This window comes from Sinohyriopsis cumingii, chromosome 3, assembly GCF_028554795.1.
Source record: "Sinohyriopsis cumingii isolate HCF-2022 chromosome 3, ASM2855479v2, whole genome shotgun sequence".
Taxonomy (NCBI): Eukaryota; Metazoa; Mollusca; class Bivalvia; order Unionida; family Unionidae; genus Sinohyriopsis; species Sinohyriopsis cumingii.
Genome location: NC_142963.1, coordinates 146,776,164 through 146,837,111, shown reverse-complemented (window position 1 = coordinate 146,837,111; position 60,948 = coordinate 146,776,164). Strand labels below are relative to the sequence as shown.

The window sequence follows — 60,948 nt, the reverse complement described above, 5'->3', positions numbered from 1 at the left end:
TTTAGATAATGAGCACTTTGTATTTTCTGTGAATAAATAATTCGAATAAATAAATTCCAGCAAAAATGAAATACTGAACACAACACTAATACAACTGATCTTGCAACACAAATAATTAGTTTTTTCCAATAACAATCTACTGTACTCCTCTGCCTGACCTAGATCACAATTAGGTTTTTCTAAAATCAACTATTACCTAATGCAGAGGCGGGCAAACTTTCCAGTGCAAGTGCCGCATACACAAATTTACACCTTGTAGCGGGCCGCATAGTTCATTAAGTAAAATAATTAATATTTGAAATAGCAAAAACAGAAGTTTTTTTTAAATAACATCTAATTAATTTTCAGTTGTTAATATGTTGTTAATATTTGAAAACTTAAACTTCAAAAGAAGCACATTTATTTGATAAACAGTGTAACATAAACAGAGTCAGTGCGAATGATGACTTGTTCCTAGGCCGCATGAAAACCCTTGGCGGGCCGCATGCGGGCCGTTGTTTGCCCACCCCTGGACCTAATGGAAAGTTTCATTCCACAAGATTCCAAATGTTTACAAGATAAAATCTTAGTTATAATTAGAAGGTATATTACTAAATTATAATAAAGAACATAATAAATACAACGATATTGACTCAGACCATGTTAAATATGCTTACTTCCATTAATAATGATCATAATATTAAAACCATATTCATCGAGAAAATATTAGCTATGCATTAGTTGTTTACGGAATTAAAAAAATTAATTTGGTCAAGTACACAATAAACTTGATTTTGGACAAGGTCAGTTACAATTTTACATAACTCACATCATATCATGAAGATATAAAAACTTACAAATAAGAAATGCAAATTGAATCTACATAACACTACCCAGTTGCAATCTAAGCAGGATGAGGTTAATGCACTTGGACATGTTACATTTCTTGATTTGTGTAAAGATTAATGCAGACTGAAGCTTCACTTAATTTATATTTCACTGATTTAGTGTTAGTGTTTACAGGGTTTTTATTATGCTGGGGGTGGGATCGGCCTAAAATACTAAATACACGTGCTGCATGGCATTATTGCAGGAAAAGTAGATATGAAATGTAAAATAAAAAATAAAAGATTTTTAATGGCGTTCAACGGTGTTTCATTTTCACATATTTACATGTCTGATAGGAACTTTTTATTTACACTTTCATACATACCATTGTGCACATTATCCGTATATAATATGTATATTATATTTGAAACCTGAGTAAATTTTGCGTTTAGTTGCCTCATATGACAAAGTGGCCCCTCCACACGGGTTGCTCTATTGTACGTACAAAAAACATTCTAAAGAGACTTAATGTACAGTAAGAAAGTAATTTTATTGGATGTCATTGTAAGATTGTTACTCAGCTTGCTAGTGTATTCACACTTCATGACAATGCAAAATAGCATCAGGCGAAAAAATACAGATTTGTCGCCCCCGGATTTTACATCTAAACATGTTTTGGCCTACATCCATAAAACTTAATGGCTGACTACTTTATGTTTGCCCCACCACCACCACCCACCGCACCCCACCCCAAAAACTTTCTGCGAGCGCCCTTGACATTTGTCATTCAATCTTCAAATTAAGTGTTTATAATGACCAGGCAGATTAGGATCGCGATACTCAAGTACTCACGGGTCAGATTGCTGACTACGCAATTCCTAATCTCGTTGCTAATTGGTCACCTGATGAGACAGATATATGCACTATTAATATTTAAGACCGTTGATAAGAAATATCGCGCATAAGCTGCGATCGTCTGAGACCGGCAAAATGAAACTGTCTTATATTCTTCTGTTTGTCACCGTAGTCTGCGTTGCTTTGGCCAGAAAACCCAAGAAACCGGGCAAACCATCGTCAAAAGATGATTTACGTAAGTAATATTTATTTTAATTATCCTTTGATCTGCGTATTGTCTTATGTTATATGTGTCTCTTCTTTCAATCCCGTCAGCGTATTCCTTCTTTTTATTTATTTATTTATATGTTTATTTACCTTTTTATTTATTTATTTACATCCCACAATCACAGTTAACGCACTAGAGCATTATGGAAATCTTGTATAGTATACAGTCTTGGATTAAAAATAGCTACTATATCATCACACTGTATTTTCCCCAATATGTTCAATTCTGTGATCCGCCTCGGATGAGAGGCCGCGGGTTCGAACCCCGGCCGAATCATACCAAAGACTTATAAAAATGGTTCTTGCAGCCATCTGGCGAGGCGATCAGCATTAATAGGTTATTGTCGGGCTGGTCGGCATGACGCTAGGATAATGTGACTAGGTTGGGCATGATGCTACATGTCTGCGGCATGATGCCCCCTCCCCAGTGCTATACATCACTATAAACTACCACACTGCAGACATCATTAACAACATAAAGATGGCAATCATTGGCCTCCAAGAAATGTGTGTGTGTGTGTGTGTGTGTGTGTGTTTCATGATTATTTTAGAGAGATAAGGTTGATTACTATGTGTTTCCCGACTTTAGTTAGGAACAATCTGCATTGGGACCTATTTTTAGTATTGAGATACATCGCGGTATGCAGGCGCGTACCATGAAAATAATATAGCCGACCCGAATCTCCATAGTGGCCGTACCCTGATCACTCCAAGAAACAACTATATCTTTCTTTATCTTGTATTGCTCTTTTGTTACCCCCTCCCCCCAACAAATCCAAAGTAATTTATATGCTCTCTATGTGCATATGCTCAGACATGTATAAGTATTGCATCCATGCACAAATACATGCACACACATACTTCAATATGAACACATGCACATCCATGCACAAATACGAACACACATGCACACAGATACTTCAATATGAACACATGCACATACATACATACATACATACATACGTTCATACATACATACATACATACATACATACATACATACATACATACATGTATGTACACACATGCCTTCATATAAGTACAGATACACATGCATAAATATGTACAGATGAACACACGTGCATAAATATGTACACATGCATATAATGATAGCTGCGAATGTACATGGACGATTAATACAATGATTTCTTATATTCCTAAAAGGCGTTGGAATCTGATGGGAATTTATTTTCATCCATCTCCAAGCTGAAATGATGATATGTCATTAAAAAATTATATTGCCCGTTTGGTGACGCATCCCAAATATGCTTTATTTATAGTGTTACCATGATAACCCGTACCGTATGCATTCGCTTAAAGACGAGTCCAACTGCAAACTGTCCAGACCAAGATCTACCGTCTCATAATGATCGGGATCTCTGGGCTGTTTGTAAAGTGTAATCGGTAGAACGAACAACATAGACCCTGATCTGCAGGAGCATTATGCTACGGCAGATCAGGATCTTTGCATTTTATAGTTTGTGCTGACTTATAAGGGAGCACATACGGTATGTAACTCTTATTACTGTGTTTATTCAAGTACATATTTGTTTCTCGAGTCCACGATTTCGAGAATATACACAGATCATTTAATGTATATACCTTTTGTCTCGCATATGCATGAAGTATTTATTAATGTTTTGGGTTTTTTATGAAGTTGCACATTTCTTATTTCCTTTTTCGTGTGCAATCATTCTATGTGTTTTCGTGTCTTGATATTTATTAAATAATGGGATTTGGGTATACTTTTACCTACTTTCTTGAATTTGCTATATAAAAAAATTGTATTATCCCTAACTCTTGTGGGTGCATCAGTAATTGTAGTTACATTTCGCAAGAATAATTTCCGATTGTCAAATGGGATGTTTGGTCTGCTAGGCCTGCTTTAATGTTTTTGCCTAAAAGACCGAGTACAGCAATTTCATTCACAAAATCGCAAATGGAAAGATTTCCTGGTGTACATCTGAGACATTACTGATAGCAATAACTAGAGTTTCAAGAGAAAGTTTTTAGGTGCTAAGGCTTAAAAATGTACGAGTATTTTCAAACTGATATGCAATATACCCAATCCGTGATATTATAACTATCATAATTAATCAAAGAACGGGGAAAACTAATTTAGGCCGAAAACCTTAATTTTGTGTCATGCGGCATAACCATTGTTCCAAAGTCTGTGACGTCATCACAGGTCATAACAGACCCAAGATGTATTAGAGAAAAGAACACAACTATAGCTCTGATGCGGCGTGATGTAGTGAAGACATGAAAAGCACATTAAATTCATACATTAGACCAAAATTTGCCGGATCCAGAATAAGAGAGTTTGCCCAGTTTTAGACTTTCTTTCGTAATAACTAAAGCAGACCTGACCAAACCTCGCACGGACAGTCGAGTTTTCTCTATACCTAGGGATAGTGATGGTTTTGGGGAAAAGGGGACCTGTAAGTGAAATCATGGTTCCAAAAAGGTGAAATATGTGCCCGATTGCTCATGCGCGATTCAAAAAGCCAATCCAAAACAAGATCTTCTACATATCTAAGCAACTGTCTGAATCAACCGTACATGGGTCCCATTGATAGTAACAATAAAGCTTTGTCTTCTGCCCTCATCGTAATTAAAAAATTAGCTCCCCGGAATGATGAGTGAATAGCTTGCTATTTATTTATTTATTTTACAAAGAGGATGAAATTGATGAACTCCGACATGATTTTCAAGAACTTCAAGCCCAACTTACATCCGCCGCCGCAAAGCCATCTGGTGCTCAAGATGACAACAACCTGCAAGTAGGCAACGTGCACATTCATCTGCATGGTAAAGATGACACTGTGATGTCAAGCAGAGATGATCCGAATGATAGTCATATCCATCTGCACATGCACGTAGACGGTTGCGCAGGCCATGATCACGATGACGACCATCACCAGCATCGTCACCAACATTGGCCGAGACGTTATAATAAAACCGGAGGTGTAAATACCTCCACTAATGGATCCCTGGATAAGTATGTCTTCGAGAATGACCCTGGTAAGTTTGTTCTTGATAGAAAAATTACAGGTTTCTTCAAAAATCATAATTCTCTAAATGAAATATTTTACGTAGTATGTACAGTTTCATATTTTTTATATTACCACACGTTAACATATCACTATGTGATTCTGATTGGTCCAAATACGACCATGAAATTATTGTGCAGTATCCTCTTTACTGATTTGCTGCGATTGTGGAAAACCTTTTTTAAACCCCGCTTTTTGGAATTTTGTTTTCAATGAACATCGTTTGCCCCGAAAGGGAATTGGGGGAAAATGGTCTCGTCTGTTTCAATCTGGCCAATTTCCCCCTATAGAGGTTTGTTATGTCATGTATGATATATCGTAACATATTTTTTTTTAAATGGCTAAAACCCCCAAAACAAGAACAATAACAAGAATTAAACCTACGGGTATTGCTCAGTTGATAGTGGGGTGGGGTGAAGGGGCGGTATATCTGTAGCATGGAATCCACTCTATATATAAGCGTAGTTAAAATGTGAACTTACTTAAGTAAATAAACTCACCTTCGTTCACATAAGAATGCAGACATAAACCGCTCTCCCCAACTGAAAGAACTTTATCCAACCACAGCATATATAAGCGGTAAATATGCGATGCAAGTCAGGACTCAAAAAGAGGTTTTGTTTACGTCTTCTTTACAGTCTAATGTTCCAAATCAAATACGCACTGCAAATATCCGGTCACAAATACATTACAGTAAATATGTGTATTTCTGCATCCAGTAATCTTCTTTTCACAAAAATACCGCAACAATGTAATGTTTAGTTGCGATGTAGAATTTCAAGGTAAACACAGGCAACTGTGTCGTGTATGCCCACTCAAAACGGTGGTGTGGTTAGAATCAAACAATGTGACATCACACGCATTGGACATATAGTGGTAAACAATGATTCTGTCTTTCCTAAAATGTTCTGTTTATTTGCGTGGACGCTTATTCTTTGATTTATATCTATAAATTTCATGAAGCCGGACCCTTTTCCTTTCGTCCACATAAACTGAATAAATTCTATTTCCACATACATTTGCTGTTCATTTCCATACACTGGCTCATGAAATAATGTCAAGGTCATCTCATGCTTTCTTACAAGTGGGTCTTTATTAAAGAGATGGATAAAACATGTCCGGGGATTTTGCTCCGTAAGTAAGGTAACCAAGACAAATCCAAATACTCATTGTGTACCGGTGCATAACTTATACATGACAAATCTTTAGTGGACTTTGTGGTCTTATCAGAGGTTAATGTTGTGCCTAGTTCCTTAAAATACATAAATCTTCTCATTTAAACTATATCACGGCCACGATCACCACCACGATCACGTCAGCATCGTCATCAACATTGGCCAAAACGTAACAATCAAACAGTGGTTACCAGAAGTGCAGATCATCCTAATATTGAATCATTAGACAAGTGTCTTCGAGAATGACCCTTGTAGGTGTTTTTGACGGAATAATAACACGTTTGCTCATCAAGTCCTTAATCTCATGCATGTATGTATGTATGTATGTATGTATGCATCACACACACACACACACACACAAATAAATAATATATATATATATATATATATATATATATATATATATATATATATATATATATATATATATATATATATATATATATATATGTGTGTGTGTGTGTGTGTGTGTGTGTGTGTGTGTGTGTGTGTCTGTGTGTGTGTGTGACAAAGTAAGCACCGATCTGGAGTGAGAGAGAAAAACATTGCGCTGGATGAAAACATTAAAAGTGAACTTGTACCAAATAACCTACAGTAATCTGATTCGTCGTAACGGTTACGCTTGTTTACGCTTTCCTTGGGTTATATCTACAGTGTTCATAATTACAATGATACATAGTTGCAATCGCCAGTTGACACACACTGGGCCTACATGTTAAATTTGTCGGTTACGAGATGCGCATACTGTATTGTGTTTTAATCCTTTGTTTTTAAACTTATTATAATGACTAATGTTCTAAATAACGATTATTAATTATCAAATATAAAAATGTCGAAATGGTCTCTCTCTCTCTCTCTCTCTGGATTATCGTATCTAGATATGGGCGAAAATCCACGAAAATACGAGCGTTGGGGATTTTCGCTTGTGTCATAGGACGGTGTCTCTGGACCTATGAATGTTGGTAATGTTAGTCAAGTCGTCCGGAGGAGGAGAGAGATAGAGAGAATTACATAGTTAGTTAAAGCAGAATAATAACTTAGATGAACTGTAAATATATTAAAATATTTTAATTACCTCTTGTTGGTTCGTAATTTCACTTCGTTTTTATTCCACGCTAATTTCCGTACGCCAGTACGTGAATGCCTGACAGTACAGGTATAGTGTATAAGACGTTAATAGTGTTTGCAGTGCACTACTTTCTTCATAAAAAAAAAAAAACTATATTTCATTTTTAATTCATGACTGTGTCTTATACTGATTTAATAAATGTGAATAAAAATAGAAACTAAAAAAGAAAACAATCAATTATCAATTTGCATATGTGACTGTGAATAACAAGAAAAATCGTAGAACTACATTTTGTAGCGGACAGACTCGAAGGGTTGTGATGAGTTCATTCACTCGGTCAATACACAGTTGCCAGCAGCACATTGTAACTCCATTCAAAGTGCAAATATGTGTATTTGTATGTGATATAAATAAAATATATGTATAGTATGTACGCTGCATCAATGATATACTACTCGTTTTATACATTTTTCATTAAAAGGAAACTCGGGCAAGCCTCGTTTCCTTTCAATGAAAGATGTATACATCTCGTGGTATGTCATTGAGACAGCGTACATACTATATACATTCCACGCCTGTATGAATGTAATCTGGAACTGAAGTGATTGTATATGTTATACTGGAGAGTATATTTTTGAGGAATTAAATTATGTTTTGGTCCAAACCTTAGTAAAGTCTGAATTTAAATGATTTAAATATAGGTATAAGATCTCGATATAATAATGTAGCATGTAATACGTCTTTTAAATACATTCAAATGTTAGTTCACAGTCTTTCAGAATTCAATTTAAAATTATTTTCAAAGCTCCGTTATTTACTTTGTTTGAGAACACTTTATACATTTTCATGTTACACGGTACACGAAATTGTCGTAATCAATTATCTCTAACCATCATTGGTGATATTCTTTCGCTATTATAACGTCAATTGAATTAGAGATATTAAAGTTGTATGTTTAATCTTTTGGAGATAGGTTACATTATTATGTTTCTTGCTGTTATACACTGGGCACTACTTTAATAACAAAAGGGCCAAACGGATCATTCATTCTGCTGCCACCTTCCCGATAACCAAACGCAAGAGCAGTTGGCCATGAAATCTCGATCAGTTGCCTGCTTTCTATAAATAACACTGATTCAAATTATGTTGATTAGATATGCTCAGGCAAGAATTATTTCAAAGTTTCTCTCTTCAGTTTCTTAACTAAATCCATATCGAATGACACACCAACATCATTGGGCCATACTGAAGGATCACTATAGGTCTCGATGCTTGCTATCAATGCTGGTCGTTTTCGTTTGAAATTTAAATTTGGCCCAATTCTGTTCACTTTTGGTTTAAGAAAATTAACGGTAGAAAGTTTTTTATCTTTAAGTAGCGGCTGTTGTATTTGATAGTTGATCGGCATCATTTGTACAGATTTCGAAACCTTTTAGTCCTGATGCTTTCTATCAAATTTGATTGAGTTTTATTGTTGGGTTTTGAAAAGGTGTCGTTTAAAGTTTGTTCTATCTTTAGTAATGGTGGCCATATTTGGTAGAGAATCCACGTTGTTAAACAAATCTTAATTCTCTTAATTCAAAAATGATTTCGTTTAAATTTAGTCAAATTCTGCTGAGAGATTTGGTAAAAGAAATCGCAAACATGTTTAATACTGTATTAAGGACAACCGTTTCTGACGTTGGAGAGGCACCGTTTGCACAAGATTGAAAGGATTTTGCGCTGGAATAGTTTTATTTCAAATTTGATACATTCTCTTCAGAGTTTTTCGAGAAGCAATTGTTTATGGTTTTTTCTAATTTCTTTTAAGAAATGTTTTAAAGATCATCCTGCCAGCACGTCTTATGCAACATTACAAAAAATCATGCTAAACGGATTTTTTGAGAAGTTCATTTAAATTTGTTTTTCTCTCGGAGGAATGACGATGATATTGGATGAAAGATCGGTATCAAATTTAACCCATTTGAATCGTTTTGATGCTCGAACGGTCTCTGTAAAATCACTGAATGGCATAAACAGAAAATTAAAGTTGTTAACGTTCTAAAACTGAAAAAAGCCAAGAATGTACTAACACAAGTTCACACATCACATGCTAGTTGCAAGAAGTGGTGAATTCTTAAGCGAAATTCATTTTTTTATTAAAAAAATCTTTTTATTCTTTGTCGTTTCTTTACTTAGAGAATTTGATTGTTAAGGGGAATTCTCGATTGTTGAAAAACGTAACATTTTATTGCATGTACTCAATTCCTCATGGGAAATAAAGAATACTACTTTGTTTTAATTGTTATGTCCAACACCTATATGTAATTTCTATTCAGACTTAATAATCTTTTCCAAATTAAAGGACACCATGAAAAAGGGGAGACCTGTTAATAATGAACGTTTGGTTCTGATTCCTAGTTTCAGCCATTTTTGCAGAATTCTTATTGTAAACGTCACTGCCGGGACCGTCGAATAAGAATGAACGAGATCTGAACTAATTCCTTGCGAGGCTATTGGGCCCATGAACTTTTTGTGTCCCATAATAGACCCGTTAGAAAGCGAGGCGATTGGCGGCCATATTTAATTACCATATATTGATTTTACTATTGAATTTATTGGGTGTATGCCAGTTAAGATCATTTCTTTGAATCACATCAAATGCCATAAAACATCAATAATAAGCACAGCAACAGTCATATTGCCAGGCTATGTATTAGTAACGTGTATTCCATGAGAACGTCAATAACAAGCACAGCAACAGGCCATGTATTAGTAACGTGTATTCCACGAGAACATCAGTAATAAGCAAAGCAACAGTCATATTGCCAGGCTATGTATTAGTAACGTGTATTCCACGAGAACATCAGTAATCAGCACAGCAACAGGCTATGTATTAGTAACGTGTATTCCACGAGAACATCAATAATAAGCACAGCAACAGGCCATGTATTAGTAACGTGTATTCCACGAGAACATCAGTAATAAGCAAAGCAACAGTCATATTGCCAGGCCATGTATTAGTAACGTGTATTCCATGAGAACATCAATAATAAGCACAGCAAGAGTCATATTGCCAGGCCATGTATTAGCAACGTGTATTCCATGAGAACATCAATAATAAGCACAGCAACAGTCATATTGCCAGGCCATGTATTAGTAACGTGTATTCCATGAGAACATCAATAATAAGCACAGCAACAGTCATATTGCCAGGCCATGTATTAGTAACGTGTATTCCATTAAAACATCAATAATAAGCACAGCAACAGTCATATTGCCAGGCCATGTATTAGTAACGTGTATTCCATGAGAACATCAATAATAAGCACAGCAACAGTCATATTGCCAGGCTATGTATTAGTAACGTGTATTCCATTAGAACATCAATAATAAGCACAGCAACAGTCATATTGCCAGGCTATGTATTAGTAACGTGTATTCCATGAGAACATCAATAAAAGCACAGCAAGAGTCATATTGCCAGGCTATGTATTAGTAACGTGTATTCCATGAGAACATCAATAATAAGCACAGCAAAAGTCATATTGCCAGGCTATGTATTAGTAACGTGTATTCCATGAGAACATCAATAATAAGCACAGCAAGAATCATATTGCCAGGCTATGTATTAGTAACGTGTATTCCATTAGAACATCAATAATAAGCACAGCAACAGTCATATTGCCAGGCCATGTATTAGTAACGTGTATTCCATTAGAACATCAATAATAAGCACAGCAACAGTCATATTGACAGGCTATGTATTAGTAACGTGTATTCCACGAGAACACCAACAAAAAGAGCAGCAAACAATCAAATAGTCAGTCTATAGAGGAGGATTACCGACATAACTCTATGCGTGTATTTTCTAATCTTCCTTGATGCATTATTGTCAATGGCTGCTTGAAAGTGCTACTTGCATAATTCTATCAATGTATATTGTATTATCATTGATGCAAATTGGACGTGGCAGTTTGCAAGTGCTACTTTCCTTCTGCATTATTGTAAATGACTGCTTGCAAGTGCTACATTAATAATTCTAGTCATGAATTTTCTATTTCTCATTGATGCAAGCTGTAAAAGGCTGCTTAGATCTACTTTCCTATGGGTCATTCTATCTTGCAACAACATATTTTGTGGATTTTATAAAATCTGTTTCTGTAGATGAGATCCATGCGCACTGTGACTTCATCCCCAATATAGATCTCCCTGAGGCAGAGCGGGAAAACCCCAGAGGATATGTCCATTTCTCACAAAAGGTAAGTACCTTACCATCATTGTGTGTGTGTGTGTGTGTGTGTGTGTGTGTGTGATTTGGATTTTTAACTTAGCTTTAACAATTTGTCAGTCATATCGCTATGATGTCTGCAGTGTGGCAGTTTATAGTGATGTCAAGTACTGGGGCATCATGCCGCAGACATGTATCACGATGTCCCACCCAATCACATTATCCCGACACCAGACCGACCAGTCCTAATACTAACCTCTTAATTCTGAGCCCCTTTCGAGGCAGCTTTTAGTACCATTTTTATAAGTCGTTGGTATGACTCGGCCGGGGTTCGAATCCACTAACACCCGCATTCGAGGCGGACGCTCTAACCACTAGGCCACCAGAGCGGTCCCTTGCCATCATTGAAAGGTTGTACATGTCACATGAAAGTCTTGTTAGAATAGTGGTAAGAATAATGTGACTTGAGTGATGTCAAATGACTAATGTTGTCAAATGACTAATGATGTCATATGACTAATGATGTAAAATGACTAGCTATGTTCATACTTGACCAGAAAATGTATCATTGTTTTGATTAAGTCAGTTTCATACTACCAACAACACTCGATTTGTTTGTAGAAATACATACTTTGATAACCTGTGTTCCATTAGCAAGATATGGTTTATCCTAAATCAAGGAAATTCGGTATGTCCCCATCTCTTCAAAGATACGATATTATCAATTCAAATTTTTCCTAGTATAGAAAAACTATTGGTGCATCGTTGATATTTACGTAAGGTGCGCAAGAAAACATATGTATGTATGTATGTTGTGTGTGTGTGTGTGTGTGTGTGTGTGTGTGTGTGCATGCATGCATGCGTCTACCTCTGCACGTAGGGACCCCGAGTGGCCAAGTGGTCTAAAGCGCTCACCGTTCCGGATCACTGCCATCTCACCTCTGTCTGCGTGTATTCGAGTCTCAGGCTCGGCTAACGTGGGTACGTGAGAAAGCTTGCCAGTAGCTACTCGTAGGTAGGTGGTTCTTCCTCCACCAGTTATTCTGACTGCCACGTATAGCCTATATTGTGCTGGAAAATGGCGTTAAACCCTGAAACAACAACAACAAATTCTCCATGTATGTATATGTGTAGCAGTAGAAGTAGATGGATGAATGGATAGAAGGATTGCAAGAAATTATTTTCTCAGACAAAGATTGTGTAAAAACATATTGTGTTTTATCGTGTAGTAAAATGTATAACAAAGACGATGATTTGATTCATAACTTTTGTCAATGATATTTTAAATATGCACAAAATGTTTGTTTTTTGAAACTGGAATTATAATTAAATAATGTAGAAAGATGGTTTAGAGATACTGACTGAATCCATACGTTTTAGCTATCTGGTGGTCCCGTAGAAGTTGATGTCCACGTGGACGGTTTCAACGTGCACGATAGCCCAGGTGGTATACATGAGCATGCGATGCACGTGCATGAGGGATCTGATCCAGAGAATGGGTGTGACCATCTAAGAGGTCATTTCAACCCTCATCAAGCCTTCCATGGTGGTCGATCATCTGCAGAGAGGTATCTTGTAATACTAATTCGTATATTGTATTAGTGTCTGTTGTTTTAGCAATACAGTAGTAGTAGTAGCAGTAGTAGTAGTAGTAGTAATAGTTGTAGTATTAATAATTGCAGTAGTAGTACTAATAGAAGCAGTAGTAACAGCATTAGTAGTAGTAATACTAATAATATCAATAGCAGTAGTTGTAGTAGTAATAATTGTGTGTGTCTCTGTGTGTGTGAAAAATTATTCAGTCACATCGCTACGATGTCTGCAGTGTGGCAGTTTATAGTGATGTCTAGCAGTGGGGCATCATGTGGCAGACATGCAGTATGATGTCCCACCCAGTCACATTATCCTGGCACCAGACCGACCAGGCCTAACACTATGCTGAGCGCCTAGCGAGGCAGCGGTTTGTACCATTTTTGTAAGTCTTTGGTATGACTCAGCCGGGGCTCGAACCCACGACCTTCCACTTCCAAGGCGGACGCTCAGACCACTAGGCCACCGGAGCGGTCTAGGCAATAGTTGTAGTAGTAGTAGTTGTAATAGTAGTAATAGTTGTAGTAGTAATAGTTTTAGCAGTAGTAATAGCTGAAGTAGTAGTAGTAATAATTGTAGTAGTAATAGTTGTAGTAGTAATAGTACTAGTAGTAATAGCTGTAGTAGTATTAATAGTAGTAGTAGTAATTGTAATAGTAATAGTTATATAGATGTCATAATAGCAATAGTTGTAGTAGCAGTGATAGTTGTAGTAGTAGCAATAGTAGTAGTAGAATTAGTTGTAGTAGTAGTAATAGTAGTAATAATAGTTGTAGTAGTAATAGTGATGTCTTCAGGACCGGGCTACAGGCGATACGGGCGATCGCCTTGGGTGTCAATTTATAAAGAGTTAGGAGAGGGAATTGGCATTGTAGTATTTCTTTTTTTTTGGGGGGGGGGTCGTCCAGCGCAAACTTTGCGACCGACCTGAATTGATATACTTATATTTGATCTTCGCCTCCTATTATAATTTATGTTCATGTGCATATGTTAAATTCTGAAGGCACGTTACGAATTATACATGTGGTCTCACCAGTATGACACGTTATACATGTAGCTGATTTGGGGTACGACACCTGTGTCGTAGTATTGACGAAAGGTCAGATGCAGTGGCACGTACAAAAAAGTTTTTATTTGCCTTGGCGAGTCATGGAACAAGATCCAATTAGCCTTACAGATTGTACTAATTCACTATTTTCTCATGAACGAAAGTCATGTGTAAGAATAGACTACCATGAAAATAGTCACGCTTTGATGCATGTTAATATAAATGTATACTGCTTGATTAGATCGTACAACTAATTTCTTTGTTAAAATTTTAGGCACATGGGAGACCTTGGTAACATACCCGTTGACCATCGAGGAAACGTGCACACAGAGTTTGAAGACACTGGAATCACACTGATAGCATCAAACAGCATCATCGGACGCTCTGTTGTGGTGAGATACTATTTATGTATGTATGTATGTATGTATGCATGCATGTCTGTCTGTCTGTATGTATGGATGCATGTATGTATGCACTCATGCATGCATGTATCTGTATACGAAACTCTTTTAAGAAGGCAGTAAACGAAAGACCCTATACTTTTGTTTTACAACGTACTTATGCATATTAAGGTTACACTAAATATCTGTTTGGGAGGCAGAAGAATAAGTAAGGTGTTCCGTATATTTCTCAGAATTTATTAGGGAAAATGACTCTAGTACAAGCATCTTCATTATTGTACACAATCACTAAACGAGAGAGGAAGAGAGAGAGAGAGAGAGAGAGAGAGAGAGAGTGGGGGGGGGGTTTGGACCTTTAACGTAGCTTTAACAATTTATTCAGTCATCGCTACGATGTCTGCAGTGTGGCGGTCTATAGTGATGTCTTGTACCGGGACATCATGTCGCAGACATATAGCGTGATGCCCCACCCAGTCACATTATCCTGACACCAAGCCGACCAATCCTACCAATAACCTCTTAATGTTGAGCGCCTAGTGAGGCAGGAATTAGTAACATTTTTATATGTCGTTGGTATGACTCAGCCGAGGTTCGAACCCTCATCCTTCCGCATCCGAGGCGGACGTTCTAACCACTAAGCCACCAGAGCGGTGGAAACTAAAGAAACAATTGCAGAAAAGTAAAGCATTTTATAATCGAGTTCCGATTATTAGATATCTCCGTAATGGATCAACAAAACCTATGGGCTTACAACTCTGTCTGTCTGTATCTCTCTTTCTCTCATGCGGCAGCGTAAATATATTAATTTTCCAGATCAATCTAAACCTTTGGCACGTTCCTCTATCTGATAAGGGCGAACCCAGTCCAACCTTTTGCAATTACGGAAAAGCAACGCATGCACAATCGTAGGCTAGATAAAAGCCCTTCGTTTCACTTCTTGCCGGTTTATGGTATTTTACTGAGGAGATGCTCAAAACCATATAATCCAATATTGAAAAATAACAAATAAGATTGACATATCTAATTTGTGTCTCGCCTACTACTGCAAAGAATAGGTGAGACATTTGAATATTTGTTCCTTCTGCTTTCTTGTTATTGTCGTCGTCTGCGTTAATGCTGATATTTTGCATTGAAAATGTGCAGCCCCGAAACTTGATGTATTATCAATTCCTCTCTCTGTCTCTCCCTCCTTTTGGAGGAAACCTACTCACCATGGGTCAGTATAAGTCATGGTGATCTACTTTTCATGCTGCAACAATTAAGTTACAATTGTGCAACTATATTAAGGGTACCAAAGAATTAAATAAAACATACCAAATTCTCGCACTTGCCGTAGGGAGACATACATCATTTCTAACATCACAAAACGCCAGTCATTGTATATGTTACGCTGAGCTTCACATTCTCTCTTGGGTTTTGCCTACCTCATGCAACTGCATCATCTTGAATGGTCCCTGCAAAGATGGGGATAAGGCTCCGACTGCAGTATGCAGAGTTCTAATAAGAAATTGCTTTCTGCACTAAATAATTCAACAAACGTAGCTCAGTTTCAAATACTTTTTTTGAGCAGCATCCGCAAACTTATGTAAATAATTGCCACATGTCAACGTATGGATAATTCAAGACTTTATCTTGAGCACCGTTACTTGCTGAAGTGCTGTATATGCAATTTACAGAAAAAATTGATGAAACTGCATTTTGAAATTTCTTGTTATGTTCTCAGATCCATTCGATGCCTGATGATCTAGGAATGGGAACCGGGGATAGCAGAAAACATGGAAATGCTGGAACACGAGTGGCTTGCTGCAGAATCACAAAGGTGTCTGGAGACGTAATTGATGATGTCGCTGATGGACATGATCACGATGATTAAAGACATCATCGTCATGTCAGTTTTTGCCAATTTGTATTTGGTATTTTATTCAGGAGTCTTCAAGTATTACAATTTAGTAAAGCGAATAGAATGTTATCCACTTCAGTACAATACAATATATGTCGATTATCTTGTCGGAAACAGTGACATTTGTTAAGAAATATTGCTTATCTTTCCATGTTAAAAATCGCAATATAGTTCCTCAATGGCAATTCCTCCGGTTTTAATATGATGTCTTGGATAAAGTCGCCCAATTCAAACGTGATGATTGATTATAGGTATCTAGCCGTGTTTGTTGATAATTTAACAAAAACTGGTTGATTCAGATCACGTAGCCTTTTGTTTAAAACTTTATTTTGCTTTCATATGCATTATTGAAAATTTTACAATAACATTTACGTAGATCATGAATGTTGAAAAATTGTAACATCTAGCTAAAAGTGATGATATATTTGGCAATTGCTCCAGGCTTTTATGAAAAATAAGTTGTCGCTATGACGTCAAAACATTCTGGAGGAAAAGTCTGATGGTTTCATCATAAGCGTGGTACACTTTTACTCAGAACTGGGAGTTTGCAGTCCAAGAAATTCCGGTCTTTAAGAGACAATAGTTGCTTAGTTGTTTAGTATAAGCAAATAGATCGTACTGAGTATTAATTACTTCTATGTAATGGATACCAATACAGTTGATTTTATCTATGTTTTTGTCCCTTTTTTCATGGACCCCCGCTGTATTTTCGTCTGAAAATTGTGTTTTAAAAGTGAACATGATTTAGGTACATAGGCAACATGATTTAGGTACAAAGGCAACATGATTTAGGTACATAGGCTTTATATGTCCATTGTGAACAACGTTTGACCAGATCTGGCTGCTGGGTAACTATACATGCTTCTAAAATTATGTTAAGGTCCAGTTTGAGCAGCTAATGTCCTCATTTATGTTTTCCTCAATTGCTTAGAATTCAGATATATCAGGTGGAAAAGATAACACGCGACAAGAACGACCCATAAACAAATACGTAAGTCTGGGATATTGCGTGTTTTGCGACATGTGCTCACATCTATTCGTAACAATACAGTAGAAGATTTAGCCATCATCCATGGTTAGGATATAAGCTTTCACTTTTGTTGTTGGAAAATATCGATTCAAACACAAAAATAAAAATCGATGGTTCATGCATACATTTGGTCTTATTTTGCGCGTGAACAAGATTTAGAAACCTTGTCAGTTATAAAAATAATGGATACGGGGATTCATAAATAAAGAATACGTCATTCTGCGACAAACTGTTCACAAATCAACTTGGGAGGGCCCCGAGTGGCCGAGTGGTCTTAAGCGCTCACCGTTACGGATCACTGACACCTCACCTCTACGTGGGTTGGCATCTCTGATTCGGCCATTTTGGGTATGCGAGAAAGCTTGACAGTAGCTTCTCATGTGTTGGTGTTTCTTCCCCCGGGGTTTTCCAAGGTTCTTCCTCCACCATTTATACTGGTCGCCATGTATAGCTGAAAAATGGCGTTCAACCCTACAACAACAACAACAAATCAACTTCTACTTCTTGTGTTGATGTAGTTCCTAAATCAGCAAAATGTAGTTCTTGTATCGAATTCACTGAAGACATTATAACTTTGGACTTAAAATTGAGTATAGAAGCCATCAATCTAATTAGCTGAAAGTAATGTCTGACTTACAACTGACCACTCAAATATCTAACGTCTTGACTCCTCGATCACTCTTGTATAATGCTAAATGGCGCACGAGTACTACAGAATACAGACTGGTTCTCTTGGTCTATAACCCTTTGTGTTCGAGAGTAAAACAGGATACCAAATATGTCTATTATTCACAAACACAATCCAGAGGCGTCCTGAGTAGTTCAGTTCCATTACTTCCATAACATAGTATATAGTTTAGGATGCACCGTTTCCCTTACGCTTTATATAATTTTATCACCTCAAGCAAGTGTATCTTCGACATAATAAAACGTCAAACAACTGGCATTTATACAGCAGCTCTACCTGAATGAATAGCATTTTGACATTTTCACTGGAATATTTATTTGGACTCTTTCCATAAAACAAACAGCTTAAACGATGTGCATGCAGTTCGCATACTCAGTTCAGAATGAATGCATGCTCGATGCCACTGCATATGGCATTTTGATCGAAACTTATTATTCCAGTTTTGAAAACTATTGTACAAATCTTAAACTTTATCGATAGAGTTTTAATATATTCTAAAAGAGGAGATCCAAAATTAAAATAAGTTTATTCTTTGAAATGATGGTGTAAGAAGATTTTTCATGGATTATGATACAAACTGACTACCAAGACCAAGAACACTCCAGCGCGTGCACTGGAACGAGAACATGGACAGCATGGTTGCGATCTGTCTTTATAGTTTATTGTGATGGAATGGGGTCTCGTAGACAATGAAAAACGTGGCGTAGTCCTGCTGCTATTTTTCTAAGACATTATTTTGTTAAATAGATACAATAGTTGATGTTACTTGGTTATGTTGTATTTATTATTAAAAATCAATATCTCGTACATATACTTTCAGCGAAAGCATCATCGGTTTCAGATGATTTGCCATAGGTATATTAGCAATAACATGCATGGACAAAGCGTGCACTTTGTATTACCTATTCCTCAATTGGACCTGGTCTATTTGAATATTGAACAAAGCGTGCACTTTGTATTACCTATTCCTCAATTGGACCTGGTCTATTTGAATATTGAACAAAGCGTGCACTTTGTATTACCTATTCCTCAATTGGACCTGGTCTATTTGAATATTGAACAAAGCGTGCACTTTGTATTACCTATTCCTCAATTGGACCTGGTCTATTTGAATATTGAACAAAGCGTGCACTTTGTATTACCTATTCCTCAATTGGACCTGGTCTATTTGAATATTGAACAAAGCGTGCAATGTCCCTTACCTATTCCTCAATTGGACCTGGTTCATTTGAATATTGAACAAAGCGTGCACTGTGCGTTGCCTGTTCCTCAAATAGACCTGGTCAATTGAATATTGAATAAAGCGTTCACTGCTTCTTACCTATTCCTCAAGAGAACCTGGTTCATTAGAATACTGAACAAATTTTGCACTGTTTCTTAATTATTCTTCAGGTGGATATGGTCCATTTGAATGTTCTGATAAAAATTCAATCTGCCATTTTCTTCTGGCCGATCTTGAATTGCTGTTTCTAAGTGAAGGTTCGAAACTAGCAAATATGAATTGTTTGTTCTAGCGTCAGTTCATTAATACCTTTATATATTATCAGATTCAAACTTTATTATTTAACTGAGCAGTCATTAGCAAAATTTCTCTCTCCAAATTCATTAAAAACTATCATTTAGTTTTTAAGTGGCAATATACCGACGGATCAACACACTTAAAACGGCTGTTTTTAAAACATTGCAGAAAGAGTTATTTAACTATCTGAAGCACCCTCTTTAGCGCTCAGCTGATTTCAACTGCCAGTCAATATCGAGAGGCCTCATGAACATACTTAAAAACACACACACACCCAAAAATAAAATTAAACATTAGTTATTTATCCTGTCATATTGGCCATGACTTTTACGGCAAACCCTGCAGCTGTCAGTTTTCGAAGTGGCAATTCCAATGACGTGCATAGACTTTGCGAAGACAGTAACCAATAATTCGACCTGTGGAATCAATGGCCCACTTGACCCCTCGAGTAATTAGAATACCGCCAATATATACAAAAGTAAAAAAGCAAAGTACATCTGCCGGGAACGTTATGCACATAGACAAAACAATAAATTATAGTTCACTTGTAGCAAAGTCAGTCTATTTTCATTGTACCTAACATACACAATATCTTATATTGTGTGAGAGAGAGAGAAGCAGTGCTCCGTTGTTTCTGAGTAATGAAATCGTGATATCGCGCTATCGTAATGTGTCATTGCCTTGCAAGCAAGAAGTCGGCGATTTTTGAGACCACCATTCAAAATGATAATCAACATGTGACATAGCATTACTGATACTTAGTTGTTGTTATTTATTAACCATAGATCCAACGAAGATCAAAACCTTGATTTAAATTTGGACACACTCATAAAAACAGGTTAACGAACCGAACAAGCTAACACGTACGCGCACACGTCGCTTTAGCCAAGTACTAGTTTTCTAAGTTGATATTGTTCTTGTCTTATATTACAAGTTTAGGCTCTAATAAACAGTAACAAAAGAAAGAGTGAAAACAACAAGCCATGACAAATTTAATTTTTTGTTTATTTCCCTGAAAAAACTCTGTAAAATGAAATAAATAAGAACTTACGGTTTTAAGAATCAAATCCAAAAATAATCCATAAATAATCCACAATTTAAATTTTATATGTCCTAGTAATGAAATGTTTTAAAATATTCAAGTTCAAGTCCCGACGAAAAATCCAAGATGGAAGGTGATGACGTATACTGTAGTCAGGATAGAGCTGACGTGTACAGTCCTTTGTGAACTACATGAAACATATTCCGGTGTTTGAATTCCGAAAAAAATTATAATAAATATCTTTGTCCAAGAATTCTGTATGAGAACTCAAATATTTCCATGAAAAAGAATTAATCTCTTAGAATCAAAATAATTCGAATAAAAGTTAAGATGTAATTCCCAAACGTGTCACAAACACATACTTTCCTGTGTAAAGAAAGAGCCCCAACTGATCTCTCTCTCTCTCTCTCTCTCTCTCTCTCTCTCTCTCTCTCTCTCAGCCGGGAACTAGGTCAGAAATAGAAACAGTGTTTCTGTTATTAGGTATCTATGAAGAGATTCAGGTCAAACTGATTTTCAGGAATATATCAAATTCTTAGTAAACAAAATTACATTACATTGACATGTAAGGAAATTAAAAATAAGTCAATTTAAAAATTACAAACAGACAATTAAATTAAATCAAATATAAATTGAATCAAATTTACGTAACACTTTTATTTTTCTCCTTCCTGTGACATCTATCAATGATAACAGCAGCAGCAGCAACAACAACAACAAAAACAACAATAATAATTACTACTGCTTCTACCAGCTGGACACATCCTGCGACTATGTTTCAGTTAAGAATGTCTTGGATAATTTGAAAGTCTGCAGTAACTTTGTAGCGCAATAATGGTACAATGTTTGCTTTTACTTTGGCGTTGTATGCATTTTTTTGTGTGAACAGCATATCTTAATTGGATATATATATATATGTGTGTGTGTGTGTATACCTATGTGCCGTTAAACCTTTTACATACATACATTCATCTTACATACATACATACATACATACATATACATACATACATAGATACATACATACATACATACATACATACATACATACATACATACATACTACTATTAGTACCACCAGGGGCCCCGAGTGGTCTAAAGGGCTCTCTGTTACGGATCACTGCCATATCACCTCTGTCTGCGTGGGTTCCAGTCTAGGATTCGGCCAATGTGGGTATGTGAGAAAGTTTGCCAATATCTTCTCGTGGGTCGGTGGTTATTCCCGGAGTTTTCCCGGGTTCTTCCTCCACCATTAATACTGGCCGCCATGCATAGCCTATCGTGTGTTGCAAAATGGCGTTAAACCCCACAACAATAACAACAACAACTAGTACCACCAATAATAATAATAATAATAATAATAATAATAATAATAATAATGATGATGATAATAATAATAGTAATAATAATAATGCTGTATTTTCATTTTTTTTTCCCTCCATATTAGTTCTACAGGTGGTAGGTACTACAGTTGTTGGTGCCTTTGCCGTAATCACCATCGTCATCATCAAATATTATTCAAATTAGAATGGCTCTGTCTTTGACTTTAGTCCGTGTGCCCGTAGGAAGTCCAATTACTTGCTTTTCAAGAGCACTCGTCTATATGCAAGTGATTGTGAAAGTTAGTCATTTGTATAATTATTGTCAAAAACACGTTTCCCAATTTATTAATTTATTATTTCGACTGAGTTTGAATTTGGTATAGTGGAAAAGCAACTACAACGTATCGACACTTCCCAATACTAGCAAACTATTGTGAGTATGTATGTATGTATGTATGTATGTATGTATGTATGTATGTATGTATGTATGTATGTATGTATGCATGCATGTATGCATGCATGTATGCATGTATGTATGTATGAATGTATAGATGTAGGTAGGTAGGTAAGTAGGTAGGTAGGTAGCTAGGTAGGTATTTGTGCGTGTGTGTGTGCGTGCGTACCCATGTATGTGTATATGCATGTATGTATGTATGTGCGTGCGTGAGTGCGTGCGCATGTATGTATGTATGTACGTACGTACGTATGTATGACTGACTGACTGTCTGACTGCTTGCATACATTCATGTATTAAGCATTAATGGATGCCATGACAGTGATTATAATATGGTGACGATTATACGTTTCTCACCTAAGGAAATTTCATTGTAGATTAAAATCTACTGTACAAGTTAGAAGAATTTAAGTTTGCGTAAGTATTTGAAATAAATAAAATGGGGTGATAAAATGGCATATCCAAGGTGCGATTCTTTATGCCTGTCTGTTTCACCATCATTCTATGTATGTCTATTCATCCCCCACCCCAAATTTTTAAGGTGAGTAAAGTCAGACACGTACTTTTATTAGAATTTTATTGGCTAATAGTTATTATGTTACAGCATATATACATTTGTAAGTCACCACCGGCATGGGTCGTCATCAACGTTGCCAACAAAATAAAAAGCAAAACAAATTTGAAAGCGAACAAATATTTTACACTAAATATCAACATGGAAATATAAATATATTTATAACTATGCCTTTACACCTTTATGAACTCTGTTAATTCATGATTCTCGATTCAGAGATTAAATTATCTCTTTGTTTATTGTCAAGACAGAATAATTTAATTAAAGACCCCATAGACGCCTTTGAAGAGTACCACAATGAAAACGAAATGAACATGTAACATTATTTATTATTATTATATATTATTGCCAACATTGCGACATATCCAACATTGCGACATAATATAAAATTCTCCGTATCTCCGTTTTATTATATACGTGTCAAAAATGCATATTTGAAATAAATTTAATATATTTATATTTAGGACGAACGAAAATATTGTTTACCCCCATCCTGGTGCACAAGATAAGACGACGTTATACTTCATAAATCCCGGTGTTAGGTACATGTGGGTTTTTTTTCGAGAAAAACATTGTTTGTTGAAGTATATGCCACAATGAGAAGAGAGGTGTAATGTGTTATAACAAAAAAAGATGTGTGTAATGTGTTATAACAAAAAAAGATGTGTGTAATGTGTTATAACAAAAAAGATGTGTGTAAAGTGCGATAAGAAAAGAGAGTCGTAAAGTGCTATGACTAACAAGAGATGTATAGATTGTTATAACAAACAAGAGAGGTATAGAGTGTTATAACAAACAAGAGAGGTATAAAGTGTTATAGCAAAAGGAGAGCTTTAAAGTGTTGTAACAGAAACTAGTGGTGTGAAGTGTTAGAGCAAAAAGACAGGTGTAAAGTGTTATAACAGACAAGACAGGCTTAAAGTCTTATAACAAGTAAGAGAGGTTTAAAGTGTTATATAAAAAAGAAGCCTAACGTTCAAACAAACCGTGTGTCACTGAAAAAGGCGACTTACCACTTATTTTGATATGTATGGCACATAATGACCAAAGTTAATCTGACTACTGCTGATCAATCGATACAAGAACCAGAGTTACAGGTAGGAGACTGGTGAACTTGTATGTTCGAGTAATGTAAAAGTTTGACTACAATAGACTATAAAATATCATGTCGTTGTAATGTAAAATTTGACTACAATAGACTATAAAATATCATGTCATTGACATAATCTGACTCTTACTAAAACTGTTAATTAACTCTTTGAAATGTTGGACAATGTTAAAAAAAAAAGGTTTCATCTTTCCAACAAAATTCACTCCATGTTGATGTGGGTGGGGAGAGATTAACTGCCGGTCAGATTGAAGGACGGACCGATAAACGGACAGGTCCACACCGGAGAGTTGAAAGTTAACAATGTAATTTTAGCCATATGTGGAACATTATATTTTCTTTTATATCACTGAGAATTGTAAAATAAAATATTTTAACAATTAAATGATATTGAATGTTACATAAACACTGCATACGTGGTATACGTCACCTTTTTCATACATTGGTTGTAAGTACCTTAGATGTCATACATAATCATAACACATGCAAACAGTGTAAATAGAGTCGTATCCCAAAAAATGTATATGTACGTGACAGATATTTTCTTTATAAATTAGAAGATAAGAAAAAAAAGATCATGTAGAGGATTAAAAAGAAAGAAAGAAAGAAAGAAAGAAAGAAAGAAAGAAAGAAAAGAGGAAGGAAGGAAGGAAGGAAAGAAAGAAAGGGATAAGATCATGATGAGGTAGAATTTGCACCTTTAAACCTAATATTTCAGAAAATTCAAATGAATTAATAATGTATAAGGTAATTGAATTTCCCAAGATTTTTTTTAATCAAGGTCCAAAATTAAATTGAAATTATTTTACAACAGTAACTGATCTCTTTCCCAAAATGTTCATTGTATAACAATAAAATAATTTTTAAAAAATTGGGAGTAAAATTGTTCTTGCAAACCATAGTCACTTAGTTTACCTAGATTGCGCCTGATATAGCATAAAATTAATCAAATCAACATAACTTCTAGAACTCTTCTGTATTGAACTTAAGTGCAGAGAACTGTGATGTTTCACAGCAACCTAGACCTCTGAGCATATCCGTGCAAATGGGTACTTCTGTGTCGGTCAAGTAGCCTAGTTTAAACCCAAATACCGATGGCTATCGACGACTATTTGAGATAGAACAACATCTCATTAAAGTGCAAGGCACAATATTGTATTCTTTAAAGTTAATTTTTTTCTTCCCTTTTTAGAAAATATTAAAAACATAGAAGAGAGCACTTAGATGAGTTTACAAACATAAATTAAACATATTCAAGTGTTATTTAAGATTAAATGGCACACATATTTCATACAAATATATAAATTTGTGTACACAAGAAACAACAAATATTTACTACTTCATGATTTCACCAAGAGATGGTAGTTTTACGATGCGTACCACACAGTGTACATACAGTCCAGCGCGTGCATCACACTCAAAGTTTTAAAAATTTCTTCGTTTACTGCACCGCTTTGGAAAATCTTTATCCTCTTCCATCAAGTACATATATGCTCGTATTGTGAACAAGGCAGACATAAATTCTTGTGGGTAACAGCTCATAGTTTAAAAACAACATAAAATGAGGAATTACAGATATGTTCAATCTGTGTTAACCTTTTTAGCCAAAACCATTATCACACCATCGTCCATGACAGACTGGTTGACTGCCGATTGCATAAAAGCAAAACTAGTATCTCGAAAAATTTGTGCATTCACTCCGTGCCTGATGAGTTTGTTCCAGTGATGCGATGAATCCAGTCTGTGTAAGATGACATCCGGGTGAAGACACTCGGATAACCGATATGCTGGCAATCTTCGCGGCCCCAAGATACAATTCCAACCAGGTAAAACCGGCCGTTGTATCGACAAGACAACGGACCTCCGGAATCTCCCTAAAATAGAAATGGGTATCAACTCGTTTCATTTGATGAAATTAAATAATATGCTATTTTATAATGACCGAGTGAATGAATTACTCACACCACCCGAGTGTGTCCGCTACAAAATGTAGTTCTATGACTTTTGTGGATATTCACAATCACATTTGCATATTGACACGCAATATATACTTAGTAATTAATGAATAGTGCCATGGTATGAATTTGTTTCATTTCGTGATATTAAATAATTAGCTATTATAAGCAATATTATGAACAGTCAATCTGTCAAGCACCTGAGAGGCAATACTAATCTCTCTCTCTCTCTTTTATATATATATATATATATATATATATATATATATATATATATATATATATATATATATATATATATATATATATAGTTATTGTGTTGGAATGGAAAGTCCAATTGTATCAACTAGTTTCATTTGGTGATATAAAAAAATCAGCTATTATCTGCACTAATAGGAACAGACAACGTGCGTGTGTGTGTGTCCTTATCATTGATATATGCCTTTCCTAATGCAAGTGTCTACAATCCTGCAGTAGTGCCATTAAAATAATAATTTGTGATTTGTATTTAGACAGTGTCACATATGCAATATACATTACTTATCATTTACACTCAGACAAAACGAATCTTAAAGTTTTGTTCTTGTGTGTGCTTGATTCGTTTTTCTTAACACAGACACCATTGCACATCATGCAAACTTTTGTACAATCTATTTTTGCTGTACAATTCAAATGAGAGGATAGTCCATACGAGATAGCGGACGAGGATGGCAAAGAAGATGAATGCGAACGCTTATGGCATCATTTGACAAATATCTATTCGTAATGTCAGCTATATTGACCTGACATGGTCCTCTTCCTTCAGCATTGAAGCAGACGGTAAAATCGGACAAGGATGTCCGCCATTGTCTTCCACACTCCGATTTCCCAATCACAGAACCCCGAACTTCTCGCAGATATCCAGCTAATTGTTCTGCATTTTCTTTATCTATAAAAGTGTGCGTATTAGTATCATGAAAACGTGATATTCAGTCTTTTCCAGGCAAACAACTTTAAGACATTTACAACATAATGCTATAAAGAAAATACTTTGCATTTAATGCTTTTTAGACTACGTATCTACGATACATAATAGAACACCAGGCACAGTTTGGATAGTGCAACATACTTTGAATTGTGTGTTTAAAAAAGACAATATTTATAAAGCGTTTCGGTTCACTTTCGGCTTCCTTTCAATTCAACATTGTTCAAAAGTCATAACTAACTTTACAAGTATGAACAAACTTGAAAATACTTTAATGTTTACAAATAACTAATCGGATAATCATTGTAAACATTTAATCGGATGGTCATTGTATACACTCAGTTTTAATTTGTACTTCCTCCGAAAAGAATCCAGATTGAACTTAGATGACGATAGTATTTTACGTACTTTATAACTAGCATTCTGCGTGCTCTAATATGTAAAATCCACAGATATTGGACACGGTGGTTCTTTCTTTTTTTTCATGAATAGTGATCTCTTAGTTTGTGTCCCCTACATTAGGCACTTTACTGCCCAAAATAACTTGCTTCAATAAAGAATTAGACTGGGAACACTTTACGTGATGAGCTTATAAGTTAGTGTAACCTTAAATTACCGTTACCTACGACTTTCTAACGTGTGTGTGTGTGTGTGTGTGTTGCATTTTAAGTGTAGCTTTAACAATTTTTCAGTCATTCGCTACATTATCTGCAACGTGGCAGTTTATAGCGATGTCTAGCACTGGGGCATCATGCCGCAGACATGTAGCATGATGTCCCACTCAGTCACATTATCGTGACACTGGGCCGACCAGTCTTAGCATTAATCTCTTAATGATGAGCGCCAAGCGTGGCAGCTGCTAGTACCATTTGTATAAGTCTTTGGTATGACTCGTCCGAGTTCGAACCCGCGACCTCCCGTATCCGAGCCGGACGCTCTAACCACTTAGGTCACCTGAGCGGTGTCTCACTGTTGTAATTTCAATCATTCGCACGGACCCTGCTGAGGACTCCGCCTCAACTGGCAGACACATATTTTATTATTTACCGTCTATTGTATGGGCTAGCCGGGTACAACCAAATTAGCACTCTCTCCTAGTCACACGACAGACCTGGCTGAATGAGACTAATCGGTAGATGACGTGAGTGTACCATAGGATTTTTAAACTGGCTCTGAAGTTCCACCTTAAACATGCATAATCGCTAAAAAAAATAGTATGTAGGTTGGTTTTTGTAGGCCGCAATCGGAGCAAAGTGTTCTCTCCTTAAATTGCTAGCTTTCATTTTGTCTATGAAGGACATTTTGTCAAAGCTTTTAACAAATATTTCATTATGATTGGCGCAGAATGGCTTTGTCCATTTTCATAAATAGGTCTGCAAGGAAACCGGTTTTAAAAAATATATTTAACAAACGATAACACCAACAACAGCAACAACATCTGCAGTAGCAACAACAAACAGCACCATATCACTTTCGTCAACAGTAAATTCTATATGAGCTAACACAACGAAACTTGTATTTACCTTTGGTTTCTCCCCATCCTGTAACCCAGCATTCTCCATCCGTTTCGATTTCTGTCAAGTAATCATCTGTACTGGGATTGAATTCTTGCAGACGATTCAGGGGTTTGCTTGGCGGCAAACAAATGGGTTGATGTTGACCAGACAAGATGTTGATCCTCTCTTTTAATTCAACCAGGGCTATGTCATGCGCATAACGTATTTTAAGTGAATCACCAGTCGTGTTGTCATTGTCGTTTTGCAGCTGTTGCAAGCTTTCGAAATTCTCATGCTGAAATTAGTTTTTTCCAAATTTTAAATGTATTTTATTTTTATTTTTAAATCAGACAGTTAACGAAGTTACCATTTAGCCATTAACGATTTCAAAAGCAAAATTATATTATCAACATGAAACGTCGGTTGATGTATTAATGACAAAAGAATGGCGACGCCTAATGCATAACCATTCTCCAATCATCTTTACTCGATGGCAGATTGGGTGTTCTAGCACTGTTTCAAGATCAACCCAGAAAGTACTGTTGTGGCAATAGTATGAAGGCAGTGTGTTTTTCGTGAAATATAATAACACTCAGGGATCTAATAAAGTAATTAAAAACCCCAAATGACTGCAATATTAAACTTTGACCTCAGTTTCAAAATATCCAAAATATGAACATCGGATATTCATTGTTTCGCAGAGACCTCATCGATCAGTTGTCTTTCAAGCCGTTTCTCAACTCCGAGGAATTTAGATACACAGGCAAAACTGTCAGCCATCCTTGCCTGTTTTATAATGATGAAATGCACCAGCTGGAATTGCAGCGGTCATTCACTTTCATGAACATTATACCAGTACGTACAGATAAGCTTTGATAGTATCAAGCTTTAGGTGAAACTATGATACTGGCACTTGGGGTTGCGTTGCTTGGCTTTGGTTTACGGCACAGAAACACGCTGAAGGGTTTATTGCGCAGAACCAAGTAAGTAAGCGCTACGATGACGGATCTAGGCCCATTCGCTGGTGGAAATAGAACCCACCTACTTCTGGTCACGAGATCAAAGGCGTAGCCACTGAGACTCAAAGAAATGTGTTCCTTGCTATGGGCATGAATTAAATTTTTATGCTTTTAAAAATTAGATACGGCTGTACTGTGCATTAAAGGTTTGATTTATGGTTTTAAATTCTAATACAATTTATATTTCTTTTATAATCCAGGGTGTCAAAGTACATATAACGAAAAATCCGCAAACTAACAGGACAAAAATGTTCTCAGTCTCAAACTGTTGAAACTTTGATACGATCGATGCCCATTACTTCAAGAACAGGAACACCATACAAGTTCATATCCTTCTAAAAACTATTTAAATTTACATGCAATATTGCGTTATCTACATGTATTTACTAATGCAATCCCCAATCCAATTCATATGTAACCACCAAAATCTGAACTAGTCTAGTGTATTGATGTATAAAAGCCCAGAAAGTACTAAATATGCCACAATTCACACAGTCGGTGAAAAATCCACGAATTGGGAAAAGGCGCATGTGTGGTGACTCAGTGTATCTTAAATGTTGTAAAATAATCATGCAATGCGAGATTTGACAGAGACAGCCCAGGCAAAATGATGTATTTTAGGGGGAAAAAACTTTACCTGTATTTCGGCTGAGGTAAAGTGAAACAAGTGTGAAACTCGTGTCAGAATTACTAAACATGCGAAACTCGTGTCAACTGCAGTAATGTATTCTAAACAAATTTGAAATGTGTGTCAACTGCAGTAATATGTTCTAACAAAAGTGAAACTCGTGTCAATATTATTAAAACAGGTGAAACGGAACTCGTGTTGAAATTTCTAACATCCATCTCTTTTCTCTGTCAAAAAGGTTTTAAGATGCAGTTATATAATCTAATATGAGAGAGAGAGAGAGAGAGAGAGAGAGAGAGAGAGAGAATAAGACAGCGCTTCAAATGGCTTTGTATGTACCTTTATAATGCGAAGTATCTCGAAAGATTTCTGCCCCGAGGAGCTATCGAACGATAATTGAGTTTCTCCAACATATGCTCTCCAAAACATGGGGCTGTTGAAAGAGCTGTGAATAAATAAAAATAAATAAATAAATAAATAAATATTTTTCTCCCTTTCCTAAATATTTTCCTCCTACAGCTGTTACTTTCACTGCCATCATTAACAATAACAACCGCAACAACGGCAACGCGGTATGACTTTTAAGTCGTCTGAGATTACGAGAAAGTACGCTCTGAGAATTGGTATTAGGAGTAATCTAATTATGACCGCAAATTAACGGCGATATGTATTGGACACGATAACTATGTTTCTGTGTAGTGACATAGAAATTGAGTTCTTGTAACCATTTGCAATGTCAAATTGTGCTTTTTTTCATTGCGATGACGCAGATACTATAAATAATTACCAAAACGAGAAAAAAACATTATATGTTTGAAAAATTTGAAAATTTTCAAAATTGTTTTTATTATGTGTGCCACAAGTCTTAGTGATGAGATTCTTTCAGTATTCAAGGTCAAGATAATCCTCGCCAACAGTAAAGCGTTCATCAATTTATCTGATAGCAACATAATTTGAAAATCGCCTGGTTTTTCTGAATATTGTTTCGAAAAAATTATGGCTTTTCGGTTGACAATCGATTTTATTTGCCTGCATGTCAGGAAATCATCTCACCTTTTGAAGCAATGAGCGGTCGTCACGATCCATTTGTCTCCAATAAGAGCCCCAGCACATGGGTACTGCCCATCGAAGAATCGCAGCGACACCTGCCATGGCCACGCACCACGTGGTGCTGTCGAGCCTCCCACAATTCGTCTCAATCGGGTCGGCTGGTGAGGGTTTCCGCAAACTATATCTGAAAGGAGCAAAATGGAACCAATATTCAATCTGAATCGTGTTTTAAAAAATCCAGCTGTTGTAGAAGGTTTAGCTTTTAACGGTAATGTAAAAAAAAATACAAAGAAGAACAACATCAAATTGAAACAAACTATAACAATTTGCATATATTCAGAAAAATGAATACCATAATCCTAGTGTTGTGCCACACTTGTGGATTATTTCGCAACACTGTGGAATTGTAGAACCTTTTTGTACACAGCAACGACAGTCATTAAAAATGTGTAAATATTTAGACAAATATTTGATTATATTGATGGATGTTCATCTTAACATCGTCTACATAACTGTTGTGCTGGATTACCCTGTTGAATACTTTCCCTTTAACTCGTTGTATACAGAGCGTTCTTGCTTCTTTACTGTCCGAGTTGTCAAACGTGCTCTCCTTGACAGTTCTCGCACACATCTCATCTCTTTCCGCGCGAGTTGGAGTCGCGCCTTGACGAGCGTGAGGATGTGAGAAAACATGCCCTAGCTTTCCGTGTATCTGTGGTTCTTCCCGGAGTCATCCTGGGTGCTTCCTCTATCAAATATACTGGTGGAAGAAGAACCTGGGAAAAGCCCTTCAAGTAATTTATTCTAACATCTCTACAATAGACTGTCTTCGTGTGCATGCAAACGCATTCAAGGAAATAAATCATAAAAGAGTAGAGTGATTTGAGAACCTGCAGGTCACGTGACAATACTATGTAGATAAGTCGATATACATACCCTCCGGAGGCATGTAGTTTAACATAAAAAGCGGACAAATATTTCGAAATGGGATTCAGAAAATCAAGGAGTCGGTCTGTCTGTCTGCATGCATGCATGCATGAATGTATGTATGTATGTATGTATGTATGTATGTATGTATGTATGTGTGTGTGTGTGTGTGTGTGTGTGTGTGTGTGTGTTATGATCGAGGGATGGATGACTGGATGGGTATATACATATACGTATGTACGTACGTACGGATGGATGGATGGATGGATGGATGGATACACAATAGTAAGAATGGTCAGAACATCATACATAAACCAGATTCTTCAAAGAAATAAAAATTGTCTATAGTGACATATCATAAGAACATTCTAAATCATGTTCACCGTAAAGAAAAATATTCTCAATAAAAGAATGCTTAGGCTCCGTACTTGATAAAACACACAATTGGCTGCCGCCAAAATCTATATTACACTCTAATAATGTGGTTACTAATGAATTATTCACAGCCATCGTCTAAATGAGGGGAAGAATAATACATTCAGGAAAGCAAATTAAACGATATTTTTTAACAGTTTCAAAGCTTAGTTGTAGAAAAGCCGATGCTATCATCTATAGTTCTGTCATTTCGTTTTGTATGTTTTGCATCCAAGAGTTCTAATCTTTCAAAGGCTTCTTAGCCAAAATTTGTCTTGCACATATCACATTCAGCATATACCAGCATGGCTTATAGTTCCAAAGGAATGGTTCGCAACACAACTATGCTTTGAATGAATAGTAATAAAATGATATCCCATCTGTTGAACTCGAGTCCTAAAGCTCTCCCTTCCCATCCACTTCCCCTTCCCCTCTCACTCCCCCTTCCCCCTCTCCTTCCCCCCTCCTCTAAATCGACCAGTCCATTGCTGAAAGCATGCATATATCAAATGATTTTCTGGACGTGATATCATTGCTGCTGATTGTGTAATGTTTTTAGTATTAGTCCATGAGAACTTGTTGTAACTTTAGAGGTCTTTAAATGACCATGTGTAAAAAGTTTTTTTTAGTAACGCTTGAACATTATTGTTTCATGTACGTCGTTCATTATTTAATGCACTCATGGTAGTTATGACGGGAACTCTGAATCGAGTTGGCGGATATTGGAAAACTTAATGGAATCCATGAACCTTATATCGAGGACCACTTATCGTTGGATCTCCTTGAACCCGAGATCGAAACCGTTAGTAACCATAGTTGCTTAAAGCGAGTGTTAAACAATTGCTGACGCTAAATTTTATACTTACATACACTGGTGATTTTGGAAATCGATTTACCTTGTATGCCTTGTGGATGGTCACTCTGTAATGCCGTGGGCGTTTCTACTAACATTGTGGCTGTAGTAGTTGTTAATATTACTCCAGAATCTTCGCTTCTGGCCCCAGAGTCTGTAAATATAGGTGTTCCATTTATAAAGTATTGCCATTTAAGAAATAATGGTTCTTTAATAATTATTATAGAGAAGGCAAAATATTTTGTTGTTAATGACATACATTTATAAAATAATCTTGAATATTCAAGGCATGACTTTTATTTGTGGAAACATGCTGCAATTCGTATTACAGACAAGTCACTGAAGAAACGTTTCATGATATGGTAATTTAAACAATAACAAATTTTGGAGGGGTATAAAATTTGATTGTTATAAAACGTAAGTTAAATTTATTTAAAATTATTCTGCTCTATTCTTAGCATAATGTCACCTTTCTGATGCACGTGCAACTAGAAAGCTTGAGGGTGTTGACAAGAAAACATTGTTCTGAAATTAATGAACCGGAAACAGATCTCACAATGGACTCAAAGAATTATTCCGCGTGCAATAATATATATCGTCAAAGAACAGACATTCTTATGAAGCTATGATACAATCCTTCAAATAAAATTTCAATTGGTATGAATTTTTCGAGGTGAAACAGAGCAAGTGTAATCAAATTTTAAAATGCACACTTGCATGCTAGGAGTGTCATTATAAAATAACGTGAAATAAATATTAGCTTTGACTAAATATTTTGATGGTATCAGGAACACAATGGACATACAGATTATTATATTAAAATTCTAATTTAAATTATAAAATCATACTAGAGGTCTATCAACATACATGCACTATCGTCTGCACAGCATTTAGGACCGGAAGTGGAACCATAGCAAAGCGGAATTCCCCAAGCGTGCACGGCCTCTAGGGTGCAGCTCCTTCCACACCTTCCGAAGAGAAGAACTGTCTCGCACAATGTAGGTGGGGCTACTGGCGTCATATAGCCTGCAACATAATTATTGAAAACACGCATGAAAAGCAAAGAGGTGAATAGATTAAAACTTACAGCGGGCAAGGGCAACTTGTTGATTCGTGTAAGATTATTCAAATCACGTGAAATATGGGAAAACGCATCGCCTTGTGGTGACGGCTTCATTGAATCTGTTCAGTTTAAGCGTTATTACGTAACTCGGAAGATTTGGTTATATTTGTAACAACAATCAAAAGTATATTTAAATTCTACTGATATATTAGCACAATTAAGATTCCCAGAGCTTGCGATCTCTGCTGATGTAGTTCTCAGCTGTAAAATATTAAAAATTTAATTTAATACAGGCGTGTGTGTGTGTGTGTGTGTGTGTGTGTGTGATTTTGAAGAAACAAAACATTCATAACACGTTAGAGAGTTTTTAAACTAGTTCAAAATACCATAGAGCAAAGTCAACATGCTCTACTTACCACACACTTCACTAGAATTATTTAATAGCATGTAATAGAAATATTTTAGGTGTCACATATACAAGATATATCTTCATGTTGTTTTCAATGTGTTATATATATAATGGAAAAAGCCAGAGACATAATCCTACAAATTACTGTCATCGATTCTATTAACTGATCATATATTAGGTGAAAAAGGCGCGTGTGTGGGTTTTTTAAAATAATTTTAAAGTACAAATAAGATTTTTATTTATATAAATAAGTTAGCACGTGTTTGAAGGCTAATTGTATTTTGTTGCTGTTGATTTGTATACATTTCAAAACCGTTATATTCTTAGTTACACTTTTCATATGCCATTATAATATAATCGTTACAAATAATTGCACAATATCATTGTTATTCATTACAATATATATGCTTTGAATTGAAGTTCTTTATGTCCGTCTCGTTCCTTAATTTGTTTTGTCAGATTGTCACGATTTTAATTTAGTAAACTTATGGTATGTGCTGTTGGTATTCAAGACTCCGTTTCTAGTTTTGTTCAACTTTAGTGATTATTTATTGACTAGTCAGAGTCGGTGTCTGAAAGATATTTCTTAGCAGACATCATAATGTACAGCATTCAGGAGGAATTTTGACAGCATGGATTAGTCTCCTAAGCTCTTAACATCAGGGATTCGCTTTATATTTTTCAGTTTATGTGTTTAGTAATTTGAGATAGGAATAATTATTATATAGGGTGTTTGGGTCGTGTTTTATATTGGCATGATCTACTGATATTCAGCTTGAGAGATCTTACGAATGAGTCATACAAATGTGAACCATGAGAAAACCAAGCAAGTCTAAAATTAGAGTTTCGTGATGTGCTGTCATTGGGCGATTAGAGAAAATATTTGGAGCGTTTGCATGTTTAAGAACGTTTTAGTTGACAACTACTGTTGTCTTGAAGTTCATAGACATAGGGAAAGTAATCGGCATCAAGCCAGGCTCACGCAGGTGCTTGATTCGCTCGATATGACAATCCTTGCCTGTAACACTGATATTAAGAGTCACAGTGCTATTTGATAGCTAAGAGCACTCACAGAGCCATGTATTAATCAAAGGAACATATGTATGGAAGTACAGTATTTCAGTCGTTTATCTTTGGTATCTTTTATATCATAGAAAGTGGTTCCTTTTAGTATGTTTATATGATATTGTTTCAGTTATTCTCTTTTCCACAAAAGTCAAATTTCGTTTTATTTCACAAATGAAAATGACGCAATTGCTGAATACAAGCAAGGAATGATGCAATGTTTAAGCGAAACAACATCGCATTATATTTTACAGGATCCAGTGGCATATTGTTGAAAAGGAAAGGTAGTAAGCAGCACACGATATATGATAAAACTCCCACTCATCTATAATGTCAAAGAACCTTGTCTTCAAGCTATGCAGGTGAGCGATTTTGCAGACCCATTTTCCAAGTGCCAGTTGTTACTAAAGCATCTAAAAGCGTTCCAGGAATGTTCCATAACCTAAAAATATCTCACCTTAGCTAATAATACACACGTATTGTCCAAGGATACTCGATTTGCTTCATAAATAGCAGTGACCAGACGAGATTGGAGGCAGTTTATCGGGCTAAACTCCCCACGCCTCAGCAATTGTTGAGATAGCATCATCCAATGTTAATAGCACCTTACCGATTCCATTCATTTTAATTCCTTGACTTTCCGCGATCGAAGAACATCTCGGTAGTAAAACGCCCGTTCCAGTTTTATGAATGAAGACCTTAACACTGCAAAATATTGTTTGCAAAGCAAGATTTGTATCTGAAACCAGCCGACCCCTCTGTAGTAGGCCAAAATAAATCTGCAGAACAAAATCGTGATTTTATGCTTTTGAAGTGGCTAATACTATATTGATTCCCAAGAGAAAGGAATGCGAGCAAGCCGTTTGAAGTTTACTTCATGCTAAATCGGTGGATATATGATTTATTATCACATTCACTGATAGGGTATCAACATAAGACGATTCAACATTAAAGTACTTTGCTAGTATTATGATAGACACTCCTTTCTTAGACCGAGTGGTTTAGCTTTTGCACCGCCCCACACTAAATAAACACTACCCTTTCTGGCACCAGCATTTCCATGTCAAAATGGCTTTCTAAATGCGTATTTAAAAAGTATAATGTCATTTTTGTAATCGTTCAAAGGACACACCCTTTCTGGTATTCGAAATAGACCCAGAAGCTATATTTATCAAGAGCTGGAATATTTTAGACGCAAAATATAATCACAAGAGTTGCAGCAAACATGGCTCATTATTTCCGAGGAAAATTCGTTCACCAGATATAATACATTTTCAAAAGAATTTTCCGTGAACACTTGTATCGAATACCAGAATGGGAAGGTTATATGCATAATGTTATCACACTATATGGTATAAACACACACACACACACACACACACACACACACAACCACCACCACCACCAACAACAACAACAACAATAACCAAAACAATAATATCTTTATGATCTCTCGATTTTGCACTCTAATTATAGCCAACAGATTTTTGACATTTCTATAATTTCTGTTTGCAGCATTATGGAAGAGTAACTTAATTACAAAAGAGTGACCGTTGCTTTGACTTAGAAAATAATTGAAAGGAAACGAACTAACGCTAGAAACTTGCAACCATTCTTATCATGTTTCACTCGTTTTGACTTAAAAATAAAACGAACTCTAATTTTCATATTTTCTGTTAAATTTATACTTATTGAATGTAAATTTATATCAAACGTGTACTCAAATAAACAGAGCAATTTAAAAGATAAGACCGATTAACGTTTTTTTTTAAACAAATATCGCGCCGATGGTCTAGGCTATAAGACGCGCCATCATGGATATAATTGTGAGGTTACTAGGTCACGTATGGTCTATCGCGAATAAATTTGTCCTGCAACCCAGTAATGAAAACAAAAACCACACAACAACAATGTCAAACAATGTGGGAAATATTGAAGATAAATTGTGTTTGTAAAGATAAATGAAGAACTATTTTATAAGTCTTCCAAATTAGTGCATTCTACTCAAAGAACCTATCATTGTTCAAGACGGCAAAATAAATATTACTAAACTCAAAACTATTCATGATACCCCGAAATGCTCCTAAGGCGTGTACTTTTCTATACGAAGCCAAATTATATTGAAAATTTGTTTTGTTCATGTTTTTGGGGGTTGTTGATGTTGTTGCTGTAGTTTTGTTTTTTATTTTATTTTATTATTTTATTAACCCCGTAATAAATTTATTGACGTCACAAGTACTTGAATTCGGAACATACTTGTGCTTTTCCGTTGCGATTCGAGTAGCTTCTACCCCCTAAAAGAGACTTAGAAATTAGTAGTTCTCATACTGGTAAGTTTTATGCGGACGAACATCCGGCTACATGTGTGAAGAACATATTCTTATATAATGACAGGTATTGAAATAGCTCTCGACGTTTCAACAATCGATGAAATATGTTATTCGTGCAATTATGTAGCGAAAAGTTAAAGAAGATTCATTCGCCTGAAACTGTTGCATATATTACTTAGTGATTGTGACGTCAATGAAGTGTCTTTTCTTTCTAAAGCGCAATAAGAACTCCTTGCTTGAGGGCAGTTCAAAATACCATTATGTCAATCCGCGTTGTTTTGTTTTCCTGCGTGAACGGAAAATGCCGAGGATGTTATAACTGTAGTACTCATTGACGTGTCTTCGCGAATGACAATGAAACGAAGTGTTTGAGGCTGCTAAAACATAATAATTTGTTTATTTAGCTTTGTTTCATTCAAAGGTTGCATAAATGCATATAAAATGAAAAGTACATGTATTTATTAATTGTTCAAATGTTGATGCCAGTCTTTTATGACGTGAGTCTCTTTTGTCGTATGTCTGGCCGGATTTGTCGATTTGAGAAGTATCATCATTTCGATTACACCCGAGTCTCTTTCAGAGTTTACACCCGAGTCTCTTTCAGAGTTTACACCCGAGTCTCTTTCAGAGTTTACACACGAGTCTGTTTCAGAGTTTACACACGAGTCTGTTTCAGAGTTTACACACGAGTCTCTTTCAGAGTTTACACCCGAGTCTCTTTCAGAGTTTACACCCGAGTCTCTTTCAGAGTTTACACCCGAGTCTCTTTCAGAGTTGAAGTTATTTTCCTTGCATCGGAAAGTGACGAAAATGATACAAATACTTTAAATATCGTTGCGATATGACTGAAAAAATGATAAAAGCTACGTTAAAAATCCAAAAATTCACACACACAAATACTTCACGGTACGAACTAATCGTGGTTTTACACGTAAAGAACCTTTAAATATGGCGACAATCTATACATAGGAAAGGTCGCCGGTTGCAATAAAAAGGTGCGAAGTTAACTTGTACAAGGGTAAGTAAAACCAAAACTCGGGTAATTACAACATTGTAGACACATTTAACATGCTTTATAACTGGTTTGCTACGACTAGTTCTTTTAAATGAAAGCATCATCGTCGCTGTGCAAAACTGAGACATTAGTATACACAGTACGAATGGTATGGAAAAATGGGAACCAGCCTGGAAATGGGTGAACCTTAAATAGAGTATATATGGGTTTGGCTGACCAGGATTGGTTAATAATGTAAGTTATGTTGAAGGAAAAAGAACCTTTTGAGAGTTTATCCTATTTGTAAGTGAAAAAATAGAGACATTGTTTTATTGATGGAATTTCAGTCCTTTAACAGTCTTGAATTTGGAACACTCATTACTAAAATTAGCACCTGACTCTTTGGTGCGGAATTGAAACCACATATTTCAAACACATACAGGTTCAGAAAATGCCGCGGCTCATATCCTTCCCTCTATACAGAAGCTGACATCCAGGTTTCATCTATACTGATAAATATAGGTTTGATTATGAGCATTTAAAAAATTTAAGTTATTGAATTTTTAATATCATGGGTTTTGCATAGGTTTACTATGGGAACTGAATTAATACCGTGAGTCCATTAGGTAGCTACGCGTCTATCCACTTCGAAAATATAGCGCTAAATTGTTATTTTTGAGATGGTAAATTAGTTTTGGTTTTGATAAAATTATGCAAGGCTATTATCTCCTTTGATTCACTGAGGGTATTTGATGATGATGATGATGATGATGATGATGATGATGATGATGATGATAATGATAAGAAGAAGAATTTAAGCAATTAATATGCCTAATTTCAATTATTAATTAGGCAGTAATAACTGAGTGGCGAACAGACTTTCTAGGAAGTATGTATGTATGTATGTATGTATATATGTATGTATGTATGTATGTATGTATGTATGTATGTATGTATGTATGTATGTATGTATGTATGTATGTCATAACGCCTAACTAACAAAAGCATCAACAAATTACAAATTAAAACGTCTGGCTAAAATGAGTTTCGTATTGCAAAAATATATTGACAGAATTACGATATTACGAATTTCATATTGCGAAATTATTACCAAATTTAAAGACAGCAAAAAATTACAATAATTTAGTAAAAGGTGCCATTTAATTTTTCCGCAAATTATATTTTCTCCACGTATTTTGTTTTTGAAAAACATCAAATTTTAGGGCTATGACAGTACAATACTATATGTTAATCAACATAGGTATGATAGGAATGCGATCAAACTCGGGTAAATGACTAACTTTGAATTTTTTTATCAGCCCGATGTTAATATGCTGACAATTTTAGCTCGACGTCGTATGGCATGTAAGAAGACATGTTAAATATACTTACGAGGGTCGTAAAGTTGAGTATCTAACAGGTTCGGTGTGTTTGATTATTTCGAGTTTGTTGCTTCAAGCACCACGGGTTTCTTCCTGAATGGCACTGGAAGCTTGGCTCAGATAGACAATCCTATCGGAAATAGCTGCTTAACAAATTTGTGGAATTTATTACTGATACAGCGAATATGCCTAAAGGGTAACGGTCTTGAATCATAAGTAATTCAATGAATGAATGAATGAATGAATGAATGAATGAATGAATGAATGAATGAATATATTTCTGTACCTTTCATTCGTGGGCAGTTTTGCCCAAGACTGTTCGGTATAGAGGCCAAGATTTTAATGTATGATACAGGAGTGCGATGCATCTATTGCAGTGGCTTAGCAACCACCCAAGCAAACCCCAGCCAGGCCCAATAGGCACCCAAAATTCCCATCAAACAACATTTTGTTTCGGAGCGGAGGCATAATTAGGTTTTGGCGTGGGGAGGAGGGCAGAATTGCTTTCTATGCCGTTGATCTACTAGAACTTTCATGGTATATTAAGACTTCATAAAATTCATTTTCATTTTTTTTAATGAAAAAGATCAGATAAACTGTTTGTGGGTTTTTTGTTGTTTATTTTTGTGGGTTTTTTTTAATTAGGATGGATATATAAATCAGTTAAGAAATTCAAAATGACTCTTCTGTTAATAATTTTAGATACAGTCAATGGGACAACTGTGAGGATCGAACTCGAAAATCGACAGATATTGTGTACCATCTGCTAGATAAATAAAATTATAGTGGAGGGATTCTTGTTTAATGTATACAAGTATTATTATCGCTACGAAGAAATGACCTTTAGTCACAAATGACATTATCTGAGTCGATATTGACAGCACTTTCAGAGCAGGTTACAAGATTTTTAAAACACCAAAGACGAAGATGCCGGTAGGATGTCGCACGCTTTCAAAATTTGCGAAGGGAATTAATTGATTAACCTAATTTCCGTTAACTTTACCCTTTTTTCCTACAATATAAAACGCGCTTTATTTTTGCTGCAAGTAAAACGGACAAGAAAATGTTTAATGATTCTCTTGCATGATCCTAAAATATTCACGAAAAGATATGCAGTGCACTTGGTATGGATTTATTTTAGTGAACGTGCACTGAACTGGTGTTTAAATGATTCTAAACTTAACTGAATGAAATTTTTAATTGATATAAGAATGCTTTATAACTATTCAAGCTATGTATTGTCATTAAAAATGAATTTTGAAAGCTATTCATTCATAGGGAAAAAATATTTGTGTTATGCCTTTCAAACGTGTTATTTTCTGAGTGTCATGACATGTTGTTTGATATAAATAAGACAATTCCAAAAGCAATACAATTAAGATTAATATAAAATATCAATGCAGTTGGAACATTTTTAAAAGGCATTTTCTATTAATCAAACTTGACTAATTTTGCCTAAATTCAGGCATTGAACTCAGCGATGAGATATACAAAGCCATGCTTTGAAGTTCATATAGGCATACTCAGCTACAATGATCTTATATAGCTATAGTTCAGGAGTAAAGTAATTTTCATCTGTCTGATTCTGTAGAATACACTCCTGAAAAGAATATTTATTTGTGGTACCTGTATCGTATGAGATTGGCAAAGGTGGAATACCAATTTTATTGATAAACCAGAACAAATAATTTTGTAGTATTTTTACTTTATTCAATGATAAAAGAAAGAAATCTGCCTGTGTGGATGAAGAATGCTTGGTGCGAGTTGTTGTTTTGCAAACAGTAAATAGTCTCCAATAATGTTTAATAAGACTGTACATAGCATGTGTCTTATGTCTTACACAATTGTCAGTGACCTTTCATGTAGTTATGTTGTAAATTGATCCGACACTCAATAAAAGACGACATACTTATATAAATACCGGTAATTTAAAATGAACAGCATAAAGTTTGTCGAATCATCTTAATTAAAAAATGAAAATGAAAGTAAAATGATAATTCTGGTAGATAATAATATAGGATTTATTTAAAGTATCAATATTACCACAAGGGTTATATTTCAGTATTACCACAAGGGTTATATTTCAGAAATATTGGAAGACCAGTATTATGTAAAGTTCCTGTCACTTCCAGTATGTATATTCAGTTTGGTAACACAATAATTTCGAGTAATTGTTAGGTAGTTGGAAAAATTATATTATCGACTGCCGATTCTAGAATCAATATTACTAATTTTATTGTTTTCGTCGTATCGCTAATATTCGTATTACCAGGTTATCAATTCGAGTTTAATCCCATATTGTAACGGACATAATATTTATAGAACTGAGGAAATATACATGTTTTTAGTTCCCAGTATGCGCATTCCTTTGTGATCAAAGTAATTATATTATTTTGTCGTAAAGATTCGGGACTTTGATAGGTTTGTCATAAAAGGATTTGTCCGATTGAAGCTCCAAAGTGCACACCAGTAGATGAAATATATGGAAGATGGTAAATTAAGTTGCACAATTGCAATTTTGTATGTCAAAGCAACTAAAACAGGTGCAATATATAAGATGCTATCCCAATTGGAGACTCAGTGGCTCACTGATTAGATGGTAGGACTTGGGATCTAAGGGTTTGGGTTCGAATCCTACATCGGACCTGATTATGTTGGCTACTGTGGTGTGTCCTTTTGCACGGCACTTTATTCCAATTGCAATGGCACTAAATAGCCTACTTACGTTCCTGTGCCGCGAAATACCAAACCAAACGAATCTGATTCATTTTGCAATGCAGGACCGAATAAGCGTTCTTAGTACGATTTCGTTTTTAAAAAGGTCTGTTTTCATATTCATCTATATGTATATAAAATGTACCAATGAAAAGGATCGTTCCGGTACACTTAGTGGTTATAGTGTCCTCCTCGGATGCGGGAGATCGCGGGTTCGATCCCTGGCCGAGTCATACCAAAGACTTATAAAAATGGTAATAGCAGATGCCTAGCTTGGTGCTCAGAATTAAGAGGTTAGTGCTAAGACTGGTAGGCTTGGTGTCAGGATAATGGGACTGGGTGGGCCCTGGTAGGCTTGGTGTCAGGATAATGGGACTGGGTGGGCCCTGATAGGCTTGGTGTCAGGATAATGGGACTGGGTGGGCCCTGATAGGCTTGGTGTCAGGATAATGGGACTGGGTGGGCCCTGATCAAGGAAGTACATGTGTCATATATTCTTTGTTCAGGTGCTAGGGTCATTGCAAAGGTCATTTGCAAAGGTAAATATTTATTTTTAAAGATTTAGACATTTTCGTCCTAATGACTTGCATTTACTGTTCAGGTTTAACTAAATATTGTATGCTAATTATCATTTAGGAAGGACACGTTGTTTCTGTCAAACAATCTGTTTCCATATATATGTCTAAGATAATATATAAACCAATGACTGAGGTTTTTCATAACATTTTTTTTTATTGAACGGGCTTAATGTATTCAAATGATTTACCACTCTATATACAAGCTTTCAGGTAATCCACATTTCAGGTAGAAAATTATTCTAATTTACCACAGTTTAAAATTTAACGAATCTCCAAATCTTCTAATTAGATTTTTTCCTCCAAATATTTCAAATTTTTAAAGCAAGGCTTGGCACAACAGTAAAAAATAAGAAAAAAAAGATTTACATCAAGATGAATGATCTAGGATGCAAATCTTAAGGAACTTATTTCCATTAATGTTTGTTTTTTCCACTTTCGCAAGAAAATATGCCTTAGTATTTGTTTTGGTAATGATGATAAACTATCCCAAGTATGACGTATAAAGCCGGACCAAAAAATGTTCTATGACTCACCGTTCTACAGATATGACCCTAAGAAGGGAAATCATTACAAGTAATCCAAAGAAGGAAACAAATAATTAATTTAATTGCATCACTCGTTTAGACATATGCGGTCTTCAAAAGCCTTGTTTTATACCCTTACAGTGTACATTTTGTTACACTGTAAACATGTACAAAATGTTTTATACCCTTACAGTGTACATTTTGTTACACTGTAAACATGTACAAAATGTTTTATACCCTTACAAGTTGACATTTTTACAAAATTCAACGCAGGTTATTTTAAGTAAAAAATTTTAATTAAAAATCTAAAATGAATCTGTTCATATTTGGTAAAATCTATTACGGATAAAAAAGTTTTTATTTTCTAAAAGTAGTGTAAATACAGTCGAAGACATAACATGTCTTAGGTACTTCATATTTCACTGTAAAGAATATTAATTGTCATTCAGTGTTAAGATCATTTTCACATCTCGTCTATAACAAAATCCATATCGTATAATGTGTACCGTATTCTGATAAAAAGCTGACGTTTTGTGGGCTTATTCGTATTAATCCATTATTCTATTGTCTTTGTAACATAAAAATGGATTGCTCTTTGTGGCTAGTAGCTGTTATGTATGGCAAGCATTAATTAGTTGCAAATTTCCCAGCGAGCGAGTAAAAGCAAAAGAGGAAGCGGACTTATGTATATGTATATATTTCCCCATAAAGATAGATTAATCCAGAACTCTAACTCGGAAATAGCGCAGGTAAGCTAGATTAAAAGCAAAACAGTTCTTTTCTCTGTGGATCATATTTGAGATGTACCTCTAGAATATTTCTGCAATCGTTCAATCGTAAGTGAAGAATTGCGTTTGAGTCTCTTTTTGTTCATCAAAATCAAACCCTCCTAATTAATGTTGGGCTAACTTACTAACACTAGAAACAATTTAAGTTCAGCATTACCATGTCATACTGTTATAAACTTAAACATTGAAATGAGTAAGTAAAGTCTGTCTGTCTGTCTGTCTGTCTGTCTGTCTCTCTCTCTCTCTCTCTCTCTCTCTCTCTCTCTCTCTCTCTCTCTATATATATATATATATATATATATATATATATATATATATATATATATATATATATATATATATATATATATATATATATGGTGCCTCTGCGAATGGGATATTTAAGTGTTTAGGTGAAGACGTTTATATTCTGAATGATGAATAATTTTTGCTAATAACGGCGTGTGTATGATTTGGTTTTTTAACGTAGCTTTAACAATTGTTCATTAATATCGCTACTATGTCAGCAGTGTGACAGTTTATAGTGATGTCTAGCACTGGGGCATCATACCGAAGACATGTAGCACGATGACCCACCTAGTCACATTATCCTGACACAAAGCCGACCAGTCCTAAGATTAACCTTTTAATGCTGAGCGCCAAGCGAGGCAGCTGTAAGTACCATTTTTATGTCTTTTGTGTAGCTCGGTCGGGGCTCGAACCCGCTTATAATAACAGATTTCTAGCGATAAATTAACTTGAACGAAAGTAATACTGTTGTTAATTAATATATTTCTATAATGGAGCTTGTAATCGACAAGAATATCTGTTTTGAAAGATTAAAACTTGAAAATGACCATGTTTCATTTTGACTGATTGGATCCCATCGTGATCATAATTTTAATTCTGAGTGTATGATCATACAAAATAAAAGGTGGAGATGGCGTTTGGAATTAGCAACCATTGCTATAGTAACAGTATGTGTAACCGCACCATATTTTGTTTGCTTATCTGTGGATAATCCTTCCAAAACATTAATTGACCTTTTTGACTGGCCTGCTTTATCATGTTATATTTTCCTTTAGGTGAAAGTAAATCTTGTCTTGCAAAGTTTTGGGGATATCGAAATGTCTTTTGTTAACAAAATCCCCACAAAATATTGTTATGGATAAAAATTAAATTAAATTACTTATAAGGGACTTATTAGAGACTGCCCAATGTGAAATTACCAAAGTTATTTTGTTTCAAAAATCTAGCTAACCTCCATCATTATTTGTAGCTCGAAGGTTGGTGCATAATTTCTTTGTTACGGACTTCCATCACTGACGGGGTCGAACATATTTGTATTGGCTTATTTTCTATTTCTTTATGAACAATTTCAGAATATATTAGATATTTAAATATTTTTTGTATATTAAATCTGTGATATCTTGATAAAATAGTTTTATTATAAATACAAACAATTTAAAAAACGAAACCTCTGTTATTTTGGAAAAATTGTTTTCAAGCCGGAATGTTCTTTTGTTATATATGTTCTTTTGTTATATAGGACTCAGCAATAAAAAATGTCCATGGCGGTGAGAAAAACCTATGAAAAAAATAAATCCACTTACCTGTCGGCAGATAGATGACCAGCCAGAAAAGAGACATACATCCTGTGAAAACCATCTTAGCAAATGTTTTCTTGTTCTTGGTGGACGATTGCAGAATCTTCATCTAAACGTGCTGACAAAAGCGTTGGAAAATGTTCAAGACTTCAGAGAAATATATAAATCTTCGTCAACGAGTATTCAGCACAAAACTGTATTTCCAAAAATCAACAATTAAACGCCTCAGATGAAATACCAAAATACATAAAGGTTCGCAGAGACAACGGTCAAAAACGCAGAACGACAAACTCTTGTATATTAATCTGTAATTAGTCAAGTTGACTCAACGCTGATAAATTAGTTTTGTTCGCGGTGTGTCTCTTTATATAATTTAGACCAATCTCAGCAAGCCCGTCCCACCTGTCAAGACATCAATAATCTTATGAAAATATAAAACTTGTAGGAGATAAGGATTTTCCTTTCACACTCTTCCAGCCATTCATTAAATGTTTGTTATCTCACCTTATCCAAAAATGGTACCCATTCATTCCCAGCGAACACTCCCACTCTTAGGGGCGCCAGTAAAATCAGGGCCAAACACTAGAGTTACTAAACGTATCTTCCTGTCCGAGTATCAGATGAAAATATTGTTGCGCCAAGCGATAGTTCGTAGTTCGTAGTCCGTATGCCTGGTGCCTTACCGCCTTCTTGTGGTCAGATGGATAGATAAAGACATAACAGAAACGGGAGCAAGCTAAAAATTACCAATTTATCGAAGATCACCGCTGGAATGTAAAAGTATCGTTGGCACATCTAACCTTGAGGATAAAGGTCACAGGAGTTCAACGTTGATCCATTTGCCTGTTCCTGAATAAACACCAAGGGTTTTGGGGAGGGGCATTTTCGAACAAGTATGCATGGTTTTACATAGAGTAAACAGTTCTTTGGAGATTGTCGTCGACTTAAACATGAATAAAATTATAAACCGACCTGCTTCAGCCGCCTTAAATGTTTCATATTCGTGACTACTATATTTGTTATCACATTTGGTGGAACACACACACACACACACACACACACACACACACACACACACAATACTCACATTTCATTGGAAATCTGTCTTTGCTATTTCAATATTTAGTACATAGACTTTGCCAATATAATTTTTTTTAATTGCGAGTACATCGTGGAAATTCGAATTGAATAAATTATGCGATGTTCTTGACAGCTATATCAGCTTTATAGTTTTGTCAAATGTTATATTTGAACCTTTTTTCTGAATCGTACATTTTTGAAGACACATATAATGTGAACTGGGAAAGAACATAATCATGCTGCCGGTTTTTTCTTCATTTTGAACAATATGATTATGTTTTTTTTATTGTATGTTATCAAAACTGTCGTAAATAATTTTTAGGTATATTAGTACTTAAAAAATAATGTCAAATAACTATCAGAACTTAAAGATACATGATTAACTAAGTACGCGTAAAGGTCACATTCATAAAAGTTTATTTTTTATAGGAAGACGTGTGAATATTAATTAGAACATTTTTTCAATAATACTAATGTTTACAATAAAAAATTATTAACATTTTATTTTAATCCTGTTGAACAGCGACGAACGTAACTGATTACAGAAAATGCAGACAATATATTGAAAACGAAATAGATTCTGTGCAACGACTATCTTTAATTAACGATATATGTCAAGCAAAAAGAGCTTTTAAATTTGAAGGCATTGCTGGGTTCGAAATTAAGGCTTGTTCTTGTGAGAGTTATACGTGATGTTGCTAAGGAATACGACATTTATTAAAGGTGCTTCCCCTTGAACAAGTGACGTACAAGTCTGGCACACTAGCCATGCCGTGTCATGTCACATAGAAATATAGTTGTAAACTACAAAAACCTGCAACGTTAACTGGTATATGATTCTGATAATTGATGCTAATGTAATAAATAATTTGTTGATGTAATGTAGTTACTGTGTTATTGTTTAGAAGACAAAATAACGGTAAGAAATTTGGAACTAAATTTGTTTTTCTTTCTTTTATCAAATAATTAACATTCTGAATTAAAAACATGCTTTGGTTGTGGAGCTCCATGAGAAATTTCCAAAACAACTTGTCTGTGTTACCATTACTTTCAAATATAAAAATAGTATCCAGTCAGAATTAGCGTGAACTATTACAAGAGAGAGGCAAGGATATTAAGCTGCAATGATCAGTAAAGTTTTTAATATCTACATTGTATATTGCAATAGATGGTGGATGATAGTAATTCTCGAAAACTTTAATAATGGACATACAGAAGAAGAAAAAAAGCAGTTAAGAAATTTAAACATGTAAGAGTGAGAACTTGATCAAAACGTAGGCCATCCAGTTCTATTGACTTTTTTCTTTTGTAAGTTAGATAAAATCGAGATGCCTAAAATGAAATACAAAATTGGCGTTTAAAGCCAGAAATTTTCGAAAGGACAGGTAGTTCTAACAAGAGTTTTTCTAATATACATGTATTTAAGAAGATGCGGGGGGAAACAAACCCTTACACCTACAGACCAATTGGCAGATATCTTGTAGTATTCAAGCAGGTGACAAAGTTAATTATGCAATTCATGTTTCAAGTGGCAACTTAAGTTACGCAGCCAATCAAGTAACGACAACGAGCAAGCTTCCCTCGAGGGCAGCGAAGCTGACTCCTCGATTTATATCTACAAATCAGCGATCGTATCATTCATAATTGTGAGGGTAATCCTACGGATCCATCCCTCGAATGTGTGTGTTAGCTGATATCAGAACACCTCGGCTATTTAAAATTTGACCTAGAAGTTATGAATGGATCGATCTATTTTTTCATTTGTAACATTATACGGTCAATCAGGTCGTTGAAATAATCAAAGTGGTCCGAACATATAGGGTTTCTACTTCTACTAAGAAATATCAGGCGAACAAAATGTGTGATTTTTCTGTAAATTGCAGGAGCTTTTGGCTTGTTTGGCGCTGTGACCCAATATTATTTCACCTTTAATTGTTGTTCAGGTCTGCTGAAAACCATTGTTTATGATGAGAAGAAATAGATTCGGAAAAGGTATTCAGCTGAAACAAGCTCACCAAAATATATTAGTAGTGATTTAGGTCGAACCATATTTCACAGGCGCTAGAATACATCAGGTTTTAGTCATAACCTCATCGATTGACCTGACAAGCACTTTCCCAGCTTAGAATGACACCTAGACAGAATAGCTACGTAAATACACATTTTAATTTATCATAACTTCGACATTTTCCATATGCATTTTAAATACATTTTAAAGAAAACGACTGACACTTTTTAAATCGTTGGAGAATACTATCAGGCGCGAAAGTGGTCCATTGAGACCGTCTAAGTTGAAATAGTGATGTTATATGCCGAGAATACCAATTTCACACATTGCATAAAATTGCTTGTGTCCAAAGTTCCACTTTCAGTGTCGAGTGTCCAGATTGTATGTACTGAATTCAAGAGAGGTGACCGAAAGTTTATGCTTGTTGCTGGAATGATATGTGGCTGCTGACAATTTCGTTTCGACCGCTCCGGTGGTCTAATGATTAGAGCGTCTGCCTCGGATGCGGGAGATCGCAAATTGGAACATCATGCTACATGTCTGTGGCACGATGCCCCAGTGCTAGACATCTCTATAAACTGCCATTTTGCAGACATCATAGCGATATGACTGAAACATTGTTCAAGCTACGTTAAAAATCCAAATTTCTCTCTCTCTCTCTCTCTCTCTCTCTCTCTCACACACACACACACACACACACACACAGAGTTTCATTTCGTAAGTCTAAAATATGTTAAATTGAATCGTGGCAACTGAAATTCATTTGTCGACCATTTCAGCAAAATTTATTGACATTTATTCTTTGGCTTAAGTTCATTTTCGGAAAGTTCAGCAAAGAGGATAGAATTACATTGCATGGGTTTGATATTCCCATTTTCTGGTTCGTGATGCAAATTTTACATTTTGATTCGAAAATGTACCCACATAAACTTTATTCTGTATGTTGATAATTACACTTTTTGCGCTCAGTCTAATTTGCCGATGGATATTTTACCTCCTACGTTGGGACTGTCCACTTTAATGTTGAAAATACTACCAAGATGTATCATTTGCATATTAAATTAGATCTTGAATATTTAGAGTTTGAAAGCTACGATTCACATGTCAAGAGTTACTAAACTTTATTCCGCCAGAGGTCGCTTTTGTGAACGGATCCCATTATTTTTAAATATGGAACGTGTTTGTCGTGCTGACCGCGTTCGAGGCCAACGGGGGGGGGGGGAACCTAGCATATATCAATAGGGCCAGGGCCCGAAAGGGGCACAGGCTGAACAACACTTTTTAATTTTATAAAAGAAACATTTTGTTTAAACAGGAGCTACGGCCCTGACTGCGTTCACTTATCGTGAGGACTGGTAATACGATGACAGCTCTTCTCACAGTATCGATCGTCTCCTCTTTTTTAATGAAAAAACGGCCATTTGTTTGTATGACTACATCCTAACCATACTTAAATAATGAGGCTATGCCATTGCTCTGCTGATGACTTTAATGCACTCGTGATCCTGAGGTCATGGAGTCATCATCCAGGCTGACTTGCACTCCTTCATTGGTTTATAATAGTCGGAAAGTTGTTATGGATGACGGTATGGGGACGAAACTGACACTGTGAAGGTGATGGAAAGATGTATTTGCCAGTGATCTTAAAGGATAACCCTCTGGGGACAAAGGGAATTTAATGTTCAAAACGTCCACAGAATTAACATTGGATGACACTCTACGAGAGTGAGGACTTTACTGTGTGGGTCATTCTTGGCCAGATCCTCGTATGACAAACATCTCAAGGAGTCACGCGAGAGATCTAACTGAACGAGAAAATGTCATTCGCTGTCAAATGTGTGACACTTTTAGTACTCGTAAGTCCCCAGATGACTAAAATCTTCAATCGTAGTATATAGTTAACACAGATTTTTGCTTCTGCTTGGAAGTCTAGTAAATATGGGTTTGGATGGCCAGGACTGGTTGATAATGAAAGTTATGTAAGGAAAAGAATCTTTTGAGAGCTTATCCTAGTTGTAATTGAAGAAAAATAGAGAAATTTTATTAGTGTTATTTTAGTCCTTTAACAATCTTGAGCTTGGAACACTCATTACTGAAATTAGCGCCTGACTCTTTGGTGCGGAATTGAAAGCACACATTTCAAACACATGTAGGTCCAGAAAATGCAGTTGATCATATCCTTTTCTCTACAGATAAATTGTCATCCAGGTTTCACATATACTGACAAATATAGGTTTGATCATGAGCACTCAGAAATTTAAAGTTATTGAATTTTTAATATGGTGTTTGCAGAGGTTTACAGTGGGAACTGAACTAGTATAGTGAGTCATTTACCACCACTAAAGTACATACTCATTATGTTTACATTTATCATTTATACACTAAACACTGCTATATACATTTACTGTATAGATGGTGTAATTTTTGGACATAATAAAAAAGAAGAGAAAAGAACAGAAGAGTCAAAAACGAAATGAGAGACTGCTATCGGTAACAATCATTAATACATTGTTTGACCAGACTTTCATTAGGCGTAGCTCTCCAGGTATTACGCAAGATACTAAGCAGCCAATGAAATACGAGGGTTTAAAGTAAAACTGGTACGCTATCCTGATCCGGACAGAGGAATTCGACCAATAAAATGTATTTTTCACATTGCATAGTACATCTGAACTATCGAAATGTCTCGAAACTGACGCGAGATTTCGAATATCAGAATGTCACACCAGTTTTGAACATGTACGAAATGAGGATATATTCCCATATATTAATGGCTTGGCAATTCTTGAAGCACTATCTACCACTTGCACCTGTCAAAATGCTTAACTATACTCGGTATCTAAATAATGGGGTTTTCCTCTTGATGATTGCCATTCTCAACTGGCGAAGTGGAATGTGCAAGCAATTTGCAACACGGATTGTGCAGTATTTGGATCCACCGAAAGGATGCATGATAATATAAATTGAAATTATATATTGAAAAAGATTAGAATCCATAAGATTATAATATTTTTTCAATTCATTGCGTTTCCAAGACTCGAACGTAGATACGCGGGTCACGGCAACAGTATCTTAGCCTGCACGCACACAGAATTAACTCTCATCTATGACACAGTCAACCCTGCTTCCCATAACAGAAATCAAAGTATATAGAAATTAATATAGATAGGTACAAATATACACCAAACAGGGCGGAAAGTGCTGTCCTTGGATTATATATGAAAATGCCTGATATTATAAAATGAAATTATTATATCTTGATACATGTATTATATAACATACGTTCCAGAATACTCCCTACCGAGACTTGAACCCATATGTGGGTGAGTGGGAAATATACAAATGCTTATATCAGGGACTATGTTGCGTCCTATTTTATTCTATATTGGGGATGACTGCATGGTCGAGAGGGCATAGGGATTGTGCATTCAATGCGATTGTTGCCGTACTCTCTGGACCTTGGTTCGAGTCTAAATACTCATATATATCAACATATGAAATAAAACTAAAGACCAGAAGTCGTAAACTTGATACAATATCAAGGTTGGATTAAAGTTCGAACAAACGAATAAACTCCTTAAGGGCCCTCAGGAGTTCTAAGATTTTTAATAAAAATTGCAAATTTGTTTTTAGCTGTCTTTAACGAACATGAAAATAACACACAAAAACAAAAAGAAAAGATAATAACAACAATGCGCAAAACCACCGAGTCGGTTCAAAGAAGTCGTAATACATTGCCGTTGTTATTAATCAATGCATTGTCTAGAAGTGCACGTGTAACTTGCTGTCTTTATTCGTATATACTCAATGTCATAGCTAGCGTTTGCAGTAGTGCAGAGGGACACGTATACATTTATGATGACGGAAAACACGTCATTCGGTTAAGTGAAAAGTTACACCAGAGTGTTTAAACACTGAGCTAGTTGAACTGCCCTTCATCCATGGTCGTTGTCGTCAACACCAAAATCCCAAAACACGCGTGATTTAGGCGGAGCTAATAGTCTCTGTGTACAAAAATATATCTGCTTGAGATAAACCTGGAGTGGCAGAAACAGTAAATTCAAAAAGAATGCTTAGAACAGAAATAATGAAAAACATGCACTCTCAACACGTTGGTTGCTCTCTACATTTTTATTCTTTGTACAGTGATTAATTATGAATGTAAAAGAATTTATCATGGTTTCCTCACTGGTTATCCTGGCTGTTTAAAAATGATTTGTAGATATATGGTATTCTTACAATGGCGTATAATTTTCTTTTAGTTTGTTGTGTATTTGATGCGTATATTATGTGCAATAATTATACATTTTGACCTTACCTCAAGTGCGTGCCTTACAAAGCTGCTATTTTCGCTTCATCATGTTCTCGTACTTGATATCAAAGGTTAAAGTTTAATTGTAGAAAACTCCTAATCGATAATTTATTGGAATTTTTAAATATTTTGTCATTCATTCGTTGCACACTTAGACGGTAGTATTATGCCTACGGGTACGATTCATCTTCTTTATCTTATAAACTTCTAAAGTTGATTTACTTTGGCTTAGTTCAGGATCATTTTTCGAGCACATGGGAGCGGCCATGATGGTCAGGTGTTTGCTTATATCATGTGCAATTACCACATGACACGTAAAGCAATTTCACCCAAGCACGTGAAAGTAGCATAAAGGTATGCCAACATTCTCTCCATTGTGCATGTTTCAATAGCAAACAATTTCACCTTCCACCTGTCACTCTGTCCGAATTACGCAATATTCGTAGAGCGTCCCCTTCCTTAAACTGATCCGTAATACATTATTAATGACACTTTGTGATTTGAATACGATTTCAGGAGTTATACTTGAAGATAGTTGATATTCATTGTAAATTGAGATTCTATATTTTATTGCCAGATCACTCAAATAAGACTGTGTAAGAGCTTTAATATGACTCTACGACTTTTCAGGAAATGCACAACGTTAATGTGGATGACAATCAGATTGCCTATGGGATTCGCAAGAAAATCTTCAGTAGACTTCCATTGCAAAATGCAAGAAAAGATCTGGGAAGATGCATAAGAGTTGGTGGATGTTTTCTTCTTTTATTTATTATTTCTCTTTTTTTTGTTTGATTTTATTCTAAAACTATTTTAATTGCAGAGAACATGCATTATTTCTCGTCATCCATGAAACAATGCGTGAGAACCTAATTAAACGTCTGAACGTTTGAAAAAAGATATAAATTGTATTTGCTGCTGATGGTAGCCAATATTAATTTAGTGAGTTCGAAGCAGAAGTATATGTATTAGAATGAAAACACTCACATGACAAAAACCTAATATATATGTATATATATATATATATATATATATATATATATATATATATATATATATATATATATATATGTATGTATATGTATATGTATATATATATATATGTATATGTGTATATATATATATATATATATATATATATATATATATATATATATATATATATATATATATATATATATATATATATATATATATATATATATATATATCCATTCATTTAGTAAGTCCGGCCCTTTACTTCAATTATTCAATTAACAGGCGGTATGTGCTGTTTTTAAATCAATATAACCATCAAGGTCCCAGAAATAACTGCACGATCTCTTTGATGTGTGTACTTGAATTTTGTCTACGCTGAGCTACATGCCTCTGTGGAATAGTACTAAGATCACTTCCAGTGAACTGAGCGAGGTAACAATCTCCAGAATTTGTAATATCTATTACCTAGAAATATACCTTTTTTATTACACGTATTCTTATCTTTTATTTTGTTATATGTATATTGTCACCCTGCCTTCATGTTCAAAATGTCTGATTTACACATCTTATTTAGACCTTGCAAACATTAAAACATGTTTACGGTTGAAAAAATGCTTAATAAAAATAACAAATTTGTGACAGCTGCTGTCGGCGAAGATGAACATTTCAAAAACGATAAGAAAAACAAACCGAGAAAAAGGAGACGCTTTGTGTTGCATCATACTAATATAACAGAGGAGGAGGCGAAAGAGATTTCTAAGTATTCTAAACATGGCAATGACACTTGGTCTCGTATTTACGTCCTTGTGTCATGCGTAATTCAGTCATTTCGTCTACTCGTGAATAGGTTTAATTTCACCTGCGTAACCGCTCGTGCATATTCAAGTAAACTAAAAACGTCCTTAGTTGAAGCTATATAAACAAGTCAGAGAATATAAGTATTGCGTTCATCCAGTGCTAGTTCAAATGACATCGATTACCATTATCTGCTTAGAGGAACAAATGACATCGATTACCATTCTCTGCTTAGAGGAACAAATGACATCGATTACCATTCTCTGCTTAGAGGAACAAACCTAGAGAGGCTGAAACAATAAATGAAAAGGACGCTATCAACAGAGAGTATGAGAAGCGTTCATTCCCAATACGATGTTTGCACTCTGGGTTTAATGCTGAAGGAAAACGAATTTGCCGTGTTTTCCTCCCTGGTTATAGTTGTTTTTAAGACATCATTTGTAGATAGTATTGTTAATAGAACGCTTAATTTCCCCTCAGTTTGATGTGCAATTTAGAGTGTTTTATGTGTTAATGAATATAGAATTTGGCCTTATCTTTAGTGTGCCCCTAATAAAGAAACTGCTAACTTTGCTAGGCCAATTTCTCGTCCTTGATATCAAAGGTGAAAGGTAAATTCTAATTTAAACAAAAGAAAACCTAACATATTTTAAGGTTTATATAGTTTGTTTTTCATTCAATGCACATTTAGATGGTTGAATAACGCACTCGTATCAACTTCGTTTCCTGTTTTAACAACTGTTAAAGTTGGTTTACTTTAGAATAGTTCGGGCTCACTTTTCGAGCACATTGGAACAGCTATTATGGTCAGGTTGCGCGTATATCACGTACAATTTACACAAGTACGAGATGTAACGAAATTTCAGACAAGTACAATGAAGCAGCATAGGGATAATCCAACATTTTCCCCATTGTGCATGTTTCTAATCCAAACAACTTCAACTTTCTCCGGGGGTCCCGTGTGGCCGATTGGTCTAAAGCGCTCTCCGTTACGAATCACTGCCATCTTAACTCTGTCTGCGTGGGTTCGAGTCTCGAATTCGGCCAATGTGGGTATGTGAGAAAGCTTCTCGTGGGTCAGTGGTTCTTTCCGGGTTTTCTCGGGTTCTATCTCCACCATTAATACTGGCTGCAATTGTTGCCTATAGCCTATCGTGTGCTGAAGAATGGCGTTAAACCCCACAACAACAACAACAACAACATCAACTTTCTCCGGTTACTCTGTCAACGGTATGCAAGATTCATAGAGCGCTTCCTTTATTAAAATGGTACTCCACTGAGCATTAGTACGTTATTAAAGAATGTCTGTCATTTGGATCAGAATTCAGGAATTAAACTTGATTATAATTGATATTCATTGTGAAATGAATTTGCATATTTTAGTGTCAGATCATCAGATAGTGTAATAGCTTTAATATCGCTCTTCGACTTTGCAGGAGAAGCACAACAATAATTTCGATGACAGTCGGCTGGGAATCGCAAGTAAATCTTCAGAAGACTTCCCATGAAAAATGCAAGAAAAGGCATCAGAAGATATTTAAGGATTGGGGTCGCTCTCGTATTTTGTTGATTTTCTTGTATTATTTTCTACAGCTATTTTAACTGAAGACAACATGCATTGTTTCTTGTGATACAAAGATCCATGAAACAATGCGTGACAGCCTAATGAAATGTTGCATTCATTAGGTGCGACAGGAACTTTAAAGTAAAGGCTGTATGTATTGTTTTTTTTTTTTTAAATCTCACACACCATCAAGCGCCAATGAATACTGTCTGCAACTGCATGATCTCTCCACTGTGTGTACTTGTGTCTATGCCTAGCTATATATCTCTTTGAACAAGTAATTACGACCACTTACCGTGAACTGAGCAAGGTAACAATCTCGTGAATGCGGAATATTTCATGCCTTACGTAGATGCAATACTTTACAACCGAGTTATTGAGAATGCAGGTTCTTTTCTTCGTTCAAGAATTATATCTCTCTTTCTTTATATCTATTCTTATCGTTTATTTGTAGCATGTATATTGTAGAACTGACATCCATCCATTATTCAAATGCGCTTCACCGTGATTTCATGTTCAATATATGTGACTTTTATTTGGTACTTAAATCTAACAACCACTAACACATATTTACGACTGAAAAGATTTGTAATAAGAATTTCATTTGTATCAGGTATTGGTGACTAAAAACACCGACGATAAGAAAACAATGCATGGAGAGGAGCTGGTGGCCATATTAATTTGTCCTGTAAATAATGCTTTGTTTTCTAACATGATAATATAGAGGGAGGATGAGGCGAATGAGATTTCTAAATATGGCAATGAATACGGCTGTTATATTTCCATTGTAGGTGTGCCGTGTAGTTACGAAGACTTTTTTCTGTGATATATAAATATTTGTCCTTATAGTTTTCAAACATGTTAAATTTTCTAGTCACGTGAATATGACAAAAGAAAAGTTTATAAAGAATTTATCAAGACCTCTACATAAAGCTAATCGTACTGATAAAATTTTCACGTCTCGATAACGTCGAGATCTTTTTTAAACATGATGAAATAAAGTTAAGCGTAATAAATAATCTTCAATCATTTGACAACTGACAACATTTTGTGATCAAGTTCACCGAAGGCGGAATCAACAGAACTGAGCAATGTTTGCATTAGATACGATACTAAAACAATTTACAGAGTTAGACGCTCTCTCTCTCTCTCTCTCTCTCTCTCTCTCGCTCGCTCTCTCTCTCTCTCTCATTGCGATAAATGCAGGAAACGAGAAAATGGACAATCCACCACCGAAAAGACGATTTGGCTGTAAATTGTCAATTTAGTCTTGACTCCGAATTCAGTTACGTCATTGACTAATGGGTCACATGTAATTCAGTCATTTCGTCCATTCGTGAATAGGGTTCTGTTTACCTGCGGAACCTCTCGTGCATAACCGAGTCAGTTAAAAGGTACGTAGTTAGTGAAATGAAGCTATAAACTTCAGTCATTGAATATAAGTGCTGCGTGCATCAGTGCCAAATCAAAAGACGGCGAATACCATTCTATGCTTAGTGGCACAAACATCGACTGACAGTAAATTCAAATGATGCTATCAACAGAGAGCACTAAAAGCGTGCACTCCCAATATGTTTGTTGCGCTCTACAGTTTCATACTCTGCATAGGGTTGAGCCTTGAAAGTAAAAGTAATTGCCGTGGTTTCCCAGCTGGTTATCCTTGATATTTAAAATGATTTTGTAGATATTAGGCATTATTAAAAGAACGTTTAAGTTTCCTTTATTTTCGTATGTAATTGACGGGTGTATTATGTGTTATTTTCGTGTGTAATTGACGGGTGTATTATGTGTTATTTTCGTATGTAATTGACGGGTGTATTATGTGTTATTTTCGTGTGTAATTGACGGGTGTATTATGTGTTATTTTCGTGTGTAATTGACGGGTGTATTATGTGTTATTTTCGTGTGTAATTGACGGGTGTATTATGTGTTATAGAGAATCCAATTTGACCATACTTAGGTGTGCACCGCTAAAAAGAAAACACGTGCTCCTTCGCACAGTCATTTTCTCTCCTTTAATATTATAGGTGCATTCTAGAAAATAAGGAACAGATAACAGATCATTGCTTATGTGATGTAGTAGATTCATTGCACTTTGTGTATGTGGCATTACACACTCTGTTAAAATTCGTTTTCCCTACGGTCTGTGTTCTGAACGTTTATGGGCAAAAATCAGGTTAATTCAGCACACTCAAGGTACGAAGTATATTATTAATTGAAAGTAGCTTTCTTTGATGAATTAAAAGCTTTACTTATTAGATAAACAGTGACGTTGTACCTCGTTAGTTTAATTGAATGCAAATCACAACGTTTGCCTCTCATATATATATATATATATATATATATATATATATATATATATATATATATATATATATATATATATAGTTTTTGGCAGAAAGACGAGACTAGTAAAATGTTGGATTTAGTCATTTTGTATCTTGTCGTACAAACAAAATTGTCAGCCATGTGACTTTTCAAATTGTTTCTAGCCCCATTCTTAAATGGCACATTTCAGTTTTATTCTTTAAAGTTAGGGAAAATTCGAATTTGCTTAAATTTAAAACTGAATCAGTATTCTGCTTTAAATTCAAATTTAAAACTAAAACAGTATTCGTCTTCATAAATAGTTGTGGAATAATTATCTCTTATCATTAGCGATATTCCCTTCTCTGTATCTTAAAGTTGTTTCCACTGTTACAAAGTATGGTAATGAGTCGTTCTAAATCAACTATGCCCTTTAACATTATAGTAATACTAAATACAGTTCTTGGGGGTCAGGAGGTTCCGCCCGCTCCTGAAAATGCCTAAAATCCTTGCTTAGAATGGTTGAAAACGGTTGAACCAAATATGCTGATATTCATACTTTACTTCTTTGGTCATTTTTGTAGCTCCTAATAAGGCTGTAAGTAATGCATTGCCATTCAGTTTGGAAATGTTATATAATGCAGGTTAAGGTGGATTTATGATGAACAGTTTTTAATCCCTAGTTACGATGAATATTGTATCGTTAGGCTGCTTTTATTGTTCATTAATGGTACATCAAAATTCTATTACACTTATATATTCTTATATTTAAACTATTCTTTCCTCCAATTTTGTTTTTATTATTAAATAAGCATACACATTAGCGTATTAAACAAACCTACACGCTAACGTATTAAAAAAGCATACACGCTAGCGTATTAAATAAGCCTACACGCTAGCGCATTAAATAAGCCTACACGCTAGCATATACTTAGAAGACATAATAGTCTTTGACAAGTAAGTTTAGCAACTGTGATTCGGAAGAATATTGTTGTTTTTTTAAATACAAATTGCTGTTTACTGCAATCGATATTCTAAATATATACACTTGG

General features: G+C 35.4%; 2 protein-coding genes across 2 annotated transcripts; one reads left to right on the top strand and one right to left on the bottom strand.

Moving 5' to 3' along the window:
- Window positions 1-1,740: 1,740 nt before the first annotated feature.
- Window positions 1,741-17,046, top strand: LOC149804088 (uncharacterized). Its single transcript, XM_089954037.1, has 6 exons — window positions 1,741-1,897; window positions 4,609-4,953; window positions 11,373-11,467; window positions 12,817-13,004; window positions 14,349-14,466; window positions 16,199-17,046. The coding sequence occupies exons 1-6, from the start codon at window positions 1,798-1,800 to the stop codon at window positions 16,346-16,348; spliced, it is 996 nt and encodes a 331-aa protein (XP_089810163.1). The 5' UTR covers window positions 1,741-1,797; the 3' UTR covers window positions 16,349-17,046.
- Window positions 17,047-22,993: 5,947 nt separating this feature from the next.
- LOC149804087 (tryptase-like) lies at window positions 22,994-47,176 on the bottom strand. The gene is made up of 8 exons (XM_089954035.1): window positions 46,859-47,176; window positions 34,286-34,444; window positions 33,462-33,572; window positions 31,228-31,408; window positions 30,514-30,619; window positions 28,555-28,822; window positions 26,850-26,995; window positions 22,994-25,986 (listed from the first exon to the last, which is right to left on the bottom strand). Exons 1-8 carry the CDS (start codon window positions 46,959-46,961, stop codon window positions 25,807-25,809), a joined length of 1,254 nt encoding a protein of 417 aa, XP_089810161.1. The 5' UTR covers window positions 46,962-47,176; the 3' UTR covers window positions 22,994-25,806.
- Between the last annotated feature and the right edge of the window lie 13,772 nt (window positions 47,177-60,948).

Excerpts from the sequence above, each read along its gene's own strand:
- LOC149804088 (XM_089954037.1), top strand. The coding sequence starts at position 1,798 with ATGAAACTGTCTTATATTCTTCTGTTTGTCACCGTAGTCTGCGTTGCT. Across the intron at positions 4,954-11,372 it reads TGTCTTCGAGAATGACCCTG|ATGAGATCCATGCGCACTGT; the intron begins GTAAGTTTGTTC and ends CTGTTTCTGTAG. Across the intron at positions 14,467-16,198 it reads TCATCGGACGCTCTGTTGTG|ATCCATTCGATGCCTGATGA; the intron begins GTGAGATACTAT and ends TTATGTTCTCAG.
- LOC149804087 (XM_089954035.1), bottom strand. The coding sequence starts at position 46,961 with ATGAAGATTCTGCAATCGTCCACCAAGAACAAGAAAACATTTGCTAAG. Across the intron at positions 31,409-33,461 it reads CCATCCACAAGGCATACAAG|ATATAGTTTGCGGAAACCCT; the intron begins GTAAATCGATTT and ends TGCTCCTTTCAG. Across the intron at positions 26,996-28,554 it reads AGGATGGGGAGAAACCAAAG|ATAAAGAAAATGCAGAACAA; the intron begins GTAAATACAAGT and ends ACACTTTTATAG.